General features: G+C 46.1%; 2 protein-coding genes and 1 long non-coding RNA gene across 3 annotated transcripts in view; all 3 read left to right on the top strand.

Moving 5' to 3' along the window:
• The first annotated feature begins 14,501 nt into the window (after positions 1-14,501).
• On the top strand, positions 14,502-20,471 carry LOC115317640. The gene is made up of 3 exons (XM_029977296.4): positions 14,502-14,799; positions 16,618-16,711; positions 17,179-20,471. Exons 1-3 carry the CDS (start codon positions 14,647-14,649, stop codon positions 20,358-20,360), a joined length of 3,429 nt encoding a protein of 1,142 aa, XP_029833156.3. The 5' UTR covers positions 14,502-14,646; the 3' UTR covers positions 20,361-20,471.
• A 24,500-nt stretch (positions 20,472-44,971) lies between these two features.
• Positions 44,972-68,403, top strand: LOC120837329. The gene is made up of 3 exons (XR_005714851.1): positions 44,972-45,121; positions 59,595-59,661; positions 68,345-68,403. It is a non-coding gene; the product is annotated as an uncharacterized LOC120837329 (long non-coding RNA).
• A 2,473-nt stretch (positions 68,404-70,876) lies between these two features.
• The window catches only part of LOC115322808, a 4,804-nt gene continuing 3,591 nt past the window's right edge, over positions 70,877-72,089 (top strand). The window contains exon 1 of the mRNA XM_040206579.1: positions 70,877-71,058. Within this exon, the coding sequence (XP_040062513.1) occupies positions 70,894-71,058 (165 nt within the window). The 5' untranslated portion in view covers positions 70,877-70,893. The remainder of the gene's footprint in view (positions 71,059-72,089) is intronic.

The following is a 72,089-nucleotide window of genomic DNA, read 5'->3' as shown; positions in this document are numbered from 1 at the left end:
GAACTTATATGGGTCTCTGAAGCCATAATCTTGTATCGTCGATCCATTCGCTGTCCGATTCCATTTAATAAATAAGAAAATACAAGAGCTATGTCAAAATATAGATATCAAATGATTAAATGAAAGCCCGAAATATCGAAAAGACCTAAAGAAAACACGATTTTAACACGGACCGTGAAAGAACGCGAAAATAAAGCTCCGGTAGCGGCCGGTGCAGCGCACAACGCGGATGAACGCCGAGAAACTGAAGGGCGGCTATGGCGGCAGGTTCACGTGACTTCAAGATGGCGGCGCCCATGAAATGTTGCCTGAAACGGTCTATAAATGTCTTTAAGAAAGCAGTGCTCTATTTTTTGGACCAAAAACAAAGAAATGAAAGCTATTTTGGTGAGTCCGTGCGCGACAGAATAAATGCAACTGGAATGGTTGTTTAATTTTATGTTCATTGTTTTACGGCACCGTACACTCAGCCGTGTCAATCTATAAATGTCAAAATATTTGACCACACAGGATATCCGTACTGCATGGATATTCCCCGCCCACAACATAAAATTCAATGAGTCTCATCACTCGAACAAAAAATATATTGTACGTACCCCACGGTGCCGCGTTATCCGAACAGGATTTGAGAAAGGTCTCAAACAACACAGCATATCCAATATACAGTGTCGACGATAGTCACTTCACGACGATCGGACGGAATCCGGCGTTTTTTGGGGAATATATAGAAGAGAGCTCCTTTTTTGCACAGCTCCATAGCAAATGAACGAACGTGCTTATTCCGTCGCCACACCCCGGACCCGACCCTATCAGCTGGTTTTTGCGAAGACCCGAAACAGAGCCTGGAAGGCTTTTTGGAGATTATCTCGACGGAAATAATCCTCCAAGCACGTCGAACTGCCTGCGTCGCGGGCTGCTTGACATTCGCTCTCTTCGTTCGTTTCCTGCGAAGGCCGAGCGGGCTACGAGCCCTGGTATTCCCTGGTTCTCACAGCGGAAGATAACATACAAAGGGTAAGCATCCTAAACAGGCGAATAAAATAAAAACTTCCAAGAAAAGCCGCCGAACTCCGAATGCGAAATGCAGGTGGGGAGTCACGCTGACCGGGTTTCCACAGCTCAGGCGGGTGCAAGAAATTTCTGGCTGATAGGGGTCGCTCGATTCGCAAAATGGCAGCGGCCAGAGCGCTCTTTCTGCAAAGGTCTATAGTCTGCGGGAGCAAACATGTGGTCAAAAATAAACGTTTTTGCGTGGGTAGTCCGCACTAGGTGCATATAGCCCGCGTGCCGCGCATAGTCCGTAAAGATCATCATACTTAGCACACCTTGACAAGCGCCCACTGTATTAGCTCGCAAAGAAGCTTGTACCAGGGTGATTCCACGTCAGTTCATACAATGATGGTCCGGGTCATAATTTTGATATTTTTCTTAAAAATATATATGAAAGCCATGTTCTTGGGAGGAACATACACCTATGTATGAACGCCGTAACAATTTTTGTTATTGCTGAGATATAAAACAGAGGAGGTCGAGGCGTGGAAATTCAGAACTTTTCACGATGCTAGTTTGCACAGTCGCCATTTTCCCATCGAAGCTTTCACGTCACCATAACTTTTTTAATACATATTAGAAAACGTTCGTGATACATCACGAGAAATTAAAAATATCAATAAAATATTTCCACACAAAAAAGAAATCGGTTTACAATGACACCATTGTTTGTGAAAATTGCTGACTGAGAAAAACCCCCTGTAATAGTGCGCGGAATGCAAAAAAAGAAACAATGTTGTCTCCATCAGTTTCTTTAAAGAAATTAATTACTCGAGAGATGTTTTGATGGTCCATCCTAGACCAAGTAGGAAATTTTTTCCACTTTTTTTTTAAATCTTAATATTAGGATACTATTTGTCATACGGGCATTTTCTTACAACGTACTAAGAATATGAGATACGGACAAACCCGCCAAATTAAGTCTGACGTCTAGCTGTCTTCCGTATAATTTTCAACAAAAAAATGGCGCAAGAGAGTTGACCTTTAGCAAGGTTGGCTCAATTCAAATACCAGGCACCACTTCGTTAATGTGGGGAGCCAGATATTTATTTGTTTGAGAAGGCACGCTTTTTACTTTCAGCGGCATCGACAACGCTGCACTCAATTGAATTTTATGCAAACGGCTTTTTTTCGGCCTCACATGTTGCATGCCTCAAATGCTTTTGTCAGGCACTCACAGTCTGTATTTGACACGTTTTTCACCCGTGGAACCTGACCCCTTGTGTCTAAATGAATTAACTAAATTGGATAACTTAAGAAAATTAAATGACTGCAGAAAGGAGAACAAACACAATGAATAGTTTCTTTAAATTCATAAATATACAGATAAAGCGAATGTTGTGTTTTGGATTTGTTTTGAAGGCAGTGCACGATGCTTTCAAGAAACACTCATAGTGACTCCATCCGTTGGCTATATTTACCTTCTTTAAGATCATAAATGCGTGATCATAAATATACCTTGCACTTCCTATTGTGCCACTATCACTTCAGCAAGTTTGCGCTTTCCTAAATAATTGGCCTCTCAACCCTCGCGTGTCTTAGAGTCACCTACATACTCAAACGGTGCCAGTGCTAACGCTGATTCCTTTCCTCACACGTACCCGGTACGCCGACATGCAAATAGTCAGAACGTGTTATAAAATCAAGTGCAGATGTTCTGTATATTATGATGGCATGCAGTTAGATAGTAAGTATCCGACGACACTTTGCAAAGCAAGACAAGAACTCGCGGTAAAACACGGCGGAAAACACGGATACAATGCCCTCGCCAAGGTGCGGAAGGGAGAGCGACCATTTGAAGCCACCTTGTAGCGGCCACGTCACGTGATTCCAAGATGGCCGCGCCCATACACGGATTGTGGGTAGGTCTCCGGTAGGGTTTATCGACAGGTGCTGACTATACAAGGACTTGTTTATTTCTAAATCTTCATGATAGGACGTGAAGTATTTTACGAACAACAGAGTATAATAATGTTGATATACGTATGGTATGCCTAGATGATAGATATTTACGTAAGCATCATTTATGTATGGCATACATAAATGATGCTCGTGGAAGTCGCACTTTTGAATTGTATAGCGATCGTCAATAGACCCTTCTAAGAAGTCAATCGAGCAACATTGGTGGTGGCCATTGCTTGGACACGTGTAGCGTGTGATTGGATCCGAGTCCCCGCCGAACGCTGACGTCACACTCGTGTCCAATACATGCTCGTGGTACGTGATGAGGCAATGGCGGACAGGTGATGTAGCGGAATTATGCAAAAAGGTCCATTGCGTCGGCTATGCACCACAATGCATCGGCGCCCATTGAAAAATCGAGAATTGGAGTGCGGTACGCTAAGCATGGCTCGTTTAATGAGTCAATGCTCGTTGTCATACCGAGAAAAATAAACAAGATTTGCGCATTACTCCCGCGTTGCGCAAAGTAGTTTCTGAAATATTTGATTACAAAAATGAAATAATTTTTTTTTTGTGCTTGAAACGTTTACGTCTTGATAACATAGCATAGAACTAATGTAAGGGGAAATTAGTCCGCGAGGAGCCGCTTTCTTTTTACTCTGGTTCGTCAGGTGAATATGGGTATTGATGTCACATCAGGGATCATTGTGGTGACTTTGCTGCTGCATCACTGCCTACTGCATCACATTTTGCAACACCAAAACTTTTTTTTTTCTCGCAAAGATATAGACAGCGAAATGACTACCAGCAGGATGCGATGACATCATGTGCTAGCCATGTTTGTGTCAACTTTTCTCTGGCTGGGCGTATTCCGGTGGTTGCTGTTCTTTAGTATAGGAGAATAACCTTGCCTGCCGGACTCTTGGATTGGAAGAATTAAATAGTGCGCTGAGCATCGTAACTCGTGATCTGAGTTTATAATGTTGTGAATGAAGAGAGTCCGCGCATCCAACAATAGTTTCTGGTACCGAGTATGTAAACCATTATTAGGTGAGGAGGCAGAATAGATAATCGGATTTGCTCGCTTGCGTGAAATCTTCCGGATTAAGTGCTGGGAGACCTACACGCGTTTTGTCATGGCAGGAAATTACTGCAGTTGGATAGGCCTATAGATGGGAAGTATTGGAAATATTTTTTTTTTACATCGCGTATAGCTGCGTCTAGTAGCTTAACAGACGCTACTTTTAACAGCCGTTGCACTAGTCTTTGTTACAGCTTAAGTCCAGATGCAGCCGACGCCAGGCAATGGGACCGATCGAGAAGCATCAAGGGCGCGAGTCACTAGGCCTTTTTGTTTATGATTGGTTGAGCAATGATAGAACACGTACGAAAACATGACGAACACCACGATGATGCGCTTCCAACTCTGTCTGATTGGTTCCATCATCTTCTAGCGTCGGCTGCGTCTGGACGTAAGCTGAAATGAAGTATAAAAGCGAGGTTCTTTACTTCCTGGCCAGGGTTGATAGAATTCTCCATGATTCCCTTGAACCCTGCCTGTACGAAAAGTGTTTCGATATGTGGATGATTTTTTGATTGTGTACGAAAAAGGGGTGGAAGGTCATGGTGTACATCAGGTAGTCGAAACCTTCGTCAAGTGCGGTTCGGGACTAAAGTTCACGTTTGAGGAACCCAAGGATGGGACCCTGCAATTTTTGGATCTATCCCTATCGGCCCAAGCCAACCACTAATGCTGGTCCTACTCTCCCAGTTCAAAAAAGCCATTCTGCCCTACACATCCTCCCACTCTAAGATTGTGAAAAGGGGCATAGCCATGTCCATTTTAGGCTCGGCCTTGGAAAAATCATGTTTTCATACCGTGAAGGACAGTTTTCACTCTCAACTTGAACTCCTTAAGGCGTCCGGTTACCCTCACGCAGTTTTAATAGAAGTTATGGGGTCTTTGTTGAAGAAGGTTAAAGGGGATAGTAGCAGCAGAAAAAATATACAAAGAAGCGCCCAGTCGTAGTACCGTACCTGCATAAATTGTCTCACAATTTAAAGCAGATCGCCAGCAGGTATGATGTCCCCGTGGTGTTTTCGGCCCCCCTAAGGTTATCCAAGATCTGCGTCAAAGTGGGGTCCGTCCTTGACAACCGTTTACGAGCCGTATGCCACAAGAGGCACAAGAACAAGTTCGTTACCTGCACGGACGGTGTGGTCTACAAGATCCCTCTGTGCTGTGGTAGATGCTATATAGGACAGACTGAGCGATGTGTCAACGACCGCCTTAGAGAACATTTTTATTCACTTCAAGCCACGGTAGGTGGACACTTGCCTACACACTGTCGCTCCTGCCAGTGCACACCGATTTTTGGTGAAACAACTGTCCTTGGGAGATTTCAAGACCGGACTACTCGAGAGATCTACGAGGCTTTTGAAATTCAAAAACTAGGATAGCAATGCGTCAGCCAACCTTCCCTGTCGCTGAGTGCTAAGGAGGTGTCTTTTTTGGCCAACGCCTAAGCGCAGTAACTCTGACCGGCCAAGGGTGAAAGTACCGTATTCTAATTTTCTAATTTCTTCCTTTTCTTCTTTGTTTTGTTTGTTTCTTTTATCTTGTCTTCACTTCACGTGGGGTTCAATTTTCGTGGCTTCTTTTTTCCTTCTTTTCACTTCTTTCTAAATAAATCAGTTGGGAGTCAGCGCTCTTTCGTTCAATTGTCCTTTTCTCTTCCGCCGACTTTTTGTGCGCTGTTTAAAATCAGAGGTTCTTTACGTTTTAGGGCTGGTGGTTGGGCACAGCGACGCCATTTTGCAAGATTAAATTTGTCGAGTATATGTTTTCATTTCGGGTCAATTATTCTTCAAACACTACCCCTGTTTGACGGTGTGAAATCACAGGTTAAGTCCCTGATTCGTGAGCTGTCCACGTCTAAAGGATGCAGCTGAAGACACGCCCCCCGTTCAGTTGGGAACCGCTGGTCTCTTGATGCCGCTAATCGCGGCAAGTCGCTAAAGACTTTAACAGGCTTGAATATATGAAGGCTGTCGTGCTGTAGTGACGCTTGTTCATTAGACCGACAACCACGATCGCGACATTCCCTCGGAGACTCGACTGACGCAGTCTAATGACTTTTTAACGCGAGAGTGTTAAGTAGCTGGTGTCACAGAAAAGCCGGCGTCGGGGGCGTGCGCCAAAATCCAGGACGTCACACCCACATGATCTTGCGCGGAAAATTCAAGCAACCTACAACGCTCACGTGAAACGTGACGTGGGATGCGAACTAAAGGTCGCCGCATGTCTCAAATGATTTCACTGTATGAAGTAATTCATCTGCCCAAAAGAAAAACTTTAAGAATTCTAGGTTGTATTCGAACCCACGATCTTTCGTTTGCGAGCCAGACACGCTACCGACTGTTTGCACGGCTTAGGGACGAGCGCAAGTGTATACAGCGTGGGCAAAATGGAATGAACCCACTTTAAACTGACTGCATAAACCGGTTTCTTAGCTTATCGCGCTGGGATTTACTACGAGTGTGCCTGAAGTAAGTGAAAGCTTTTGCCAAAATTGTGAAAAGATTGGCTCGCTTGAGTAAGTCAAGAAAAATGAAAAAGCTATGTTTTTTGTATACTTTTTAAGTTCACTGAAAGCATATTATGTGTTGCTAATGCGCTTACTTAGGGCCAGATGAAGTGAAGAATAGATAAGCCCATTTTATTTTATTTCTATTTCGCAACTATTTTAATTGTAGAAAACGCCAGAATAGCCCAAAACAATTTTTGGCTGGTTTTGAGATTAGGGATAAATTATCCATTGACAACACTAGGTTTTTGTTTCTTCTTTCTTTTGACTGCGGAGGATTTATGTATTCATGCTTTCAATTACTAAATGCACCTTCTTTGGACACCTATGTACTAAATCCCAGCCTGATAAGATCATAAACCGATTTATGGCGGTCAGTTTAAAGGGCGTTCAATCCATTTCACCCACGCTGTATGTTCATATGTTTCGCTATCACGTTCCACTCCTAAAGGCGAAGCTTAAGCGCCCTCCAAGCTTTTCGGGGCACATAAAATGCGTGAATGGTCTAAGCATTAAAAATTTCTCACACATGGGCGCTTGCTTACGATTTATTAAGTTACGTGAGAAGTCACCGGGGCACTCGTGTTTTGTGCGTCGTGTGAAAAGCTACTCCTTGAAGCGGCTGTCACGCTTCATACGAATCACGGATATCCCGGTAACTTACTACGTGAGCGGTCGTAAACGGTAGTAACCTAACCTAACGTAACATGACGTAGAAAAATGTCCCTGTGTTAACCGACATTAACGATGTTGGATAGGGAATCTAGTGTGTACAACTGACCTCGCAACGAAATGACAATGTCTTCTTTTATACGTTTTTTTCAGTTGTGCGATGCCCAGTTGGTAAACCAAACAGCTCCCAGGCTTCTAACAACGCACATGTTTAAGACGCTATTTAACTTCGCTTTCGATGACAGCGTGACCATTAACTGGAAGGTAAGGGTGGCAAACCATCCGGGCGTTTTGCCTTTTTTTTTTGTCGACGCTAAAGGCCGGTTTTCGCATACAATCCAGGGCCCTACTCTGGACGCTTGTCGGCGAGGAATCGGACCTCTGTGATTGGCCGGCGCCAAGGCAAAGCGCGCGGTCAGCCAATCACTCCTGTATGATTTCTCGCTGACTTTTCCGCCAAGTGTCCAGAAAGCCCCTGTGCTGGCATCGCGAAACTTCAGCGCGTCGTCAGCGCTAGTGTCGTTGCTGACTCAGCACTGGCTTACTGCTGCTTCGTGCGTGTGAATATGAAAAGGCCGGTGGGCACGTGTATCGGAGTGCTGAGAAAGCGCTGATACAACCCAATGCCACTGCTGCGTCTCTATACGATAAGGTAACGTTGTGCTGCATGTGTAAACAGACACTGCAAGTTCGCCCACTATCCTTCAATCAGAGCCAATCAGAGCTCGGCGTGTTTAGACGTCACCACAACCCCTGCAAAAGAAGCAGACGAACTTGCGCTCCGCATAGACCAACTCAAATCTCTGACGTCACGGGAGTGCGGTGGCGCTGCTGTCGGCAGTGCACATGCGCAGACGCATCGCTTCTCCCGAATTGGGTTTCTGCGGACGTTTGTCAACAGTCTGTTGGTGTATACTATCATCTGAAGCGCGTAGATGAGCTCAAAGTCATACAAATGAAACGATTGAGCTGACTAAAGATTTTAGAGTTAGAACGCAACTATACTATAATCGGTGACGGGTTAGGAATACAGCAGAGCTATAGGTTCCGCATTCTGCACGTGTTCGTTGCGTTCTATCGGACTTTGGTGGTGCATACCCCGAAGTGTAATGAAAGGCAGAAAGCTCGCACTGCGTGGAGGCGACGCAGGTACTGAATTCTTAACCTGTCACCGACTATATATGATTACATTATCTGCCTCATATTACGTCTCCTGTAATATCACCAACGGGGAATACCTCTATGTCTGTTTGAAAGCTTGGTCTCTTTTCTTCTCAATATGACATGTCCTTTTTAAACAGCGTTTATGTGTTTTACTTGTATCGTTTTGTCATATCATTTAGAATACTCTGATACTCTTCAGACAAGACGGCAAAACTACAGAATTAATGTCCCCCCCCCCCCCTTTTTTTTTTTCTTTGCCCCCTGGTAATAAATGTTTGTGAGGAAGAATTGCTTCTTACACTTGCATTGGTTTTCAAGAAGCAAATTTCTGCTTTATTAGTGGACAGAAAGTTTTTGCTTTGTCATGGTGCCGGTTTTCGGATTTTCGTTTGCGCGAAGCGAGTGACATATATTTCTTGTTTTCGCCTTCTCCCGAAAGGTTCGCAGCGGTTCGTTATTCCTGCCTCTTGATCTTAACTAAATGTTTAGGAAACGCACGCGTGTTGACCTGCATGAGCCATGGACATTATACTTCTGCGGGGGAAGTTGGTATTGTTTCGAACCGCATCATCTTCGGACGCCCGGTTTGGCAGCTATCGCCATCGCCATCGCGTGACGTCAGAGCGGCGACCCAACCGGATATGGGACTGATGATGATGACAGCTGGCCTGCTAAAATTAGTTTATTGAAATAACGCTCCTTTACCCGCTTTTCTTTACAGATCTGTAACAGCATGCGGCGATTTCCAAGCCTAAATTTCGGCGTCGCTTTGTATAACCTCGAAGATGACGACGCTTCGATGACTTCCTGCCTTAACGCGTCCACAGAAAGCCGTTTGCCGGCAGTGTCGAACTACTTTCGCAAATTCGCGAGCAAACCCGAGTTTGGCACGACGAAAAACGTTGACTGCGGCGACCTGCTCTCCAACGTCGGTACCGACGGATAAATTTGATTCGGGAGGCAAACCAGTACCGCGTTCGTTGATCGAGTTATAGCTTCGCGAACTACATTGTTGGACAGTTCACAGCATCCCAATTTCTGGGACTCTCCATGCGGTATAAAACTTATTTTATATAGACGCTTTACACACGCGCCAAATTACAGCCGCCATTGCTGACCTTCTCTTGTCTTACCGAGATGCAGAGCAACTGAAACGTTAGTTGACGATCCTCTACAAAGGCCGATGCTTTAGAAAAGGACACAGTTGAATCTAATATGTCAATAACCTGGCCTGCCATGGTAATGATGAAGTGAAATAAACGGAATAAGAGGAAACAAAAACTGAAGGTCAGTTATGGCGGCGTCCATGCACAGCTGCTGCAAAGCGTCTATAAATATCCAGTCGCATTAATAGATAAACACATAGATAGATAGGCGCATGGGCTGATTGGCTAACTTGATTGATTGATTAAGTGATTTGTTGATTGATCGAATAATAACCTCAATTTAGTTCACGGTAATGTGAAGCGAAACAATATTTTAATAGAATTGCTTGTGAAGGAAACCTACGAAAGTGAGCGCCCCGTTTTAAGCGGGCTCGTTCGCGAAGAGAAAGTGTGATTCAACATATCGTTTCTTGTGTATATGGACTGCACAAGCACGAACGCCCATGCAACGAATTTAACTTATTACTGATGTTTGGGCTAGAGCGAGTAAATAAGCTATATAATATTTACTTAATTTCTTAATTACCTCGCAGGAGCCGCCATCTCGCTCATTGGGGCAGATGAGGCGCAAGTGACGATCCACGATTAAAACAGGCGACTTTTTGAGCTTTAGGTAAAAATTTATTTTCGTGAAAACTGGATTTTTTTCACTCAATGGCATCTTCGATTCCGGGTTTTTTTCATACCGGTTAGGGAATTCTTGATGTTCATCGGTAACCGCCGAAAACACGGAACCCTACACATATAAATAACGAGCTGGCATACACTTCACTGCGATGTTAAACGTTTATTAGGGCGGCGCTGGTGTTGTTTCCAAACCGGATTTTCAAAATGGCGATCAGCGACAGGCTGGCGGACCATCCAGCGTTGCCGCGTTCTCCGACCGCCTCCTTCCGGGACGCCGAAGATTCCACCAGAGAGTCGTCCTTTGTCTCTTCACAGGTCTCGGAGCCGTTGCACTCGGAGACATCGACGACGCGATGCGAAGAGGTCGTTGTCGCGACGCATCGGCTGGGGTCGACGCAATCGCCCCCGATCCTGACTAGTCCCTTCTTGCAGACGCATCCCATGCCGCAGTTCCTGGGGCATATGGTAATCGCAGTGATGCGCCGGCCGCAGGTGTCCTCTTTGCAGCCGCTACTGAAGCACGTCTTGTAGACCTCCCCGGTGCCGCAGGTCAGGACATCTGTCGATGAGAGCAGATCATTGATACCCCAGAAAACCCCAAAGATTAGATACCCCAGTACTATGCTCAAATTGCCGCACCATGTACGCGCTCAGCTGCAAGGACACCAGAATGACACCTGATGCGATGTCAATGAAAGCCAGGTATACAGCCTCAAATGAATGGTGAAGTTGCGCTTAACGTTCAAGACGTAATGTGACAAACTCTGTTACGTTGACACACGAGTGGAAAATTCTTTATCTCAGATGGTGTCACGTCCCAAACACCAGAATAAGACAGAAAACATTCGCTTACCTGGCGTGCTCAAAGGATGCGCAAGCACCGGACACAGTACTGCCGCAGTCAGTAGAACTTGCAGGAAGGTTCGGACGTTGGAACGAAACCTCGCCATTTCTGCGAATGCTGTGGGCGATCCAATCTGCATCGTGACCTAAATTTTTAGTTTCTATAGTAGACATACGCTCGTTTATCGAGCACGGAGTTATGTTCTTCTCCTTTTGTGAGAACTATAGATGGGACCTTTTAAGCGCCTTTAAAGAGGAGTTTCTTTTTGTGAGCTGACTAAAGGAGGAATTAGAAAGTTGATGGCGCATCCGCTTCAGGAGAGGGGTTTAAATATGCCCCTTCGTTAAAACAGATTTCCGAGAAACGACGGGTTCGGGTAGACGCATCCACTTAAACTTTTCTTTTGAGCGCCGCCGTCCGATGCATGCGTACCTTGTCCCGAGGCGTGCGCAGTTGCACGCTTGCCAGAATGAGAGGATTGCGTGCGCTGCCTGCCACGAGCTCTTGAAGGCTGCGCTTGGTTTTTGTTTTGTTTCGTTAGAAGTGAGGCTCGAAGCGTCTAATACCGTGGTTATACCCAGTGTTTGCGATAACGCGTTACAAGTAACGGCGTTACCGGCAATGCGTCACTTTCGGTAACGTGGTAGGGTACTCCTTACTTTTCCCAAAGTAGTAAAGCGTAACGTACTTACGTTACTTATTTCAGTTAACTGGAAACATAGTTACGTTACTCGTTACATCATCTTCACAAAACATAAAAGTACACTACATGTGTTTTCCTGCTTCTATGCCTCGTTTTACCTGAAGTCCAGATGCAGCCGATGCTACGAACTGATGGGACCAATCAGACGGCGTCAAAAGGGCACCATCATGGTGTTCCTCATGTTTCTGTGCATACTACACTGGTTGTACCCTGGTTAAACGGTTACCCTTAAGTCAACGTTGCTAGAACCACTCAGTTGGGAAACTGCCATAGAGACTGCTCTGAAAATGTGGCCCCGATCTGTCCTCGGGAACCGAGCTAATGGCGAACACAACGCCGCCATTTCTCCCGCAGCGGCTACTCGAGGAACTGCACGTTACCTCTATTTTGGCTTTAATCGGCCATGTTGGCGCCGAAACCTACAGCGGAAGAGGTTACAGGGGTGCCACCCCCGTCTCCCCAGCGGACGAGCCGCGAGTTACCACCCCAAGTTAAAATGCACCTAGGTCGGGACGCGCTACCTTAAAGCACCGCTGAGGCATGGTTGTATAAAAACAATATTAATTGTGCCGCTAAACCTTGCAAACTAAAGATTTTAAAAACATCACGCGCCCATCATTTGGTACTAAACTCCAATAAATTTCATACAAAAAGAGTCTTTTCCGTTTTTTTTTTACGCAAAAACATGCTTTCTAAAAGCTCAAGGTGACCACAGTACAGACAAATGATAAAGAGTGGCGCTGTTGTCGTATTTAGCTTGGTCTCGGTGGACGCCAGCGGCCCAGGTTTCGACGGCGAGTTTCCCAACTGAGGGTTCTAGTAACGTTGCCTTATGTGCAGTCAAGGCTGAACCGCATATAAGCAATTTACTGAGCGACAAGACGAGTGACCGCGACAGCGACGGGAGTCAGCAACGAGCGACGGAGATGTCTCAGTGCCACTCGTCGCGTCTGTCTGTTTCTCGATTTGTAGAAAACATCGCTCATCGCCTTGGTCGCTCGCTCCCGCGTCGCTCGCTCCCGTCGCTTTCATACGGTTTGCCTCGTCGCTAGTCTCGTCGCTTGCAAAATCGCTTACATCCGGTTTATATTTTACACTTAACCATATCTTGATGGATTACCCGAGCCTGGGCGAGAAATTTAGAAACATCAACTGTGGAAGAGAAAGAAAAAGGTGACAGGAGGAGAAAGTTTCAACAAGAGCCACTAAATGAGCTACGTTTAAAGTATCGGCACTTCGTTCCCCGATCTGCTGATGGGCGCCGCATCTTAGTACTTAGTGCAGAGCAAACGCAAATGTCTTTCGCCACAATTAAAAAATGCGACTTCTTCAGTTTTAGATACGGTGTTCGGAAGCTCAGGTGGTATTGTTTTTCTCCGTTTGCGAACCGTTTTATCTAGAGCCGCAAAATGAACTACGCTTAGAGTATCGGCACCCCGTTCCCCGAAATTGTTGTGGGCGCCGCCATTTTGGTTCGTATGCTGAGCATACGCAACTGCCGATCGTCATGATTCAAAAGTGCGACTTCCTCAGCATTAGATTCGGTGTTAGAAAACTCATGTAACATTGCTTTGCTCTGTCGCGAACTGTTTAAACATTTGTGGAGGGCGGAAAAGCGTTTCATTTGATTTCAGATAAAGCTTCAGATAACTGGCAACCATGATTTGAAGCACCAAGATGGCTAAAGTGCCGTTACCCTGAAGCGTAGCTTATTTCGTGGCTCTAGTCTCAACGACGGTGGCTAGAAGGGGAGGTGTCAGCATCGGCGCGCCAGAAAAGGAGCAGCCGGACAGGATGAAGCGGTGCCGCTGCTGTGGACACTGAGATGCGGCGTCTCCTCGCGTCTGCTGTGATTCGGGTGCTTTCTTGCTCCGTGAGTAATGGTGAATTCCACTCGTAGATCTGGAGCGCTTTCAAAAATCCGCGAGGGAGGCAAAATTCCGCTCCGTGGGACCCGCTCCGAATCGACGAGGGGAAGATAAACTTGCATTTTTGGAGCGACCTCCCCCACACCCCTTCCCCCTCCGCCGTACAAAATGGCCGCTGCTCGAACTTGAATAGCCCACCAACGCCTCAGCCGGCTGATCTTTCCGACGACCAGTGACGACTGTCACTGCTTAGCTGGAGAAGTAACACGCGACACAGGCCGTGCGAAATTATACGTACCACGGCGCCCATGTCACAAATAACGAAGACGTCCGCGTTCGGCACCGTCACATACCTTTCGGCCGCCTCGAAGCGGCGGGGCACGGACAGCGATTGCCAGTGGTGGAGTTCAGATTTGTAGTACGACTTTAATAAACACAAAGGTAAGAAACCATCACTTGCGCGGTCGTTGCCTAACCACTTCTTGCTTTATTTCACGGGAAAACGCCGACGGAATGCAGTGTAAAAAGGTAAACAATCACTGGCTGCAGAATGAATAGGCCTAACCTTGCGTCTGCCTCCGGCTTTTCTGTCGTTCTTTTTCTCATTCTTCCTCTCACGATCACAGACGTCAGCGCTTACGATTTGCCACGCTCCACATTCCCGGCTTTTTATCCCTGATCTACGCGAGGTAGAAGCGTTCGAGCCGTCAGAATCCAGAGTAAACAACCGACGCACCCGAACAGATCTAGGGAGCCTACATACTCGCCGACTCCGTCTGTAGGGTGGTGTCATCCTTTGACACACCACTCGCCGCCGCCCGCCGCCCACCAGTGTTGCCAGCATCGGTTGCCATGGCCACCAGAAGGCGCCGCGCCATCTTGGTCCCCAGACCGCCCGCCCGCCCGCTGCCCGCTCGGCGCTCGTCCAGCCAGGCTGGCCAGGCCTAGCTTCGATACTCGCAACGGCGTCGCGCCGTGTTCATTCTCCGGCTGGTGCTGGTGTGTTTTGCGGAGTCGTTCGCAGCGAAGAAGTGTGGTAACAAGAGAGGCGTGAGAAGCAGAAATGCCTGGCTGTTCTGTTCCGCAGTGCACGAACCACTGCAGACGGGGCACACGTATGTTCCGCTTCCCGAGTAGTCCTACTCGAAAGAAACGTTGGCTCGCTCAAGTCAAACGAGACCGCTGGGAACCCACTGCAGCTGCTCGTGTTTGCGCCGTGAGTATAAGTTTTGTTGCACCTTGATCGCAAGTGTAAGTGGGATGTTTAGCGTCACTCTGCAAAAAGCGAGCGTCTCCGGTTGCGCGTCGGGAGCACATAAACAACGTCGCGAGTTCCGAATTCGAGCCTTAGCGGCATTGCAATATCACAGGTTGAGACGGAGCCTGCGTTCTCCGTATCAGGGTTTGCTCGCCGCACGTCGATCTCAGGACGCGCGCGTTGCACACGCGTTTTGAATGCACCGATGAGGGTACCGGGACATTTCATCGAACGCCGATTCATCGCACGCCGTTTCATCCAATCACTTGACGCTGTTTCATCGAATTTCCCTTTACTGAATTTTGGAGTAATACAATACTTTTTACGTAATCTACTCTCGTCTCTGAAATAGTTTTGGCGCCGGTCAAAATTCACCGGGAATAGAATTACTACCCGGTCAATTTTTTGTCCACCTAAACGTTGACTACTGAATCATAGAAGGTAGCTATCATATCAGAACTTGAGTGGATACGCGACTTATGCTTTTCTGGCGAGGTAGGCGGAGTTTCTCGGCCACACACTTTTTCCCACTTCATCTGTCTATTTATTGCCTTTCACCGCAGTGAAAGTGCCTTTCACTGCGTGAAACGCACTTTCTTAAGAGGGAAACAGCTGTTCTCTGCAGCACCTTTTTTATTTTGTATTTGTCGATTTACCTGTGTTTTCATTTTATCCTAGGAGAATTGCTTTCTTTTTAAGAACATATATGTTCTTAAAAACGACGAGTCTCCCCTTTTCGTTAATTTATTGTAACCGACAGAATTGCGGACTTGTCCGATCTTTGACACATCTTTATTTCCCCCGTATCATGGGACACGGAGACAAGCTGCTTCAAGGACGGCTTCGTCTTGAAGCAGAATCTATCACTGCACCTGATGATCACAGCTTTAAAAATGTTCGTTAGTGCTCCCGTTTCTTATTGGCCTCATTAACGGAGGTCATCATTTATTAAAAAAAATAGAAGGTGACCAAAAAGATTTCTTCTTTTTATATATGTATAAGTTTATAAATTATAATAAATATTAAAACACTGCTATCCTCCCGGCGCTAAAAGAAAGAAAAATATTTCCTAGATGTAGAATTCCTACTGCTCAAGCAGGTGGCGTTCGATGAAACGGCGTTCTCTGAAACGGCGTTCGAGAAAACTGCGCTTGATAAAACTGCTTCGATAAAACGGTGTTTTATGAAATGGCGTTCAAAGAAATATCCGGACCCACACCGATGAGTACTATCAAGTTTGTTCGGGAAACAAAAATACAAGCTTCGTTTACCAAGCTGCTGCAAACAACGGTTTGGCTCAGGATTTATATTAAAAAACAAGGGTTTTGAAAACATTTTGATAAGGACCTAGTTTTTGCTTACTCGATTTTTCTCGACTTGTTCAGCTTCCAAAAATATTTCTTGAACACATTTTTCGCAAGCCTCTTCACCACATAGTGGTTCGTTCACAGGATTAAATTTTTGGGATTGATTTCAAATCGAGAAATTAAAACATTGCTAAAATTAGGTAGTTTTCAGTAACTTGATTAAGTCCCGTATGCAGGTGTGTATTGGATACATTGATCCAGTAATGCCTCTTCTGTTTTTTCGTTTGGCTAACGCTTGACTAGCGAAGCAACAGCAGACCTCACATAACAACTGGGAGTGTGTTAAAAAAATTTAGTTGGTGATGGAGTTCACTCCTAATTCTGTTTATAGTGTTAGTCAACTAAACAAGCAGGCACAGTGCTGTCTTTGGAGTATTTGCTAACTAATTTAAAATTCACTTTTTTTTAGGCTCATTTTGAGGACAGCAGTTTCGAACAAAACCGGCAGGACGGGTTGAAAAAACTGAGGCCAGATGCTGTTCCAACACTTTTTCCTTATCGTGGTAAGTTTTAATATTGTGTAAGCATGTTCATAGGTCTATTTGAGTGGACTTCTGAACTTCCAAGGGTTTATTTTTGTGTAATATTTTAAAACTGTTCTTTCCCAGCATTTTCTTGTTACACAATGCATGCTTAATGTAACATTCTCTCTGAACTACAGTCTTATATTCTCGTCTTTTGTAGACTTCGTAAAAAGAAATATGGACAGACTAGTTCTCACAGTACCAAGATCGTTAATTGTTAAACAGTTTGAACAACTAGACGTGATGCGCAAACAGTTTGGGTCCGCAACCTCTAAAGCGTTTGAATGCCGCCTGGCAACACTCTATTATTTATTTCATAGCATTCTATCTAGTACCTAAGGACTGATAAAGAAAACCTGTATATTTTTAATATTGTGTTTTTTTCAGTCTCTTAAAAATGCATATGCATTAATACTAATGTAAATATGTTTATTGACTTTTTACAGCCATCCCAAAACACAGAAAGGCCCCCAAAAAGCGTGCTCAGGGATCAACAGCCATTCCATCACCACCAACTCTACATGGCAGCACAAGCGACGCGAACCGTGCTGCTTCACCTATGCATGCTTGTACAGTGATGGCTACCCCACTGCCAGAAGCTCTCGACGTCACTGCCACAGACACTGCTCAGTCCAAGCGTGCGTGTGCAGCAACAGCCGTTCCATTGCCGTTAACCTTTGACGACAGTGTAACCACCAAGGACAACGCTCCTCGATCAAAGCGTATTTGTGCAGCGGCAGACATTCCACTGCAACTTGCTCTCGCCGACATTACAAGCAACATAAACAACGCTGCTCAGTTCAGGTATGCTTGTGCAGCAACAGCCATTTCTATGCCACTAGCTCTCGACATTTCTGCAAGCAGCACAGACAACGCCCCAGCCAAGCGTGCCTGTGCAGTGACGATTGTTTCAATGCCGTCAGCCCCCGACGAGAGCGCAACCACTACGAACAGTGGGTCCGATACTTGCTGCTCATCGGCAGCCTTTTTACGGCAACCAGTTCTCGACAACAGTGCAAGCGACATGGACAATGCTGCTCAGTCCGAGTATGCTTCTGCAGTGACAGCCGTCCGTCAGCCACTAGCTTTTGATATCTCTGCAAGCAACACAGAAAATGCTTTATTCATGCAGGATTGTACAGCGACAGCCGTTTCACTGCCCTTAGCCCCAAACGACAGTGCAAGTACCACAGACAATGCTCCTCGGTCAAAGCATACTTGCACAGTGACAACCGTCCCACGGCAACAACCACCTCTCGACAATGGAGAATGTGACCCGGACCACCATGCTCGATCTCCCCTTTTCATTACCCCAGAGCCCAGGTCTGAGCTTGTTTGTTCTACTGCATTGGAACAACCCGGTGGTTTTCCAGTTCCAATTGTTCAGGAGCTGAAGGAAAAATTGCAGCCTGAAGTCGGGTCTTCAGAAGGACTAACAAGCTCGTCCGCTGTTTTCACGTTTGGAAGTAGTACCACCCAAAGTATGTTACTGATGCATCGCCAAAACTCCGAGCTTCGAAAGAAAAACTCCGATCTAGCCCGGAAGTACCGAACCTTGCAAAGGCTCCATGATGAAGCCAAATCAAGACTGCGAAGTCTCACAAAAAAACTGACATCAGCTCAGAAAGAAATAAGTGCTTTGAAAAGTTCAAGATTTCTGAACACAGACCAAACAAAGGCTTTGACTGTGAAATCAATGAAGGGACATAAGTGGTCAGAGAAGACTATTCGAGTTGCCCTTCAAATCAAGCACGCATGCGGTACATCAGGGTATGAACTGCTGAGGTCCCTGTCATATCCGCTACCCTCGAACAGAACGTTGATTCGGAGACTCCAACACATTAAGTTTCTGCCTGGGGCTCTTGACGAAGTTTTTGAAGTGCTAAAGCGGAAAGTGCAGACTATGGAAGACATAGAGAAAGACTGTGTTCTCTTTATGGATGAGATGGAGATTAGTCAGGGATTTGACCACGACAGTTCGCTGGATCGTATTTTTGGAAGCACCACACTCCCAGAATCCCGTGTGAATGTTGCGAACCATGCCCTTGTGTTTATGGTTGGGGGATTAAACACGCGGTGGAAGCAAGTGATTGCATACCACTTCACTGGACGATCAACTGACGAAAGTGCTTTGAAGGAGCTTGTCTTTCATCTCATTGAACTATGTTTCAACATCTCTCTCAAGGTGCTCATAGTTACAAGCGACATGGGATCAGCAAACCGTGCTGTGTGGCGTCTGCTCAACTTTTCAAATCACAGGCACTCTGAGACCGTGTGTTCTGTCCCACACCCACACCTCGACGGGAGACAGCTCTATTTCATGGCTGATCCAGCGCATGTTTTAAAAAATATTCGTGCCCAACTGCTTCGTTCAGAGACCTTTACTTTAGGAGAAGAGACTCTGAGAGAGCACAACCTCCCAGGAGGGACCGTGGACATCCACCATGTTGAAGCTGTTCTTGCATACGATGCAAACAATGAACTCAAAATCGCCAACAGGCTTTCTGGCATTCACGTCAGCAATGGACATTTCACAAAAATGAAAGTGAGCATTGCTGTGCAATTGTTCCGTGAGGCTCCTCCCGCAATCCGCTACCTAATTCAGCAAAAAGTCTTGCCGCCTGAAGCTGAGGCAACAGCCTGGTTCTTTGATTTAGTGACTAGGTGGTACACCTTGATGTCGTCACGTCACCCAATGGTCGCTCTGAGTCATTTTGATGCTGCAAAGCACACGGAAGCACTCGGGACTTTGGACCTGGCAATCACCACCTTCTGTCGGATGGACATGGGAGCAACAGCTCATTGGAAACCGTCGCAGGCCGGGCTTCTTGTTTCTACCACTGTCGTTCTGCGCCTGTCTGACGAACTTCTGAACAGGCACAACTATAAGTACCTTCTCACGGGCAGGTTGAGCCAGGACTGCCTTGAGAATATTTTCTCTGTGCTGCGACTCAGAAAACCCGTGCCAAGTGCATATGACATTAAGTGTGCTTTAAAGTTGATCTGTGTCAGTCAGTTTCTCTTCACCCCGACATCTTCCAGCTACAATGTTGATGACAGCATGCACCTGGCTGACCTCCTTGATCCAGCCCTCAAGAAGCAGGTGCAAGATGTCAACCAAGAGTCTGAAGAGCTGGAGAACCTGTTCGTGTGTGAACTAACTGCAGTCGAGTGCGACATTCTGGCCTACCTGGGAGGTTTTATTCTTAGGTTTGTCAAGAAGTCTATTGGCAACTGTGAGGACTGCGAAGGTGTCCTAGTGTCGGATGGTAATGATACGCACAGCAGTTTGATTCATTTGAAAGAGTATGTCAAGGGTGCTGGGAACCTTGTCTACCCCAGCCAAGCTGTGATGAGTGTCTTGATAGAGTGCGAAGAGAACATCAAGGCTTTTACCCAACTAGACGCCATCTTGACGCTCAAGGCTCCATTTGCCACTATTCTGGAGTTCCTGCGGAAATCTGTAACATTGGAGTTAGGGTGCTGTGACATACACAAAGCTTGTGTGGAGAAGATTCTTCTTGAAAAGTATGTCAGAACAAGAATCAGGATTCACCTGCGACAGCAGTACGCACAGGAAGTAAACGGAGCGTCGAGCAAGACATGTGCTCCGGCAAACTTGAATTAACCGCTGAATGGTGTGTTTTATCACGAAGAGTACTTCTCAATTCAGTGATATTGTGATTTATTGGTACATGTTGTCACCAGTGAGTGATGAATTTGCTTTCTTGTAAATATTATTTGGTCTTCTGCCTATACTCTTATTTTATGCTCTTATTATTGTCTGCTGTCCTGCTTCAGAACATGTGTGTCACGTGATTTGTGCCCTGCACGTCTTTCTAAGTATTAAATGTTCAGTAAGTTTCATCAATGTAGCAGGCTGCATTCATTTACACTGCACTACACTTTTAGCACGAACACGCCACCAGCGCTTTTTCTCATTTTGCTCGAATAGTGGATTAAGAGATGCAAATTTTTGTCGCATAAGTTGATGCCCGAATGAGCCCTTTCCACTAAATAAGTAGCTTTGGTGATATCATTTTTTTGTAAAAGTTGAACAGTGAAAACCGGGTATTGCTTCTTTACGCTAACAATGTCATGCTGTGGACATTGTCTTTTTTAACGTGACACATTCTTTGGCTAGTTCTAGATTTCATGAAGCCAGATTTGCGAATGTTTATCAGCTTTTCTAGCTATCTTAGTTCCCTCTCATACTGACTCGTTCACCGGCACAAAGGGAATCTTTTTCCTACTGCTGAGCAAAATGATAATGGCAAGGTCAATGACAGGACAAGAACCGGCCCCTAGTCATCTTTTCTGATGACCAGCATCCAGCACGTGCTCATTGCCTTCTGTCCTGTTCTGGCTGCACGTGTTCACGCTCAAACTTCACGAGATGCGAAGAGTTATCGAAGGTCGGGAATCTCATGCTAGAGGAATGATCAGTGGTGTAGCTACGCCATCCGGCGCCCGGGGCCCTTATGTCTTTTGTCCTTGAATTGAATTGAATTGAATTGAAGTTTATTTGACATATGAAATGCCGGGGAGGGAGGAGCAAAAGGTTGCCGAAGCTACCTGACGAGGCTCCATTCCCCTTTTCGGTGCTACAGCAGTCGCAGCAGCAGTGTGGAAGTCGTAATAAAATTCAAGGTGAAAATATTTTCACAGAAACGGTTTTGACATAAATTAAACACAAACAAAACACAAATTAAACACAAACTAAACACAAACCAGACACAAACTGGGATGATTTGCCTTAAATCGATTCAGGAGCTGGTCAAATCCTACAAACAATATAAATATATATATATATATATAACGAAATAAAATTGGGGGGGGGGGGGGGGTTCTGGCACCTGAACACCCCCCTTGGCTACGCGCTTGCAGAGGTGGCACCCCCCCTCCCTCAATAACCGTCCCCCTTGACCCCCCCACCTTTGCTACAACACTGGGAATGATCGTGACTGAAAAGCCCTTTTAACGTTTTTGTCCTAGTCAATTAGCTCTTCACCAGAACAGGTCGCAAAATTCAGGGACTTGAAGAATTCATTGGCAACTTTCCTCCAAATATGTCATATTAGTCAAATCTTTTTATTAAAATTTCAAGTCTAATAAAAAAAAACTAAGAAAAATGCGTTTTCATTTTTTACTCCAATTTGCAACTGTAAACCGTAATGGGAAAATGTGGACATAAAAGTTATTTTAGGAGAGTTGCTGCCTTTTTTATGAGCAATTTTAGTTGCATACGACATTTTTGGGTGAAAACATTAATTTATTCATCGTATGAATAAGCCCAAAAAACTCGCCTTTTAAGCTAAGTACCACCATCCATCACCACAAAACAGTTTTTCTGCTGCTAAATGACGTAAAAAGTCACTGTACCAACGAAATCTGTGCAAATTGCTACCCCTGCACCGTTTTCCGCGCAAAAGCTGGGGACCAAGATGGCGGCTCGTCAGGTTTGGCGGCCGTCTGAGCGGGCGCTTGGCAACAATGGTTGGAGTTGTCACCACCCTAAAAGACGGAGTCGGCGAGTATGTAGGCTCCCTAAACAGATCCAACTCCACGACCCAACCGGCCCGGCCGCCGATTTCTCCAACCTCGCCGGGCATGCGCACCGCCGATTTAGACGGAAATCACGTGGGCCGCTCTGTCAACTTCCGGAGAGATCTGTGAAATCCCGCAGAGCAAGTTCGGCGGAGTTTGGGGCGCTCCGTGGAGCGTGCGCTGCCAGAGATCTACGAGCGGAAGATGACCAACTTGAGCCAGATCTGCGAGCGGAATATGCGCGCTCCAAATGGAGCGCTTTTGGAGCGCTCGAGATCTGCGAGCGGAATTCACCATAAGTATCGCGTGCGTTATGCGCTCCTTAATACGCGGGCGGATCCAAATGGAGGGGGGGGGGGGGGGGGGCGGGGAGACCGACGGGGACGTCCCCCCAAACAAAGTTGACACCCCCCCCCCCCTCCCTTCTTCTCAGGTTAATTTGACATGAGTGGACCCCCCGGTGCACAACAAAGAATGGGAGAACAGTATATACTTACAAATTGTGTCGGCGATGCGTTGCCGGCAGTACCGGAGAGCGTGGCCGGGCGTGTTGCAATAGAAACATACAGGTCGGTTGTCGTCAGTTCTCCAGATGTCCGATCGGTGACGTGTTTCACGAGGTAGCCAGGATTGTGGGGCGGGTGGAGGTAGACATTGCAGGTGCGCACAGCGGTGTAGCCGGGGGGAGGGAGGGGGGGGGGGGGTGGGGGTGCGGCTGATGTGTAGACGGAAGGAGCATTCGCCAGGGGCTCTAGAACAGCACGAAGCTCGCCACGAATCGTCGACTGGATGTCAAGGCCATCACCGGAGGGTTGTGAAGGGGGCGATGGTCCACGCTGTTGTCCCAGGAAAAATCGCAGCTTTTCTCGGATAATGGTGCGTATTATCATGGCTGAAAGGGTGGTGTCGGAGAATGGCCCATTAGAAACTTCAGGTACACGTTCTAAGGACCTCTTAAAGATTCGCGCGTTGTCCAGTTCTTATTTCCGACATTCTGAGCCGGGATGAGCCACGGTTGGCGAAGATTTCGGAGCAACGATGGAAAATAATACTTGTGAGAGTTGTTTGAAGCGATGACGGATCTTATCATCTTCACTCATGTGAGGGTCGACTCGGCGGCAGAGTTGGAGAACATCTACAATATAAGCTGTTCATGTCTCGGCGGTCGATTGGTATGGGCGGAGCTGTTCATCTTTTGCTTTTGATTTATGATGTTCTGGTTGACCTAAAGCCTCCTCAAAAGCTGCGTGGAAGCCGCCAAATAAAGTATGGCTTCTTCAAGGTTGTCGAACCACCGAAGGGAAGTATACTTGAGGGCAAAGATGACATTGCCGAGCTTGATTGAGTCATCCCACCCATCGTGCTGGCTTACCTGTTCATAATTATTCAGACACTCCTCCACGCCTGAGTCAGGACATCCCGTGAATATTGGAAGGTTCTACTGGCGGTGTTTGATGGTAACAGTGAGAGCTAAAACCCGGATCGCATTACCTTCTTCATCGGGCATGGTGAATGGACGGTCCGTGCACCCATATGGAGCTCCAGGTCTTGACGACGAATGCGAGAAATAAGGAGCCACGAACTTTCCCCAACCTGTCAGGCTCTTGGTGAAGAAATAGGTTGAATACAATAAAGAGAGATTGACTATGGTAGTGTCGCCAGTACGATAGTTGGAGCAACCGTCCGAGCACACCTCAAGCGCGCCCGCCGCCGCACGAGATGCGCGGGCCTTTTTGGCTGAGCCTCACTTCGTTCCTCCTAAGACGCGGGTCGGTCTGCGTGCGCGCACACGCACACAGGCAGAAGAGGGAGTCATTGAGAAAGACAAGCCCAGACAAACAGATCTTGCTGTAGATGTAAGGTTGATCTTTTGCCGGGCAGCAGATACGTTTTGTCATACACGAGCCGGCGATTGTTTTTAGAGAAATATACTTCCGCCTTGGGGAGCAAAGGTAAAATCAAAGAAAAGGTCATCTCCCTTTAAACAACTCGCAAACTGTGCTCCAGTTGAAAAGCCATAATTCTACGTCATATATATATATATATATATATATATATATATATATATATATAGAGAGAGAGAGAGAGAGAGAGAAAGAGAAAGAGAGAGATAGATAGATAGATTGAATGTTTCTGAGGACGCTACAGCTTTGCCATTGAAACTTTTGCTCTAGATTGAATATTTCAAAAGTTAATTAATTAATAGTAGTTAATTAGTTGATTGGGCAATACACAAAAATAACCTACCTTGCTCCAAGGAATGAAAAGCTTATTCCTTTGGTGTCGTCTTTTTAAATTGCACCGAAATATATTTAAATGTGGGCTAAAGTCATATGGAAAGCCGTGTAGGGGTAGATACATTTTAAATTAACTTGCCGTTATTTTATCAACACGTACACTCTTAAAACGCCATGAGCATAGTTCCTTCCTCCGTAACAACGAAATCCTGTACGAACTATTCCGTGTATCGATTGAATGATGCGCAAAGCTTTATACTGTAAAGTACTTTATTTTTGCGGGCTCAGTATTACGCGAATTGGGCGAAGTGTGGATTTCAGGAATGTTTCGCGGGCACGAAACTTTGCGATGAGGGGGATATGCTATGCATTTGTTGCCACAGGAAAAACATATTCAGGGTTTCTATTTTATCTATATCACTCAAGTCGCAATATTCGAGAAAATTAGATCATCTCGAAAATAAGGTCGTTTACAGTGTTTTCTTGACGTGGCAACGAGTATAATCAAATTGCTTGAGAGAAACTTCAAGGTGCTTGTCTGACGAATAGGGGGACGCACAGTAAAAAAACACAGTGAGCAACAGTTTCTTTTTACATCGGAATTCGCTCTGGCCATTAACTGATACAAGAGAAATAGAAATATTAAAAAGAAAAATTATATTTTCAGTCCTTCACTGAAAAAATAATTTTTTTTTTACGATGTACGTCGTGCTTTTACTTGTCCTTAGTATTTTATTTTGGGTGCTTTTATTATCTGCACTTTTTGTATCGCTTTTTGCATATACGTCTATCTGGTCACCTCTGGTATACAGCCAGGCAAGTAGAAACTGAATGAAATGAGGAGACGATCGAGCGTAGGGATGTCAAAACGCCGAGCTCTGATTGGATGAATTAGGGGGTAGACGTAAAGCTAGAGCTGCCTTTGTCTCCACGGCACTCGTCGAACGCGTTCGAATGTGAAAGCCAACGCCGGTCGCCTGCAATCCCCGTTCATTTCAGTCCAGTTTTATTACCTCTAAGGTGCTCAAGAAAGAACTTTACATGGGGGGGGGGGGAGTATCTACAATAAAGCACACAACCATAAAAACAAAATCAAAACTCGTAAAATTACACTGTAACACTTCACATATAAATTACACGTTTCACGGAATTTTTTTTTTCTTTTTCAGTTTTGTGGGCAATGAGCTCCAGTCGGCAATGATAAGAGAGAGAGAGTGGAAAGTTTTGAAATTTGTTAGTTCTAGAGAAACGAGGCCAAACTTTAAGGGGATGATCAAGGCGCTTAAAAATGTAAAATGGGTTCTGGATATGTAGGCCGCGAAACTGGGATGGTGAATAATCGATGCCATAAAAGAAAACAAGTCGGGCTATTGTGGGTTTTATCGGTTAGTAGTCTCAAAAGTGATGCGACGTGATGCTGCATTTTGTACCGATTCGAGCTTGTTGATAAGACATGCTTGATGAGGACACCAGATGATGATAGTGTATTTTAATTTTGACCTGACAAATGTTTTATATGCGTCAGTGTTATAGTCGTTGATGAGCAAACAAGCTTGCGTTTAATGTTTCCTAGTGCTTTACTTGCACTGGACACGATGGTATTGCCGTGATCATTCCAAGTAATGTGCTCTGCAAATTTGACCCCTAGCGACTTGTAAGTTCTAACTTTCTCTATGTCTGAGTGGTTGGGTCTATATTTCCTTAGTGATGGAGAGGGTCGGCTGGAGAATGATTCATACTTACCTTCATTTGTGTTTATGTTTAGTTGCCATGTGTTGCACCAAAGTGAAATTTTGTTCAGATCCTATGGTAAGAGTGCTTGATCATCCGGGGGAGTGACGTGACAATAGACCGCACAGTCATCCACGAAGAGTCTTATGTGAGATGATAAGTTAAGTGGGAAGCTGCAATATATATTAGAAATAAAATTGGTCCCAGCACGCTACCAAGTGGAACCCGGGATCTCACAAGTAATTTGGGAGATTTTCTCTCCCCAACGTACATAGCTTGCTTACGGTTAATGATAAAGTTAGGAATCCACTGTATGACAACGGGATGAACGTTGAGTTGAGTTAGCTTATCAAGCAAACGTTGGTCGGGTACAATATCGAAGGATTAAAAAAAATCAATGAAAATGCAATGAGTAGTTTCAGGAGCATTAATATTGTGCAAATTAGGAACACATTAAAAAGCTGGGTTTCGCATAAAAAACCTTTCCTAAAATAATATTGGTTAGTAGAGAGGAGGTGATGATCACATAAATAGATAATAACGTCGGAATATATAATATGCTCCATAATTTTACATGGTGCGCTTGTTAAGAATATTGGTTTATAATTAGACATTATTTTTATCTCCAGATTAAAAAGAAACGAGCAACACCTTCTCAAACCTCTAGGTTGCCTGAAGGTACTTACTTAAAGTTTTACTAACTACTTAAAAAAAAGCAAGTGAGATGATATTGTTTGGGTTATTTAAAAAAAAAAAAAAATTGGACATAATTCGTCATCTTCGGGTGCAGAGCTTGGGGAAAGTCGGTCAATGCTGACCAAAATTCCTTCTTGTGTAGATGTGACAGGCTCACATAATACAGTAGGTGAAACACATATTGAATCACATGCTAAGGGAAACAGTTCCTCGGTAAGTACAGATACAAAATACTCATTAAAAACGGATTCTGATTCATGGTGGGGGAGCTCCTGCTATGATCAATATAGATACCGGGAAACGTTGGCTCTTGCTTAGGACCAATGGTCTTCAAATTTTTTTTTAGGATTAGTTTTTAATAAATTTAGAAGATCACCTATGTATTACTTTTTTAATTCTTAATTTCTAATTTGTATTCCGTGTAGCACTGGTTATATTTAGATCAATCTGAAGAAAAGTCACTTTACTTCGCTTTCGAAAGCAGACATTTCTTTTCGTTGGACAATTTCCTTAGTCTGTTAGTAAACCATGGCCGTTCAGCATTCGTTTTAATACAATTTGTGGGATGAAAGTAAATTGACGTGTTTTAAACTGTGTGTGTGGCATATTCCAGTTCGCTTCAACAGAGCTTTTATCCCAATCACATAGGTATGAAGACACGAAATTTGAAAATAAGTAACAAGGGCGTTTTCGTCGATCTTACTGTAGTCATAAATTACTTTGGGGGATGTAACCCTATATTCAAATGGAAGTCGCGTATCAACAAAACCAAATGATTTTATCGAGAACATGAACTGTCTTCATATCACAAGAGGAAGATACAAAAACGAAGTGAAGAGTAGCATTGTTTCTGGTTTGCTGAGTCACGACTTGAAAAATAGTTAAAACGCTTACTATATCAAGAAAATTTGAGGCTTCGGCTCGTTTTTAACATAATGTTTCAACTTTGTCTTCTTTGCGGATAACACCAGAGTAGTAAAAGTCCACGCCTAACATTTTACAAGAATAAGGGTAGCGATGTATGACACTTTCAAGGCAGTCAAACAATATTTCTGAAAAACTGCTGTCCCTTCTCAGTGGGAGGTAACAAACGACAAGAATAAGTCGCGAACAAGCGAATTCTAATTGGATCCAAACTATTTCTAGGTCGCTATCTACAGAGATCACTATCGCAGTAATTTATTTGCTTACTGCAATGAAGACCCTTCCCCCAGTGACAATGTACGATCTTTACGAAACGGATAAAACGTTCTGACGCGTTCGACGAGCGCAGGAGAGACAAAAGCAGCTAGCTTTGCGTATAAACACTATCCATTCCATTCTAACGTCTCCAAACGCTCTCGTCGCCTCCCCTCCCTTAGGTTCTGCCCGCACACGCACCAGGAGCAAGATGGCCGTGTCTAGGGGCCACACTAACAAACGTTTGCCAGCATCCACGCTTCAACAGCTGGCCATGGTGACCGTTGGTGAAACACGCTTTGTTAAGGCACCGGTCTGGCCACCGTGGGCCTGCCTTAGCAAGAAGAGCTGGCGGAAGCTACCGCCCGTTATAAAGTTTACAGCCATTAGCATTCATCCGTCCATCCATCTATCCATCCAGACTTGCCTCTCAGACGATCTACAGCTACAGCCAGGAGCAAGATGGCGGCACCCAAGCGCCGTACCTAAAAGGAAGGCCCGTTAAAATATCATCGCTGATCTGTATTTTTTATTGAGCCGTTAATGTTGCTCGCACTCAGTAAAAAAAGAAAACAAACGAACTGGTAGGTTCGTCACGTGTCACAGTTATCGGCGCTTACGCATTTACCATCGATCCGCACGAACCCAAACTTGCAGACGCAGCCGGATAAACATTCCAAGAGGCAGTCTTTTTGTTGGGTGACTGAGAAAGTGCAATTGTCCTCCTTGCAATTCGGGCTGTAGCAGACGTCCATCTCTTCGTTTTGCCCGCCGCAGTCGTCTGAGAGAAAGAGACAGGAGAGCACGTTAGGAAAAAGGTGAGAGAGGAAATTATAGATTGAAAAGGCGAAGTAGTCATTTAACATGCTTGCATGGATATCCCTTCGCCAAACAGGCCAAAAGACGCAGTCTGAGTTGTGACATTAAGCAATGCAAAGCGTCACGCTTGCATTGCTTAATGTCACAGCTCAGTCTGCGTTTTTTGATCTAAACATATGTTTCGGCATCGTCATTCGCTGAGCTGCCGCCGTAAGTTGCGCTGATTGGCTCTCCGAGTGTTGTGCATGAAAGTAGACGCACATACTTTTTTTAGAGTGTGCTTATGACGTTACTGAAGGACATTGACCCTACTGCTGCGGTCCGGAGCGCATGCAGAAATCCTTGGGCAATTAGAAACACTAGTGTGTTTTGTGTTCGTCTCCTTCTGTGTTCCTAGGTCTCGGGTTTTATTACCATGAATCATCACCAGCTCGCTTGTTCTTTAAGTATTATTACTAGTTCGTGCCCACTGCATTCACAAGAAGTGCGCCAAACGAATTTCGTTATAATCAATCCGTCGGTATAAAGCTTGTATTGCAGATAACCAGTCATTTATACCTCCATTATCACCCCCTAACACACACCCGGACTAAGTTCATCCCCCCCTTATTGACAATCCTGGATAAACTTATTGCTAACACCTACGAAACTGAATGTAAAAGAACAAAACAAAAAACGACGACATACCCAATCCTTTCTTGGTCGTTGTGACTAAAACTTCGTCGTCAGCCGCCATCGATGTTCGAAAGAAGGCCATCGCAAATAGCGCAAGAAGAGGCGCCCACTTCATCAAGTCGGCCGGAGTGGAGCGGCTTGAATAAAGTGCGCATTCAGCGTGCCAATAAACACTTAAATGCCCCCTGGAAAGGAAAAATCACTTTACCCGGATAATGGTTCTCAATTTCATAATAAGGACGACTAAAATATTTTTTCCATACGATCCGTTTCGCCTTGCGATGAATGGATCGCGGGAAAGGTCTGAGTTTTCAAAGAAATGCATTTATACAATTATAATGAACAAAAAAAGGGACTCGATCACGTAGGTATTTACTGACCGCGGTGAATGCCAAGAGCCAGTATCAAGCGCTCCAAAACGTACAACGCGGACGTGGTACTGACGGGTACGCCTGAAAGCGATGAACGAGCCCCACGTGACGTCTTTTTCGGCGTTTCGTTGGCTGAGATGGCCCCTGAAGCTCTCGCAACGGTCCACCCCAAGATGCGAACGGCATTGAGTTGACTGGAGTAGTTATTAGATCTCCTCTTGATGGTCGTTATGTTTTATACTATCGGCAGCATAGAAACGCTTCGGCAATAAACCCAGCTTTCAGTGTGTCTCTGTTCGCTTCACGTTACATTTATATTTTACGACGGGCTTCTTTTTTCGTCGGAAGTAAAGGGCGAAACATGTGTTGCCAGGGTGTTGAAATGATTCCCAGAAACTCATACGCTTACCGATTTACTCGCGCGTGGCTGTGTTCGTATGTGACGCGGTATATTTGAAGAAGTTTTTGGGTCTTTTTCTTCATCATTACACACCATTCTAACGATCACCTTTTGTCAATGCCACCCCAACAAAATGCCGTGGTGCTTAATTTTTTACGTCGCCTGACAACAAGCGCGGAGTACGCCGTTCTCGAGGAAAGAGAACCGCGTTTATCGCCTCGCGTCAATACGCTATGCATCGCAGAAAACGCAAACTATGTGAGAATGCGACCCTTGAAGACGTAACAAGTTTCTATTCCAGTTCCACCGATCCGGGATGCAAGGTGGGGGGGGGGGGGGGGGGGGGGGGGGTTAGGAGGCCGGGCGGGCTTTACACACACGCCAGACTACAACCGCCATTGCAGACCTTCTCTTTTTTTACCGCGATACCGAGCCACTGAAACCGTGAAACGGGTGTTGACGAGCCCCTACAAAGGCCAGTGCTGAGGAGAGAGACACGATGGAATCTAAGCCGACAATAACATGGCCTGCTAAGGAAATGATGACGTGAAGTAAACGGAATAAGAGGAAACAAAAAAAAAAACAAGACCAGCGAAGCACTACTAGGGTGAGAACGAAGTAATGGACGGCCGCAAGTCGCCAAGCCAGACTGGAAAAACTCGAAAGGTTGTCACCATCGCTCATAGATGGCGGTAGCTGTCAGGAGTGTTGTGTCTACATTTCTTTGCTTGCGGACACGATCCTGGGGAAACTGGCCCTTAACAGCTCCGCTGTAAAAATTGAAGGTCAGTTATGGCGGCGCCCGTGCACAGCAGCTGTGAAGCGGCTCTACACTGGCCTCGCAGAACTCGCGGGTTCGAGCTGCCAGTCGGTGGTCACGTGAGAGATTCGTCACTAGAGGCGCCGGCTGCCAGCACAGTGGCTATTTAAGGTCTGTTCACACGATGCATCTTTTAGGCGCGCAACAGTTTCGCGACACTCAAGTTTCGCGAAATGTGCTCGTTCACACGTACCGCTTCACGTGCAACAAAGATGACGCTTAGATTCGCATAAATAGTTTGGGTGTTGACCATAAAGTGGCGCTTCAGTTGAAAGCCAACATCATCATCATCACCATTAGCCATTCAGCGTCGTGTTCTCCATCTCCTGCCACATTCCAAGAGTCAAAACGCAGGCGAGCTGGTGAACAATCATAATTAAGAAATAAAACCTTAAGAACAAGGAAACAAAAAGGGACATACACACCACCGTCTTAAAACCACCAGCACAGCATAGAGCTCTCATTTACTTCCATTTACTTAATTTACTCTTAAATTTTCATTTACTAGCTGTTGAATTGTCATTTACTGCCATTTACTTCATTTACTGTTGAATATGTATAATTTGGATGGAGGTTGACAAAGAAGAAGACTGTTGTGGAAGTAAATGAGAGCTGTACGCTGGGCTGGTTTTGAGACGGTACTGTGTACGTCCCTTTTTGTTTCCTTGTCTCAAGGTTTTATTTCTTAATTATGACTAAAAATAGACGCGAAATATCATCATCACCAATTACGTCTTCGTCCATCGCTGGATTTTTTTCCGATATGCTACTCACTTTTCCTTCAGTAGTGCTTGACGTGCTTGCGGAAGCGCCGGCAGTATCCATCATTCGTGGTTTCGGTTTTTTTCGGATTTAGCTCGGCTACAACACCGGCAGTGAAGTGGTCTTCTCAAACAAGCTCGCTTCCCCCTCAAAGGCCAGTGAGAGGGTTTCTGAGCGGCCATTGGCGGCGCCCTCAGAGTGAGTGACTCGGCAAAGTTTCAGCAAAAGCTCGCTCCAGAAGCGAGGTGTGCGCGCAAGTTTTTTTAGATGCGCGCGTCCTTTTTGGACTCGTTCAGACGGCGCAACCATTTCGCGAAACTACGTTTCGCGACACTAGATGCGCGAGAAAAATGCATCGTGTGAACGGGCCTTTAATTATTTCGAGGATGGCGCAAGAGCAGGCGGGGCTGAGAAAATGCCCTTGCGCTTCCGTGCCTGAAAAACGTGTTCTTTTTCGATCCAAGCAAACATGAGAGCGATGCACCGTGCTGCGTGCTACTGCTACTTAAAGTCACTGGATCCAGGATCCAGTGACTTTACTGCTACTGAGCAGCCTGCTGTCGTCACGCTACGGTAGGTGTTCCCGAGAAATAGATATCCCCAGCCGCGCGCCGTGCTGATTGGCCGCTAAAAAAAAATGGGTTGTGTGTGTGTTGTTATACAGCCTAGAACTTGGTCTGCCTCAACGGGCGACGAGTCTCCCAGCTGTAGATGGGCAATTTAACCAGTGCGGTGGAACCGCCAGCCTGGGGGCTTTAGGGTACACCACACAGTAGTGATACACGACCGCACGCCGGTACGATGCCCGTCCAGATCGAAACGGGCAGGGGTGGGGATTGAACCAACGTTACTGGAGCAAGCTCAGTTTGAACAGCTCCTCCTGCGACGTGGGCTCAGTGGCGGCCACGAGAACTAGCAGCGCTGCAGTCGAGCCTTGCTTGTGTAGTGTGCCATCAGTAAGATAGATGGCGCCAAAAGTTTTAAGTGTTGTTACAATGAGATGTCGCCACGTGCTTGACAGCGGCACGCATGTCTCTGGATTGATGTACGTATTGTAAAGAGAACCAGTCTTCACGAAAACTCCGAGCTGCTGTGACGTCTCTTTCTTTCATCGGGGTTCCCGCCTTGGGCCCCACACCTCGGCACCCCGCGGCACACGCGCCGGCAATGTAAGCCTTTTCAGCATCTTTACAGGACTTTTGGGGCGCTGTCTTTATCGCAGCTTGTCCTGTCTCTCACCCCCCCCCCCCCCCCCCCCCCCCCCTTTTTATAATGGCCCCCCGCGACCATTACAGCTTCCGGATTGTCTAGCCCGCCAAGTTTGAATAGCAATACTTGAGCTTGGGTGAGTTGTTGATTGATACTAACACTTCACAGCGTAAGGAAACAGACGCACACAAAAATAAATTTTAAACACCCAAAGAAAGAGCACTCACAATGCGCTGACTCTGATCTCTGTTCAGTTCAGTTCAGAAAGTGTTTATTGGCATTTTGGGGAGGGAGAGGGGCTGAGATCGGTGGCTTACAAGCCTGGATCTATGGCCAAGGGAAGGGGTTGAGGGAGGTTATAGATAGGCGGTCAGCCACGCATCGTGGATGTAATTCACGAGCGTGGTCATAACCGCCCGACGTTTGTCGGGAAGGCCCTGAGGATGGACCCATTCCTCCATGCTGGACACGTCTGGTGGTATGTATTTTCGACGAATCTCTTCCAGCTCCGGGCAGTCCCAGAGTAAGTGGCTTTGGTCGGCAAGAAGGCTGGGGTCTTGACAGAAGCTGCAATGGGGTGATGTGAGTGGCGTGGTCCAATGCGTCCTGTGTGCTGGTGTACATGTGGTGTTTGTGATTATCCTCCGGAGCAACACCGTTGATGCCCTGCCCATTCTGCTCGGGAGCGGATTTACGCAGGGGGTCAGGGCTGCCCTCAGGGTCTGTCTTGAGGTTTCTTTAACGAGTTGTTTTGCCTCCTCAGGGTCGTAGTCGGGGCCTCTGCCATCGTCGCCAAGCTCAGGCGGGAGCGCGTACCCGTGTTCTTGTAGGAGACTTGGCACATTCCTCGGCTCGCGAGGGGAATCCAGAAGCGCGCGGGCCATGCAGTGAGCTTGTACGTTGCCCTGAATGTCTGCGTGGGCAGGTATCCAGGACACTTTGATGGCTTTACTGGCTGCAAGAAGGTCGGAGGCCATCCGTCGGATTGCCTTAACTCGCTTGTTCGTGGAGTGGCGAGAGCGACATTCTATTAACGCAGCCGTAGAGTCAGTGAAAATGTGTAGGTGTGTCGGTCGGACTTTCTTCTCGATGATGGTGCGCAGTGCCAGTTGGATAGCTCCAAGCTCTCTGCCATTGACCGATCTGCCGCCGGGCAATGTTTTGGCCATGGTGATTCCTAGGCGAGGAATCACAACCGCAGTGGATCAAATCGGTTTACGGAAGGAGACGAAAGCCGCATCAATGTATACTGCGAGCTTCTCATTGGTGTCCATCCGCTCTTGGACGAGTTTGGAGTGCGGTCGCACTTGGGAGGCTTGCTTGTCAGGGCGACTGGGCCCGGCTCCCCCTGGTACGGGTCGGTCGTCCATGATGTACACGTCGTCGCTCTATGGGGGGTTAACCTCCGGGAGAGGGGGAAGGGCTGTGATATCCGAGCCGATCATCTCTAGGATTTGTCGTGCAGAGGCTGAGTGTTGAAGCAGTTGAAGTCGTTCTAGATGAGCTCGTGCTCTCTCCTGTACGGTTTCTCGAGCCGTGTTGAACTTCGCGTGTGCCTTGAGCTTGTGGTTAATTACACTTCATCTTTATCATCTTGTTTTTGCTATTATACACATTGTGGACGCTATAGGGGGCGCCACTGTGTAGAAAGCGCGGGAGGGCGTTACCCCCCCCCCCCCCCCCCCCCCCCCCCCGTGAAAGAACGCATAAGAGCAGCAGCGGGGACGCCGACCAAGGGGACAGAAGCGGGGCCTGGAGCAAAAGGTACACGCTGTGGCGGTGTCGACCAACGACCTTGTTAATACTAACTTCATGTTTACAAATTACTAATAAATGTAGTTTAGTTTCACGTTTTCCGAAATCCTGGCTCCGTGTTGTTGCGCCTAGAGCCACTCGATATGGCAGCGTAGCTGCCAGAGTAGCGCCACGCTTTTCCCTGTGCCGCCTCTCACCGCGATTGGTCACACGCGGTACCATAGCAACGAGCTGAGCTGGCTCGGTTTCCGTAGCAACCGAGTGAGGGCTCGTCACGTGACCCCTCAAGAGCCGTGATGTCATCGGTAAAATGGCAGCGCCCAGAGCTGGTGGATGCGAGTTTGTTCGGTGCGCGGAGTCGTGATGTGCCGCAGCTTGCCGACGATTTAGGGCTTCTTCGTGCTTTCTGACGTAGGTATAACGTGAAGATCTGAAATAATGATACTTTATATACATAATTAAACAGCGCACAAGGAGAGGGACAAAAAAGGAAGACAGAACAGCGCTTGCCTGTTCTGTCTTCTTTTTCTGTCCCTCTCCTTGTGCGCTGTTTAATTATGTATAGCAACCACCAACTAGCCCAAGTATCCACCATTTTGATACTTTATACCCTCTCTGTGCAAGATCGCTCTGGATATTAGCACCTATGCGACAGCATCATTAATATTGCCTTAGCGGTGCTCGGGTTTCCGGATGTGTTTGAGGATCGATAAGACATTTAGCATGGCATTTTCGCATTCTCTTAGCTTTATTTGAACTTTAAGTGTCTGAGAATCGATGCAAAATCTATGCGTCGTATGTTGGGCCTTGGGGAATTTGTTGCAGCCCTAGGTAACCGCAAAATCACAAACTTTTAGTGAGGAAGCTCCTGCAATGTTTACATTTTGTACTAATCAACCAGGGAACCTGGGTTCAATCCCCATTCCTGCCCGTTTTAATCTGGATGAGCATCGTACCGGCCTGCGGTTATGTATCACTACTGCGTGGCACACGTTAAAGACCTATAGAGCTAGCGGTTATACTGCATTGGCTAAATTGCTCATCTACATTGAGTGACTCGTCGCAACTTTGAAATGGCTGACCAAGTATACGCTGTATAATATTCACACAGCTCCCAAGCATACTAATCAACGATTTTACGATATGCGCAGCGCAAGTCCGTCTGCTTCTTTTAGTAGGGTTTGTGGTGACGTCAGAATGCCGAGCTCTGATTGATTCTGCAAAAAAAGAATAGTGGGTAGACCTCAAGGCAGCTTGGTTTTAGGTCTACCCACGCTCCTTCGATCGAAGCCACTCAGATCTCGGCGTTCTGACGTCACCATAACCCCTGCAAAAAGAAACAGATGAACTTGTGCTCACATGGCTTTTAGGATAAAATTTTCGCATATTTCTAGCTTCCTTTGTAAGTCTGAATTTCTGAGAATCATAACGAAAGGTATACGGCGCGTGTAGGGCCTAGGGGAAATTGTTTCAGCCCTGGGTCACCGAATAATCACAGCATTTTTTAACGAGGAAGCTCCTGCGATCTCTAACCTTTTTTACTAATCGCCAATTTTACGAATTGGCAGTTCTGAATATTTCGATATAACTTGCTTTCGTTGCAATAGCTTGCATTTGATCGCAGTGATTTTTTGTTTGTATTTCAAGTGAAAAGCTGGAGTTTGCTCAAGTGACGTATACGAAATGTCCTGCTATATGACAATGCATCAACACATACTATTAAACTTAGATGCTCAGAGGTGTGTCCGTCTTTTTAATTAACTAGTTACAGACGTATTTATTCCTTACGAGTGTAATATTTATTTTCTGTAGCTGGGCCCGTTTTGTGCTCCTTAATGTCAGTGTGCTATGACGTTATCGTCATGTGTGTAGGCCGAAATGACGTCAGCCGACCCCAACTCACGCATTCGACACGAAAACTGCGTGGCTCGAATGTATGCGCTCGTCAGCAATCAACTCGTCCATGGATATTCGAATTCGCGCTTCTGGCGAATGAGTGAGTGAGACAACGTATTTATTAAAGGAATGGGATACATCACGATTTCTTGATAAAGTCATCCAATCGTGACGGGGGAAGGGGATTATGGGAAGGGTAGGGGGAAGAGGCTAAATGTAACAGGCGATCCCCGATGAGCGGACGAAACTAATCAGGGAATCGAGAATGTGTTTGCGGTGCGGGTGCTCGAGCCTGGGTCGGGACCAGTCCTCGTACGTAGCTGGTCTTGCCTCTTCAGGGAGTGAGTTAATGGCGTCGTTCCGATGCTCTGCGACCCCCTCGCACGTCCAGACGAGATGGGTGCACGTGGCTGGAATCCCGCAGTGCATGCAGAGCGGATCGGGGCCGACGTCTTCGGGTGTGGACGGGCGGTGAAACCTCGCCAGCCAGATGGGGGTAATTGCCGTCTTCGTTTGAAGCCTGCGTATGCAGACCCGTTCCCACCTGCTGTAACCAGGAGGGACAGGGTCTTCATCGGGTGGGAGAAGGGCGCCGAGTCTGAGCTTCCTGGCAGCCCTCTCCTCTTTTTTGATCTCTTCAGTGTCGGGTGGGAAGCCCGGGTCTTCTTCCACGAGGGGGGGGGGGGGGGGGGGGGGGGGGACCGTGGCCAGGTGAAGGCATAAAACCTGCATGTAGCTGCGCCCTCGCGGCCTCGTTCGCCCTCTCGTTCCCCGGGACTTCTGGCGAATGAGTGCCCTGACGGAACGTATCATTACTTCCGAATGCCAAGTTCTACGGTGTGCTTAAAAAGCACAGTGAAAGCTTGGGGTCATCGCACCGGTGCCCCAGCATGTCACGACTGCGTGATTTCACAGTTCTCTTCTGAGTAGAGTATTACAGGTAAGGAAGAAGAAGTTTAAAAATAATTTCGTGGCCCCTTTAACACGGATATGTGTGCTACACCAGATAAAAATATTGACTTTTTGAATGCCGGTAAACTTCCGAACGACCATTTGGCCTGTCGGCAAGAACACCTCATATCCGGCGTCCGTCTCTTTTGATGGCGTCAACAATTCCTTAGAGACCACCATTCGGTCCTCTTGGTTGAACCCCGTCGGCGTCGCTCCTCCCCAGTCTGTAAGACAATCTCATCTTGAAGGGATGATCGGGTCTTGAAGAAGTATGATGCTAAACATATTCTCGCTCACTGTGGGGCAGTCGAGCAGCAGTCATGTCCCGAGCCAATCGGCCTGTCGTGGCCGGCGCAATCGGATTTTGTTCCATCGGAGCGAAGTCCGAAAGTACTAGGACGGTACGTTCGTCCCACAAAGCGGCCGCCATCCCGGCGGTGCCGGAAACCACTCGACTTGTCCGTGCACGTACGATACCACAGCAGCTCTCGTCGCCCGACAGTTCCTGGGCTGCAAATCGTCTCACTTTTCAGAAAAAACAGGCACCGTTCCTCCAGAGGTTCTTGCCGTACCGCGATGCCAAGCGTCTTATACCACTTTTCAATGAACGAATGGAGATATCAACTAGACTACAAAGGTTGCCGCCCGGCAACCTTTGTTTTTAAACATTAAAAAAAAAAAAGAAAACCGGAAGCGCATAGGTGTTCACCGATAGCCGGGCGGCAGGGAGCTTGTTTGCAAACAAACATGGGTGGATAAATATCCACATAACTCCAATTATTATCACGGCAGTTCAACATGCCCGGAGCCTGGATAAGGGTAATGCAAGGGTTGCATGACGGCAATCGAGTGACTGCATCCTTCAAGGAATTGAACTCAAGCCAGATTACAGTTAAAAAGAGATTACGACAGGGTTGTCCGTCGCTGAAAAGTGCACACAAAAATAAAGAAATATCTATATACTTTTTTTTCCCGTGTTATAGTAGCTAATCACAATTCTCGTGCTCGCACGCAGCAAGATATTGTCTAACACCGCGAGCTTGATGCACGCGTAGCCTTTGACTACGTGTTCTATTGTGCAGGTGTTCGGGCATCAGATGCCCCCACAGATTCTTCGCGAAACGCCATCGGGTGATAGCATCAAGACCGCTTGGTAAAGGCGAAGTCTCCGGCAACGTATAGGTAGGCGTAGCAACTTTGTTCGATTGGAAACGTGGTTGGTAAGCGCCTATTGCGCCCTCCCGCTTGATCGGCTAGAAGAGGCAACTTAAAGAAAGCATAAATATCTGTGGCCCCCGCGCCGCTTCTAAGGAAACGAATGTGGCCGGAATTTTGGAGGAAGTCTTGCCGTCCCCTTGATGTGACAGTCACTCTCTAGGCTGCATGACGTCACTGTTGAGACTCATGACCGCTTATGACAAACCGCAGAATGAATGTTATTACCGAGACACCCTATTCGAGGTGGTTTTACACCCAGAACGAGCTCGCACTTTTCGTTTACCAAGAATAGCAGACTTGGCGGCGTGGAATGCATTTCTTCAATGAACCGAATCTAGCGAACTAGCATTGATCCATCTGATTTTTCAGTAACGTGCATATTATGTTTCCTTGCTAATAAAACGAATCGAACTAATTTAATTGAGTCCACCTTTTCCAAATATGTGCTGCCACCTATCGGGGCATGTGGGTTCGAGATTGAGTGGCTTCAAAACAACGCGTTTGCAAGGCTTTTCTGACCCATTTGTCCATGGCATTTGTGTACATTCGTAACATTTCAAGAATTTCTAGTCAAATATTCGGGATGAGCAAATTTGGTTCGCGCTTGAGGCGGGCCTCTAAGTCGTCGTTCCCCAAGCCGTACGAACCCTTCTTAGGACCGCAGTAACCTTGGTTGCTGCAGCACGAGTTCATCCCGCTCTCCTCACAAGGGAAATACTGTTACAATAGAAGATGATGGAGGACACCGTACAAACGAAACTTATATATTGACATAAAATAAATAGCACAGCATTCACTTGGAACAGATAGGCTCACGATGTGACGACGCCATGATTGTAGTTGTTTATTTTCTTCCATGTTATCAGGCTTTCTCCTCTTTTTTTGTTCAATATTTTCGCGTGTGTCACCTGGTGTGAACATTTGACGAGACTGAAGTGCTTGATTTAGAAGAAATTAGCCCACGCAAAACGTAAGAAGCTCTTCCCCGCTGAAAAGGCTATTGTAAAAACGAGGCTTTTGCACAACATATAAAGATGGCGGATTTGTTTTCGTAGCCCGCAATTTCGAACTCAGCAGCGTCGAAAATGGCGTTTAGGCGCCATTCTTGACGCCTTTGTATTTCGTAAGAAGGTGAATTGTACTCATCTTCTGCAAGCGTGGTGGCAACTTGCCATCGTCGTTTCCCAGCAGCCGGTGGACTCAGCTCTGGCCGAGGTGAATTGAAGCAATTTGTTTTGTGTGTGTTCTGATGGCTCGAATGATTTAATGGTTGAAGCGCTTATTCTGGAAAAGCCTGGGGTATCTAACGATGCTGCCAATCATTCGCGAGAGATGGCGGCCTCCAAGAACATCAGGTCCAGCTAGGTCCAGATTGAAAAACGCAGGACTATACCATGTTTCTATTGCAGCATTCGGTCACGGTATTCCTTGATAGCGGAAGATAAATTATGTAATATCTCCGTCATAGGAGTTACTTATAGTGCTTAGCACCCGCCTCGATATTTGACTTCAGCGTTGCAGGATTGTGATGTGCAATCTCGCCATGAATTCTGCAAGATTACGCGCTGAATCACGTTTTAATAGTCCTGCCAAAAGTTATTGGAAACTTTTCGGAGAAATTCGGCTAAGTTCATTGAAGATCGCAAGTTTTGTTTTTTTCTTAATGTCAAATTTTGAGCAGCCATGGTTCGGATAGGATGCCTGCGAACCTTGCACATCAAATGGGCACCCACATACTATAGTATGTAAGTGTTAAGTATTTTATTCCTGTTGGAGCGTTTCTGCGGCGGGTGCCAACGCATGCTAACGTGGGCTATATACGTTGAAAATCTTGTAGACATTGCTGGAGGAATATAACGTTCACTAGAATCAGGTATAGATTATTAAAGAGATATTTCGCTCATCGAAAGAGAAAGAGAGAGGGAAAGAGAGAGAGAGGAAACTTTATTCAAACCACATATATGTCCGGCCAGTGGAATCTAGAGCGCGGGATCCTTCGAGAGGACCCCGGTGGGCTATTGCTGGAGCCTGGGGATACGTTGCGGTGGGTGTCCCTCACGTGGGATATGCGCAAGGCGAGGCGAGTCCAGCAGACAACCTGACGTAGTTGAATTTTACGCCTGCCCGTTCGTGTATAGTCGGTTGCAAGCTAAGAAAAAAACGGAAATGCCTCTGAGAGGAAAATGTAATCCTACGCCGAGAAACGCCAGCCAATTGTTTTCATGACGTCACGATTCTGTGGACCAATCGCGATCCTTTTGAAAAAAGAAAAGCTCAACATGGCTGCTGGCCTTAGCAACGCGATGCTATAGTTTCTCGTGACAATTATTCTGCTTTTTTGCACCGTGTTTTACGTGCCCGAGGTTACGCCACGAAATCTTGAGGGTATCGGCTTGCGTTTGCAGCAGTTTTTGCGCGACAACGTGAGAATCCAGCGACGCTATCGCCAACGAAAATTTCGAAGCGGGCGCGAGGCTTAACACCGCTGAGAGGTATGTTAGACGGTATGTTAGACTAGTATCTTGGACAGGAAATGAATTGTGAAGACGGTACATTGGACATGACTTTCTTTCTTTACTAAACAGCTATTTTGTTGACAAAAACGTATTCTAACTTATTTAAATGTCCTGAATGAATTAAATAAATATTGTAGTAGTTTAAGACAGGTTTCCTGGAGGAAGAAAAAGCAACGTTGCTAGCGAACTACTTTCTCGACGGCGGAGGCACTTCAGATGGGCGCAATGCGCTTGTGGGTGGAGCTAAAAGATTGTTCTTAAGTTGCATCCGACTATAGTGGCCTCGATAAAGACACCAGTGAAGATATGGAGCCAGTACTGCGCTGTGGCTCACAGCAGATCAACTTTGAAATTCGATTTGTGCTCGTGTTAAAACGAAGATATTAGGAAAACTATACAACTGGGCAAAGACGAGAATCATCGAAACTCCTCGGTTTTTTCTTTCTTCTGATAGGCTAGGCAAGCAAGGAAATCCTGAAGCCGGACACTCCAGTTAAGACCTGGGACACAACTTCACTTCCCATCACCAAATTGTATATAAACCATCTATCGAAATGCTGGCGTTACCTGGCCGATCTGACATCGCCTCGTCCCGGACAACGTTGACGTCAACATCCATCCTCCTCTTGCTTCTCCCGTCCGTCTTAGCTCAAGGAAGGCAACCAGGTCGTACGTACGCGCCGATCGAACTCTCTGACGTCACGCCACCAGGGCGGCGCCGCTGTCGGCACTGCGCATGCGCAGAAACTTCATCTCACGCGAATCTGGTTTCTGCGCACGTTCAACGCCCACATTGGGTGCTATTCTAAAACGTGGGCTTGTTTGTAAACAGCGTGTAGGATGTATACGCTTTCTCGTTGGAAAATGGTGACCCTTTTTTTTTTCCCCACAACACAGAGAGCGTAGACTTAATAGATTCGGTTCAACTTAATCCTAACTCAATCAACAGAGGGCGCAGATTGGTTTCTCGAACGCGCGCGTGTTCTTCGCCCGCCTGGCGATGAGGATATTTGGGGCAGAGATGTTGGGGCCGAGTTTGGAGACGCGAGCAGTCAATCGGCACTTTCGCTTCCTTATCGCAGCTTGTACTGCAAACGCGGCCCGTAAACTACGTGACCGCCGTCGACCAAATTGCAAACACTCTCACGTTCTACATGGTATACTGCTGGCGGTAACGCGTTGCAAGTGACGCCGTACTTTTGTCGGTGATGTTGTAACCTAATCGTTATATTTTCAAAACGGTAACGGGTCATGTACTCATTATGAGCAAGCTTTAACGTAGTTTCGTTACTCGTTACAAATTAATGCGAAAACATTAACTGTCCCACGGAGCGAACCGGCGTTATCAGCTTTTGAAGCCGCGCGAAACGACACCTAAATTTCCCTGTCCCACTGAGCGAAGCCTGTAGCAGCGAATTGAGGAATGAATTCCCGTTGGCTCCGACGCGTCATAGCTCCGAAGAGGGTCCATATCAAAAGAGCGAATGACATTTTAGCGAACGGCGACATTTGAGCGAATGGTCGTTTTAGCGAATAACGGGGGCGCGCGTTAACCCAACTGTCGCGCTGCGCTTTACGCCGCTTCGCGGCGACAGTCTACGGCAACTCATTACAAAAATATGAACTCACTTGGCCCACCCGAAAACGCCGCTTCGCGGCGTCCGACTATTCGCTAAACTGTCGTTCGATGAAACGGGCGTTCGCTAAAACGTCATTCGATCAAGTGAGTGCCTCCCCGCGTGCGCTCGGCCGCCCCCCTCTCCTCCCCCTCGTGGGTCACGTGTCAAACGTGCTACGGAGGAGCGGGCCACGCTGCCCGCTGTCCTGCGCACCGCGGACAGCGGGGCGCGCTCTTGTAGGAATACGCTCAATGTAGGAATGCTTTCGCATTCCTACACGTAAGCAGTCTTAAGTTTACTCCTGCAGATTTTCTATCCAAAAGCTAAAAAAAAAAGAAAAAATACGCTTAATTTTTTTTTCTGTTTCTAGGATCCGAGGCATATAAATTTTACTTTTTTTTTACCTTTCCGGTTTTGTCGTGTGTGCTTCTCTTGATATATGGCGCTTATGCACACCGGTAGCTTCAAAGGGGTTAAACGTGTTAATTACTAAATTTAGAAAAGTAACAGAAAAGTAACGTGTGTTCCTTTATAACGATACGGTAATACGTTTCTTTCATTTTGGTGCAATGTAAGTCGGTGACGCGTTTATATGCAACTAACGAGCAGCGTATCTGGTTACTTTTTTTCGGTAACGCCTACAACACTGCTACAGGGCTTCCCCCCAAAGTATTTACGGGGCTTTTGGTTACCGCATAAATAAAATACGCATCACCGAACTTTTATTCTCCGCCCAAATGTAGTCCTATCTGTCTGAACCAAATGCCAATGTTACAGAACTCACCGTTATCTTGTTCAAAAGTTATAACCGATTTTTTGAAATTTTTTATGGAGTAATGGCGGCCGATGGACCTCTTTAATTACATGCAGCTGAATGGCGCAAGTAACTGAAAACGAGCGAAAAGGCGCCTGATTTTCACATTGAAAATTTCAGAAACTTACATAACTTTCCGCTGGGATAACGGCTTGCTTTGAAACTGCTTCCAAGGATCGCTCGAGTACTTTAAACTGCGTCAACCACTCCCTGAATTGCACACCTTCATTTTAATTTCTCTTCCCAAACATAAATGCATTGCACTTCGAGGTTTGTAGCTGGCATCGTGTCGGTCGCAAACTTCTCTTTCACGAGTTTCATCTTCTCTCTGTCACGTATCGTTTTCGAACCGGAAAGTGCTATAAATTCGCCTACTTTCTTCTCCTATATGTAGACAAGAAGTGTCTCTGACTGCACGTCGCGAGGCTGATCCTCCAGCTACGTCGTCACTGCAAAACGATCGAATTCCATCATCCACTTTTGCCATGCCGTCCGAGGCTCACTTGTAGTGTCTAGCGGTTTATGCGGCTAGCTAAAGCAGGCTGGCCACGAGAGTTGCTCTTCGCATTTTTTGGCGTTCTTCGCGGTCTTCTACCGCATCACCACCATCCCCATATCTCTTCTCCGGCGCTTCCTTGCTTCATGCCCTCCACCGCTCCGAAAATCTTCAGTTAAATACGATGCCTCAATTTAAGAAGACACTCAGCCAGCATTGCGATATGAAATTAATTATTTTATTCCCGTGTGCCTCCCGTATACTCGCCGTATTCCTCCAGTAATAGCCATATGTCGCTGCCTATAACAGTTTGTTAAAAGTTTTAAGGTGGGTAACAATGTCACCATACCCTGGCAGATTTAACTCCAGCTGTTGAAAGAACTAACAACCAATTCGTTTGAATATTTTTACGCCCGAATATAGCTCGGAAGCATCATGTAGGTGATGGAGTTAGAGTGCTCCAATTGCGAAACGTTGACTACATATCTGCCGCTGTATCAAGCGCGATGTTTCCAACTGCAGAGTGCACGGCCAACGCGACCACCGAATTCGACCCGCCTCCTAACGTGACGTTCGTGACAAAACACCGCGAACCCAATCCGGGCATTCTCCAAGCTTTGTTCACTGTTACGAGGTTTGTGGGAAGATTCCTCATTCCTGTCCCCGGCATCTCAGAAGGTAAGGGCTCCTGTTTTTCAGCTCACTCTTAGCTACCAATATATGCAGAGAGCAAGTTTGTTTCTTTTGCAAAAGTTTTGGTGACGTCACTACGCCGATGTGTGAATGGCTCAGATAGAAGGATAGTGGGTACACCTCACAACAAGCTGCATTGAGGTCTACCGCGTTAGATCACAACTTACAATACTGAAAGTAAACGTGGCATTTGTGTAGTGATGATGATGATGATGATGTCGGCAGCCTATACGGAAACTCAACTGTCCGACGTCACGAAGCTGCGGTGGTGCTGCTGTCGGCACTGCGCATGCGCAGAAGCTTCATCTCACTCGAATCGGCTTTCTGCGCGCGCGCAGTGCCTTCCCCTGATGTGGGCAAACGATTGCTTGTCTGGCATGTCGTTTTACAGTGGCGGACAACTTAAGAAAGGCAGGCCGTTGCGAATTCCAGGCATTTGATATTATCGCTTGGCAGACAATGGAATTTTGGCATTAGCAGATAAGAGCGCCAGAGAAGGAATCAAGAAGCAAGAATTCGAACGTATTTCGATGGCGCTTTCAGGTTTTTTTGGGCCGTCGGTGACCATATAGAGCTGGAAGTAATTATACTCATTTTCACCTCAAGAGAAAAAGGTTAGTTTTGTGGATTGTTCATACGCCGCTCGAAGGTGTTCTTACAATATTTGGTTGTCGGGAGCAGAAGCGATGCTTTTGACGTTTGAAGCGTGTACTTGATAAAATAACATATATCTAACCTAAAATGCGCCTACATATATCTTAATTTTCTACATAAAGGAGGAAATTAGTAGTGGTTCGCAAGGAGCAGAACTTTTTTTACTGCGGCTCTTGAGATGAAAACGAGTGGAGATCTTGGAAGGAAGCTTCCTGGCGGTTTCAAGTCCCAGGAGGAAACAAATCGGTGCAAAATGAACGGAAAAGTGTTGTGAATCTTCCCTTCCAGTCACGAGGATTCTATTTCTCCTCTGCGTTTATTAGGGGGACACTTAAAAGAAAAAAAAAAAACTAAAAGAAAAAAACTAAAAAGATTATCGAAAAAAAAGAAAAAGAAAACGGTTTTGAGGTGAGTTACAGAGTATTTTTATCCTTTGAATTTGAATATCACGCTCGTTTTCCCCGAAGATGTAGCTAAACGCGAGAAAACACGAAAAACCTCCCGACCAGTCGTTACGTTATACTATACTCCGTTTCACCTTAAGTTGTACCGCAGAGAAGGCTAGAAGCGCGAGCTCATAGCGTTGGGAGCTGCTCCTACGCACGAGAGCTTGTGCCGCCGAGATGTGCCCTAGAGCAAGGAGCTCGCGCTTGTAGCCTTTCCTGCGGTACATCATAAGGTGGAATAGAGTCTAGGATATCTCGGCCGCCAAGCGCGTGTCACTCGTGTTGGCAGCTCGTGCAATTGCGAGCTTGCCAGGTATAAAGTCATTGGATCCTGGGAAAGTAGCGCCATTGCCTTCCCTACCTGCTAGCCGGACACAAACGGATACTAACATAGAGACGACCCAAACCTTGGAAGGCGATTGGCTAATCGGCCTACGTTGCCATGGAAATCGCCATCTTGGTCCATTTAAATCTTCGAAGCTTCCAGGAGGTCGTTCTAAACCAGTCGCGCCAAGATCACCATGGAGCATCATCGTACTGGAAGCGTTCCTCTTCAATATAAGAGTCTTTGGTACTTCGTATGCAATCAACTTATTAATCAGGCCCATCTCCATGGATCTCTTACAATTATATTGTTCTTCTTGCGCATTTCAAGACAGTAAACTTATTTTTCAGTGCCTCCAAGCACCGACACAGTGTCTGGTGGTGGTACGAAAGTGTACGCCTGTTTCGCCGGTGTGTGGTTTCAAAATCTTGGTATACAAAAAACGACTCAATAGAGCTACCCGTCACCAGCGAATCTAGGTAGGCTCACCAAGAACAGAGGGTCAAGGAGAAATTGCTCATTTCATGGAGCAAGATGGCGACCGCACGCGGAGCTTGGCGTTACTTTCCCCGGATCCAGTGACTTTAGCCAAGTATATTCCCCCGCTTGCACTGACACAAGCCGCGCCGTCTTTTTCGGACCTATCTTCAAAATGGCGACAAGAGTGCGCGTGCATAGCTGCGATAGGCGCATGAACATGCGCGAGAGCGGAGATTCCGAAAACTCTGGATATTACGACACGCTCTGGGAAGAAGAGGCTTCGGCGGTAAAAGAAGATGATTTTCTCCAGCCTCCGTGCACCAAATTTAATAAAAAATAATTTCGATATTCATGATTCTGGAGCCCAAATGAAGACGATTTAAGTGTTTTTTTCTCAAACTCCATTCCACTTCTCTTTTCCTTTAAAGAAGCCACGCAATGATATTCGCTTGGAATATTGTTCACTTTACACAAGCTTTTTGAAACTAGTGGGACCGACGTATACTGGCCTGCAATGCCACTTGCCAAAGAACTCCTTTGTTGCGGTGTAATTTCAAGGACAAAAGCCAGCGTTTTCATTCAATCTTTCCTTCGCAAAACTTGACGATGTAGGTAGGGGGTCGAAGTACCCCGAGGTGACGATACTCAAATGCGGCTCATAGATTGGGCCCTAGCATTGCGTGAGCACTCGATTTCGGCTCGTGATAATCGATAGCTCAAGAAGTGTTCGGGTAGTGGCCCGTGCCCAAACGCTGCAATGACGACAATAGCCGAACCATAACAATGTCTGGGACTCAGCGTGTGTCCTGTGGTTTGCCAACCCCAGCGCGTGGCTATGATCAACGTTGGCGCATATAATTGGTTCTAGATCACGTGGCCGCTTGTTCTGGCTCTGAGTTGAGGGGGTGAACGCTGCTCGTTTTTCTTTAATTTTTTCTGCGACTTCTTTTGCATATGGTGAAAAACGAACGCGTGTTTCATAGGCCATGAACGTCAAAGATTCGTTCTACACTCTCCAAAAAAGGGTGTCAAAAGGTGTATCACTACACCCTTTGTCCCATATAATACACCCCGAAATTTCAATTCGACGTACAGCGCCCTACAGTCGACCAGACGGCCCAAAATTTTACGAGGGGTTTGATAGCCCTGTGGTACAACATCTTAAATAGCTAAAGTACGTATCAAAAACTACATAAAGAAGACACCGAGTTTTTACAGAAGGGCCAAGAAAACCCCAATTATTTTTCTTGTTGCCAGTAAAACGTGCATTAGCTATTTTAATAAGTTGTACCACACGGCTATCAAGCTCCTCGTAAAATTTCGGGCCGTCTGTTTGACTGTAGGGCGCTGTACGTCGAATTGAAGTTTCAGGGTGTATTATATGGGACAAAGGGTGTAAGAATACACCTTTTGACACCCTTTTTTCTGGAGAGTGTAAGGGGTATTTTTGCGCAAAGTACATAAATTTGTACGGCAAACTTCTAGGCAATTTTGTTGGATGCGTGGAACGTTCTTGCATAACCAGAGTTTACCCTACTGAAAAAAACCATTTGGCGCCTATATGAAAACAAACGGGTCCATACCGGTAACAGTTTAACCATACCGGTCACCAGTTTGTCAAAGGGGTCGCCCGTATGGCTCAAAGGGGTCCCCCGTATGAGCCATAACGGTCACCTATTTGGACAAACGGGTCACTCCTTTGGCAAACGGGTCGCCCGTCTGGGCAAATGGGTCGCCCGTCTGGGCAAATGGGCGACTCGTTTGGGCAAAGTTGTCGCACGTTTCCTCAAACCGGTGACCATGTAGCAAACTGCACCGGTTTAATCAAACGGCTCTCCGGGGCCCGTTTGATACTGAACGTACAGATCGGCGGCGTAGGCACGCCTAGCGTTTCAGCCGTGGCAGCCAATGTTTCCGGAAGGCTGGGAGCGCCGGCTTATCAATTTCAGATCGTCCGCGTAATGCAAGTAATTATATTTATATTTCAATTGCGCTGATGTTAGCTTATACTGCAACTAAAACTAACACTTTTTTTTTTTTTACGTGGACGCGCGACGTTGGTGAGCCGATATTTTTGACAGAACTTTAAAGCTTTGTAAAACTTTGTTGCCTCAATTTACTTATTCAGCTCGAATCTGTCTCGCAGAAGACGCGACCGCGTGAAAGAATGTACGTCTAGACTCCGTTTCACTTTAATTCGAGACGCAGCGAAGGTAGAACGCATACTGTAAAACCCTTTATTTTCGCGGCCCCTATTTTTCGCGAATCGGTCACAGATAATATAATCGCGACCACTAAATTTCGCGAATTTCAGACGCCTGCGTTGAAAATCTTAAGGACCGAAATTTTCGCGCGCCCTTGAATTTCGCGAATTCTTCAATTCGTGAAATTCGCGAAAATTGAGGGCTCGCGAACATTAAGGGTTTTACAGTACACGCGGCTGCAAGAACATCGAGCATTGCGAGAGCACGCCCGCCGTTGCAGCAGTAAAACTACGAGCTCGCGCTGAGTATTTTCTTCGCTCGGGCGCAAGCCGAACTTCTGGCCGCCCCGCCGCCATTTCCGAAATTCAAAAGCGCTAAAATGCGCGCGCGCGCGCGCGAGTGTTTCTTTTTTTTTTCGAGGCAACAAAAACGCATTTCTCTGGAATGCCTGGGGAGAGGGAGAGGGGCTGTCCTTGTGGTCCTCGCCCCCTCCCTTCTTTCTTGTCACCCGAAAAGCCGCGCGCGAGCTACACGCTGATAAGCATCGAGATCCGGTAGGGTGCGCCTAGCAGCCACTTTTTTCTTTTTCTGCTTGTTGTCAGTTCCAGCTTGAACTTCGCGCGTCCACCTGCTTGGATTTGTCGCCTAACCCTGCGGTCTTATTAGGATGTCTCTCGACAACGTATTGGATGTGCACCAAAGCTACCAGTGTTCGAAAAGTCCTACGTCTATATCGGCAACAAGCGATTCTTCAAAGAAGTCAGGAATTCTTGCGGTTTGGTTGGGTTCGGCAACTGACAGCTTGTGCGCCACATCGTGTTGAAACTTCCAAGAAGCCGTTCCCTCTCATTTGTGTTTGTGTGGTTGTCCTGCTTCGACCGTGTCGGCGACTATCACGGATTACATCTTTCAAGTCCGCTATTTTTATGGTAAGTGCACTGCAACCTACTTCTTGGCAACGATGAACCGTTCTTCTACTCGTACTCTTCCAGATTATCTATATAATTATGCAGCCACTATTCTCGCGGCAGCCGGGCGAATAATTTCCCGAAAGTCTACCTTCATAATCTAGAATTACCTCGGTTCTTGTTTGGTTTGCTATCTTCTCAGTTGTATAAAAGCTTAGAGTGCCTCTCACATTTCACAGATCGCTTGCACGTTTGTACTTGTCTACAGAAGGCGTAATAAACTTTGAGGAGAATTGAAAACAATCTTTTGTGTCTGTTTTCCTGTCCATTTGCAAGCACCTACGTGAGTACATTTGTTCTACGTGTTTCCTCCATGTTATAAATAGTTTTATGTGTTTCGGAACATCTTAAATAAGTTTAAGATAACCAACCTACCAGACGAACCGCGTTTAGGGCTAGCGCATAATTTCCCGATTCGAATGGCACGTTCAAACGTGTGGTCACGTGCAAGGTCGAACGGGCACCCGTATCAAACGGATCAAACGGGCACCTGTATCAAATGGGTACCGTTTCGAGCGGGTACCGTTTCAAACGGCTACCCGTATCCCATAATCACGTTTGATCCAAACGGGTCGACAAGTTTGCACCCGTTTGATTTACCAGTTTGCCACCCGTTTGAATTTCAAATGGTTTTTTTCAGTAGGGTAACGATAGCTGCATCTCTTGGTTGCACCGTTATGGAATCTTTGTCACGTAATAGGGTGTTTTCGTAGACTGTTTTCGCACCCCCTTAACGCTCTCCGGAACGAACACGCCACTATTGCGCATGCGCGACGCTAGCTTTGCCTGCAGAGTCCCGGGTCTCGTAGTCGGTTGCGGACAACGTTGCGGGAAAGTGAGAACGGTCGACGAAAACTCCCTCATGTGTATTTCCCGCTAAACTTGGCGGGGAAGCTGAATTGCTGTAGTCACGTGACATCAATTTTCCCGCTAAATTTATGTGTAGTTAAAGTGACGTCATTTTCTCGCAAAATCTAGCGGGGAAACTGAATTGGTGTTGAGGTCCCCTGACGTTAATTTTACCGCTAAACTTAGCGGGGAAATTTGATCCGGCTTCACCTAACCCGGCTTCACGAAATTTGGAGCAACTAGCCACTTGACACTGAGTCATGTGACATCATTTTCCCCGCTAAGTTTAGCGAGAACATCGAATTGGCGCTGAGGTCACGTGACGTCAAGTTTCCCGCTAAATCTAGCGAGGAAACTGAATTTATGTATAGGTCACGTGACATCATGTCACGTGGCATCAATTTTTCCTCCGATTTTTGGGGAGGAGGAGCGACCGTGACGCCCCAAGCGGTTATCTGGAGAACTACACGGATGGGGACAACAAATACCATGACTCAGCGCTCGGCCCAATTAACCGAACGCGGCGTCAGCGCTCGGCTAGAGTTCGGGTTGTCCGGTGAGGGGGAGGAGGACTCTTTTGTTACCACTCCGGCCGGCATGAACAATGCAGCACACAGGATGTCCAGCTAAGCACAAAAGCCGAAGTGGGTCAAGCTTGCATTCTCTGAGGATAGACCCGGCACTTAGCGTCGCTTCGTCGATTGTTAGTATTTTTTAAATTAAACTGGTGCCCCGTGCTCTATTGTAGAAGATGACATGAACATGCCCATAAGGCCTGTGGGCATGTGCACAGGCTTTCTGTTGAGTAAACACCGAGGTGTGGGGAAACAAACGGGTCAGAGCGCCCCCTATATTTGGATCTCCTGCCCAATAGCGGGGAAACTGAATTGTCTGTTTAACTCGCGTGAGATGACTTCATGTGACATCATTTCGTAACACTGCGCGCGTTGCATTATGGGACATCACAGACGTATACATCAATTAAACTTCCCCGATAAAGTTAGCGGAGAAACTGAACTGTTGTGTAGGTCTGTGACGTCCCATAATGTAACACTGCGCGCGTTGCTGTATGAGGAATTGGTCTTAAGGTCACGTGACTTCAATTTTCCCCACTAAATCTAGTAGGCAAACTTAATCCGGCTTCACGAATTCTGGAACAACTAGCCAAAGAACGCTTTACGTTAAAATCGGTGCCCCTTTGATTTGAATCGTATCTTTGGTTTCTTCTCAGATACCATATTGGACATAAAAAGTGCAACACAAGGCAAATCGAATGCATTCCAAGTAGCGAAAAGGGTGAGCCTGCTTCATTGTTTCCAGCATTGGATAAATCAATGATTTTGTTTTGTGGTTTTTACCAGGAGAATTTGTTTTTGTTATATCGCCCGCTTCAGTTTTCTTAGGGTGAACCCTACGTTACAGATTCTCTTCCGCCGCCACCGGCTGTTCGCTTTCTTTGTACTTTGCTTGAGCCTGGCGGTTGTGCTGCCCGTTGTGGGCATCGGCTGGATTTGCCGTAGGACCTGCTGTAAACGTTGCCTCCGTGGGGAAAAACACGGCAGTCGTCGCAGTTGCAAACAAAGTTGCTGCAGCGCGACACTGATCGCCGCCGCCTCCATCATGACGTAAGCCTTCACCCGGTACCTCTCCAAAAACCGGAGTCCAAAACTTTGGTTCCCTCTCTCTTTAACGGACGGGTTCTTAGAGCGAGAGTCTTGGGTTCTACACTATAAGAAACCCGGTGCGTCTGCTTTCCCGCAACGCAGTTGGATGAGCCAATCAGTGGAACCTATACACTCCGTGCGGGAACTATAGAGGGCGCTTTGAAAAACGCGCGTAGCGCCGCTAGCGGAGTAGCTGGCGTTCGGCAGCGAGGCGCGCTCAGCAGCCTGCGGCGCCTTTTCGCGTGCGAAGCTGTGGCGGCGGAAGCGCGCACGGACGAAACTTTTGCTTTTTGAGCTGATACGTTGAGGGTGACTTGGCATGAGTGCTGGGGCAGAAGGGCCTTTAGCTGTTCTCCACTTCTTATATATTCAGTTCTGAGTCGTTATTAGGGGTAATTTATTTAGTTGCGGTCTAAAAAGGGGTTTGAGCAATTTTCCGAAAAGCAAGACGGCCGCCACCATAATTGCTCTCAGTGGGAAATTTGTTTCGCTCGTCGCTGTAACCGTAGGACTGCTGGGACGATGATATTTGGAGGTGAGTGAGATGTTCACTAAGTGTGTGCACTAAATGGGCCAAGTTTTATTAAGACAGAAGGTGTGTAAGTTATGGTTCGAACGAATAAAGGAATAAAGCTGTCAGGAATATCCAATATTGGACCCAAAATGTTATGTTATAACCGGGCTGTGCGAAGTGCAGATTTGGACACACAGGCTCTTGGACATGACCGTAACTTGACACAACAGTTATAATACCAAAAATATTTGGCATAGGAAAACCAGGTACAAATTTGGTTTGGGCGGCGTAACTGAGTGGGAAACGTTTTGACCATGAAAGGGCTGTCAAGAGAATACCACTCGTTGTGGGAGATGGAGACTTTACAGGCAGGAAGGGACTGGTGCACTGTACTTTCAATTGAAACAACTTTACGAAAGGTGGCTTCAAAGCCGAGAAAACCAAGTTGCCGGCCAACACACGGTTTGGCCGTCAAAGGCTTTTGCGGTCAGCTGTTGTGTAATATGGTTGTGCGAGGTATTGATCTTCGGCACACAGGTGCTTGGACAGCCGTAACTTGACAAAACACTTATTATACGATACCTAAAAGAGGTGGCATAGCTTAACCAGGTGGAAATATTTTTGGGCGGCGTAACTAAATGGGAACCGGTTTTGACCACCAAAGGCTGTCAAAAGAATACCACTCATCATGGCCGGGAGGTGCAAACTTTGCAGGTAGGAAGGGACCAGTGGACGGTACTTCCAGTTTGAACAAGTTTGCGATAGGTGGCTCTAAACCCGAGAAAAGAAATTGTTGTCTACAAGACTGAGGGTGTCAGCATTTTCACATCCAAAAGGATGCTGATCAAAAAAGAAAGCAAACCACATAAACTTCCATACTCAAACATCGATTGTCCAGTGATTCCAAGTTTCATTGTAGTTTTCCTTAGATTCATATTTGTCACTTTTTGTACCGTCCGAATCTTTCTTCAAGAAGTGCAGACTGCGTGCCATACTGGTCCGGAAATATCATCGACACGTAGAATGGGGACGAAACTTATTTGGAGGGCTTTCCTTAAACGAAATTTGCACTGCATACCCGCGAGTGTGGGATGGCATTTCGGTTCGAGCTGAGATACGTAGGCGTTACTGGTACGAAAACAAACGCAGAGCGCAAAGCGGCAGTGTAGAATATGCCAGCCGTGCCGACACAGTGGCAGACATGATCGGGAGGCCAAATTTCTCGCGTCGTACGGCACGGGTTCATCGTTGTCGCTGTCCCACAAAACATCGGCGAGGTGAAAAACTGTGAAACTTCGTCCCCACGAGATACGAGGCATAACTATTGGAGCACTTAACGACGCAGCAGTTCATGCTGTCAACCCAGCGCAACCGCACCACTCCGACTTCAATGCGTACCAATGTACGCGGCGTGGTTTCGTTTCGCTGGGGCTCTCACTGCCTACCTTCGGTAACGGCCGCGCGGCGGCGCGCCGGTCGCGTCGCACGGAGTGTATAGACCATTCCATTTGGCGCCCTCAGGGTGGCGCCATTTTGTTAGACCGCAGTGGCCTCTCCACACATCTGGGAAGTTCAGCAGGTTCGGAGGGGTAAAACGAGAGAGGGCACGCGCCCGACTCTGCTAGCAGACGAAAAACCGGGAGGTTGCCGTTCTCCATCTTTGGGCTGTACCGGCGGGCTCCACCGAACATGGAACTCTCGCTCGTGGCTGCCGTTATGCAATGGTCCGCATTGTTAGAATATTTATGGCTACTCCAAACTGGACTTTTAGCGCTCTGTTGCAGTAAATGATCAACCAGCGTATCTTTGTTCCGCTACTTCCATAGCGGTGGAGTCAGCTGACGCCTCAACCGCTGCGTCTATTGCGCTAGAAGAGCACATTTTCATTTATTACTCCAGACTTCCACTCATTATCGCTAAATGCCTACACGAGTACGAACTTCGTATAGCAAAATAACTACAGAAACCGCCTTTACTTTTCGCCGGTGCGACCAACCACCGTGACAGAGTTTTTCCATTTTTTTATTTGCACGCAGGTAACATTGCAATTACACTCGGTTAGTCGTTTTATCGAGCATAGCATTAAACGATAACTTGCCCATAAATTTGCGCATCTGCGCCTCAAATTTTTAAATTGACGTGATTTTAAACCGAGCATGAACGCCAGCCGGATGTTTGATACAGTCCACTCGGCGGAGCAGACGACGCAAGGGGTGAGAGAGGGAAGACATTTTTTCTCTCTCCGCTCATCGTAGTGGAATGATCTGTAAGAGGGAGGTCGGCGACTGACAAAGCTGATATGTTTAGACACATTAGAGATAGTTTTAGGGAACCGTATTTGGATATCCGATACGGTACGCCGTACCCTTCGGTATGAACAGCTCATATAGTCTTCTACAATAACAAATGCGCAGGTAGTACCGCAGGACCCATATCGTATACCGTATCGGATTTGCGGAAACGGTTCCCGAAAACTTTCTAATAGTAGACAGGCTGCACTGTGGCATGGAGCACAGTGAAATGCCGTGTTCAGTGCCACACCGCGGACCGTTCTTTAGGTCTAAACAGGAGGTTCGCCTTTACTCCCTGATGCGACTGTTTAAATGTCCTACTTATATTTAAGCGCTCTCTCCCTAAACGCCGGATTTCAAGCGTCATAGGTAGGATTCCGTGCTTTCAGGGCTCATGTCAAGTGAAATTCCAATGGCGTTCTTCGAAGTTTTTTTTTTTTGCTGAAAATTCGGTGTTTATGGGAGTTTATTTTTGTTAGATTTACAATTCCCTGGAGTCCAAATTTTATTGTACTGTTTTTCAAATTTTTGAGAATAATTAGAAATCAAAATGAAGTTTGGGCACCATGACCCGTTGTCCCGAAGACACCGTGCTCAAAGGCAAACCCCTTTCGTCCTAACTGCGATATCTCCAAGGAATCAGAAGTTACATCTCCTCAGGGCCACTGACCTTATACTCTTATGAATGTCAGTTGCACAACACATTCTTTTCGGTTTTGTATTTTCTTGTTGTGACCTCCGAATTCCGAGTCTTTCGGATAAATCCCAATTGAGAATAAATTTACCGGCGAGCTCGGATTTTTTTTTCCGGACTTATCCCAAAACACGAAACCCCTAATGATAGGACATTGGAGGTTAAGGTCGCTGTCAATTTTTTTTGTTTTGTTTTTAGAGTGTCATCTTTTGTGGTTAAATTTTAATTTTGCCAGACTGTCAAACCTGACGGCTCTCTATTCCGTACTTCCGCAGAGTACCCCTCCTCTTTGCGTTCATCAGCTACAGTCGCCTTCCGGAGAACATCGATAACATTGCCCAGGTCATAAAGGAAGCACTCAGTGATGTTTACAACCTCTACAAGAAAACCAAGAGTGTGAGAAACGTTGCGCTACACAGTATGATGATTATAATCACTGACGGCTTAAAAAACACAGGGCGTGCTGAGTCCCGTGAATCTCATTAACACTCTGCAGCCAATCATATTGCGGCATTAGCCGACGAGGTCACCGAAGGACCGATCACAAAGCATGAACATGTGCTAAGCCACGCCCTGCCTTTCTTAAGCTCGAAATGACTATAGTTGAGTGGTGAAAGATAATTATAATATACAGGTGCCGCTTCAGTCGGCCTATATACCAACTGTGCCTTGAAAACAAAGAGTGCTTAATATTTGTTTTTTGGTGCCGTCAAAATAAATTTTGCATCACTGGACACTTATTGAGAAGTTTTCGTAGATCGTTTTCGTCGTCCCACAACACTCTGAGCAGCCCGCTACGATACCAGGAACTCAACAGTCAAAGCCATGGGCGTGCAGGCACAATAGCGGCTTCTTCGATGCGGAGGGCTTAGCGGAGGGGGAAACGCAGTCTACGAAAACTCCCTACTGTCTCTACCCAAAATGTCGTGCTCGCGCTCCGGACCAAATGCCAAAGTTTTTATAGCTTGCCGTTGTCCGACTCGGAAGTTTCAAACGACTTTCGAGCAAGAAAATGGCGGCAGACAATGCCCTCGAGTGCACAGAAATGAATGACGATGGCTTACCCGGTTTACGGGCCCGGTTTTCTCACTCATAAGCGCGACGTGCGGACAACGCGTGCTCTGTCAAAGTCGCCGGTTTGTTTCCGGCTCTGTCCGATTCACACAACTTTCCACCGCTATACGATCGAGTAAGCGGTCGTAAGCGGTCATTCGCTAAGCCAATCACCTGCCATCAGCCGCCAAACCAATCACCCACAGCAAAAAAAAAAAAAAAAACAAAAAAAAAACGCAGGATTAGGACGTATGTAGCGTGTGATAGTGCTGGCGATAGCAAACACTCGACAACGACGGGAGTCGTGACGTCACACTTTTGGCCTTGCTGATTGGCTCAATCGGATTGAAGCGTTTGCAGCGGTCGGATTTATGGGGAGCGCAAGTTCGTCTGCGTCTTGCGCAGGGGTTGTACTGGCGTCACAACGCCGAGCTTTGATTGGCTCCGATGAAGGAATAGTGGGTTGACCTGAGTTCTAGCTGCCTCGATGTCTACCCACTATCCTTCCTATCGGAGCCAATCAGAGCTCTGCGTTCTGACGTCACCACAACCCGTGCTCATGAAGCAGACGAACTCGCGCTCCGCACTGCGAAACGGAGTAGCTCAGCTAGGAAGGGTCAACGACATCTAGGATAATGAAGGCCTTCGAACTTCGCCTCTCTCTTCCTCCAGGGAACGTCATGCCGAGCATCGTTCGACACGTTCATTGGACACGAGGCGCAGCCGAGCACTGACGCAGCACTCGTATCCAATCGGTGTCTTCGCTCGATCTCACTGTGATGATCGACGTCAAAATTATAGTGCTCGGGCTTTGAATATTCTATCGGGTGTTGGAAGGATATACATACGCCTTCGAGATAGTCAGTGACTGCGCTCATTTTCATCGGAATAAAGCTGAGCTGGCGCGTCGTCGGTTATTTCTAAAATGGAGCAGGCTGTTTGACCTCCTTTGAATTTCTCTTCGACCGTCGTATTCATTGGAATCCGTAACTTAAAATAGCTCGAAACAGCAAAGGACACGAGGGAGGACTGTGCCCTTTCCCGGAAGGCACGGGAGATTAAAGTCCCGCCGCTGGTAAATGAATTCCTCTGCTTTCCTGCACTATCATTCCATGAAAGCGGACCAAGCAGCGCCAGAAGTGGATCGTCACGCGTTTTCCTTCTAGGCACATATACGGTATAACCGGCGGAGCCAATCCCGCGCATGATAGAAGCGCATGATCGGGGCGCATTCACTGTGCGTGATTGGGCTAGTACAGGGGCGGCCAAGCCGCATGCGGCTCTTTGCGTGTTAAAGTGCGGCTCGCGGCTCCATCCCCTCCCTTGCCCCCTCTCCCGCTTCCCTCCCGGTCACACGAGCACTTCCCCAAAATAGACATGGAACATGTTTTAAATCGGAAGACAGGTTGCGGTTCGTAGTCTTTTGCTACTGCTACGTTACGTACAGTTGGACTGCTTTTGACTCGGATAGATTGAAAATAGTTCCGAGTTTCGTTTATTGCTCCAGACAAAAGTTTGCACCCCCCCCCCCCTCCACCCCCCCCCCCCCCCCCCCTCCTTCCGATCGGCTCTTGGAAGTTTTGTGGTTTCGTTTGCGGCTCTTAGGCCGGGTCAGCCTGGCCACCGCTGGTCTTGTAGGTGACATTAAATGCACAAAGCTGATGAGCGCCGTGACGGTGCGCTTCCGGTGCTGCTCGGTTGGTTCCCTCAAATCGTCGGCTGCGATTTGAGTAAAGGCTGATTAACACAGAAGCGTTTGCTTGCGTTTTCTTGCGTTACATGTAAGTCACCACCGGAACATGAGTGCCACAAATGTCGTGTGCAAGCTCCGCTTCTCGATTTGGTTGCCACGCTTCGTGCGTTACACAGATGTCTCGCGGTGACTCTCGATGACGTAAGCCGATGTAAGCTTTCGATAAGACGACGCGACGTCAGGAAAACGGTACTACGCGTACCGGCCCTTAAAGGCTGAACGGCGTGTAAGCGATTTAGTCAACGACGAGATGAGCAATGACGACGAGAGTCAACGACGAACGACGCAAATTTCTCGCTGTCGCTCGTAGGGCGCTCGGCCCTTTTTTTTTTTTTTTTACAAAACGTCGTTCAATTGCCTTGGTCGCTCGCCGCCGTGTCGCTTTCATACGGTTTGTTTGACTCGTCACGCGACCGACCAAGCGACAGCGAAGTGGGGTCGCCGTCGCTCGTCTCGTCACTCGCCAAATCGCTTACCTGCGGTTTATATACTTTAAAGTGAGACAGTGTATTGGAGCGACTTACCACGATGCGAGCTGTTTTCGTCTCTTGTTTTCGTTTCAGGAGATAGAAACGCTGACGGTCACCAATTACGCCAACTTTTCTGACAGCCTGATGAATAAACTACTAGGTGAGTTTCCATACTTTCACCGATTAGCCGCTCTCTGGATTAGAAGTTACAAAGTCCGCAGCAAACAAGCGTTGACACTAACAGCTTGTCTATATTTTGAAGTAACTATCAGCGTAATAAACGAATGGCGTGTACCGAGCATCTTTTGACAGCTCTGCAGCCATTGAGGTACAGACAAATTACAGGACGCTTAAGCTTAGCATTTAGGAGTAGAACTTTATAGCTAAACATATAAATTTCCGCTCGTTTCCAGGCTAGACACGGTAGCGCGTCTGGCTCGCAGCCGAAGTGTCGTAAGTTCAGTCCCGCTCCGCCTAAGGCAATCGAATGTTTTTCTTTGAGGCAAATGAATTACTTTATAATGTGAGTCATTTGAAACGGGCGGCGGAGAAAAGCTCACCGGAGAAAAGCTCACCGGAGATAAGCTCACCGGAGATAAGCTCACCGGAGAAAAGCTCACCGCAAAACTGGCAGATGCGGAGAAAAGCTCACCGATATTTTTTTTTTTAAGCTTAGCTTGATTCTGCGTAAAACGTGGCAATTTAACACAATTTGCATTCGTCACTTCATTAAAAATATGTCCCCGTTTTTGTAATATTCTTGAGGTTCATTGGGCATATTTACTAATTCCTCAGAAATTAGTAATCACCCATTCTGTAAATTAATGAAGCCGCAAGTATAAAATCAGAACATCGTACACCGGTAAAAAAGGCAACAATTTATTGACAGCTGAGGGTGCGCCGTCGGTAGCTCTGTCAGATATAGAGGTTTGTTTTTTGCGAGCTAATATGAATAGCGGTGTGTGAATCACTTGAGGTCCATATAAAATGTACTGCCTGATAGATAAGTAGATGTTTGTTAATGTAATCAGTGTAGGTTACGCTGTTTTCTTTCTGTTAATTTTACTAACAAAACTTTAGTTGCGAGAACAGCTTCGTCGTGTCGTGTCTGTTGTCTTCACTCCGTCATCGTCGTTTGAGCGGTTTTCATCATGTATAACGTTTACCAACTCGCCCAATTCGCTACCTACCTCACAAATGACTAGTTCTTATATAGCTCACGAATAACAACGGAGACAGTGTGCACCTCTGAAGGTCATGGGTGGCGCACCGTAGAAGGACACTATCACACAAAGGGAACGCGTGGAAACACCAGCGCGAACAGTTAGAAAGCGTGCATGTCCGTGGAAGAAAGAAGCCTCAATATCCTCTTGACTGTTTTATCTTGTTTTCAAAGGTTAACAAAAGTTTCAAAGAGAATTTCAGGCACCGCGGTGTTGCGCGCACACTTTTGAATTTTTGGCATTTACACCTTTGATTTTTAGGTTTTAGGCAGTCATCATTACCTTTTTTTTAACTTTTTCCTGTTCTTCAAGTTAATAAAGATTTTAGTTAGGTTTTCGTTGCCTAGAGAGTAAGCCACAAAAAACACTGGCCCGCAATTATTAATTAAGCAATATACCCATTAAGCTTAACAAATATTACAAAAGAGGACATTTTATTTTTTACAAGGCTGACGAATTTTAATGATAATAAATTGATATCTGTTACGCACGATCCAACAGCCTCCATATAAAAAGAAGAAAAAATATCGGTGAGCTTTTCTCCGCATCCGCCGGTTTTGCGGTGAGCTTTTCTCCGGTGAGCTTATCTCCGGTGAGCTTTTCTCTGGTGAGCTTTTCTCCGGTGAGCTTTTCTCCGGGATTCATTTGAGACATGGGGCAACGTTTAGTTCGCACGACACCGTAATGTTTTTTAGTCACTTTCATTCCACACGTAATGTCAAGTGACCGTTGTTGGTTGTTTGAAATTCCCGCGCGAAGTCTTGTGGTGGTGACGTCATGACCCTATCGATGGATTAGAATTTTCGCGTCACTGCACCGACGTCGGCCTTTATGCGGCACGAGCTTCTTAACGCTATCGTGTGAAAACGAGGTGCGCCGATATAATAAACGCTGGGTGGCGGGAGCAGCCAAAATTTTTTGGGAAACAAGACAAGCTCAGGCTTTAAGTTCGCACTGGGAATGATGCCTTTTAGGCTTAAGATGCCGGCTCAATTGGTCATTGAACATTATCCCCTAATGCGGCGTCCTCAATGGTCAAGAAATGATGTGTCGCTATGAAGCGAGGCCCAATCATTGGCTCCCGACAGTAGCGAGAAGAGTGACTCACGGTGGCCTGGGATCTTCGGAGGTTCGTGATGTCCCGATTTCGAAACGGACGTCACTATGATTCTTCTGAAAACCAAAATGAGAGAGGTGCCCATCCTCAGTTGTCATTTAGCGGTGGTGTGTGTGAGACGCCGGAGGCTGTGTCATGAGGTACGCCCAACTCCCACTAGAGGGACAAACGGAAACGACCGACGCCAACCGACCTCGAGCAGGCATACCTTTGGCAAACTGGAGTTTATCAGTGCTCGAGAAGTAAGCAGGAATGATTGCAAGCCAGCCAAAGACACCGTCGCGTGCATGCTGGACGTGTTTGACATTTGTCGGTGTCGGTTGATCATGATTTAGAAAACACGAGACTGTGGTAAAAGCAGGGAAACTTGGTCGAAGAAAGACAGGGGAAAAGAACGTCTCAAACTCAGCTACTCCCTTTATTTCCTTAATGTCTTATATATCCACAGCCTAACCACCGACCACCGACGTCACAAGGTCCACCTTTGTTATCTATACATCATACCCACACTGGTCTTCGCCTCAACCGTAAACGGTGACCTCAATCCCAAACTAAAAGCTTAGGACCTTAAACAAAACAAACACACGGACCTACTTCCCTTCCAGCCGGAATCTAGAAAAGCTGTGCTTCATCTAAACAACAACTGATATGACTTCCAACTGAACCCCTGCCCGCAATATGACTCATTGCACGTTCACTTACAGGTATTAAAAAAACAACAACAACAACAACAAAACTTTACATTATAAGAAACTTTTTGGAACTACTTCCGAGTTGCATCGAAGCATGGCTAATACAATTACCGACGGATTTGATACAAACTGTCTCTTTTATGAGCCTCTTAATAGAGCCTCTTAAAAACTGACATTGCGCTCTTTGTGCACAATGTCAGTTTGGGACCAATGTGCCGTAGAAGTGTTGCACTCACTAATGTGGTTAGCAAGCTCTGAATTGGGTGCGGTTATTTTTACATTTCTTTTGTGCTCTACCAACCTATCATTTACACACCTTGCCGTTTGTTCCACATACGTGAAACCGCATTCCAGTGGTATTTCATAGACCACCCCTTCCTTGCAATCCACCGACTTATCACGGTGCGCTTTCTGGCACACCTTCTGACTCGTCTGAAACGGTGTCAAACGGTTCAGCTTAAAGTCGGACTTAAACGCTACATCTATCCCAAATTTTTTTCCGCATGCTTTAAGGTTATGAGAAATTGCGTGCAAATAGGGAATAACCGCATAATGCCTTTTCGCTTTCTTTTCTGGTCGTTGCTTAGCCTTTTGCTGCAATTCCAATTGTCTTTTTATGAACACACTGTCATAGCCTGCATCCTCTAACCTTGACCACTGTCTTTCTACCGCACAACTTATAAAAGAGGCACACGATTTCTCCAGTGCGTGGGTGATTAGAGACCTGACTACACGTGCTTTTCCAGAAATTGTAAAATAAGTCCAGAAATTGTAATATACCATTGTCCGCCTTTCCTAAGGTGAACTTAAGTTCCGGCGCCGCTCCCCTCACTGTCCGATCCAACTCGAGTATATCCTCTTCGCGGAATGAGCAGATCAGTATGTCATCGACATATCTCCTTACAAAGCCCGTAGTCAATGAATTACAATTCAATTTATCCGTTACGGCAGCATCCATGTTGTTAAGATATATTTCTGCTAGCATTGTAGCAACCGATGAAGATAATCAAGGTCTACAGAGAAAGAACAAGCACAAGAATAGAAGAGCTCCGCAAGGCCTGTGATCGCATCTGGAGACTCCAAGGATTACAGGCACCAACAGGAATATCTTCGCTGGAACTCGGGAAAAAAGGAACTCTTCGAGCGGCTGTGGTATGTGAAGCGACGAATTGTGTTAGACAGATTTAAGGGTACGAAGACCAGGAAAAGGAAGAGTGAAAATACAATGAGTTCGGGGCACGTGACGGACGGATCTAAATGTAGCATTGTTAATCCTTGCAATGTGGGCATCTCAGGCAAAGCAAAGCAGATGTTAAGCAAAGGCCCAACTTTTTACTAAATGTTAAACCTTCGAGGTTGGATGTTTTTTTCTTGATTCAGGAGATTTCGAAGAATGCCGGAGAAAAGCTCACCGGAGAAAAGCTCACCGGAGATAAGCTCACCGGAGAAAAGCTCACCGAAAAACCGGCGGATGCGGAGAAAAGCTCACCGGCCATTGAACGTATGCGAAGAAAAGCTCACCGATTTTTTTTCTTTTTATATGGAGGCTATTGGTCATGCGTAGCATATATCAATTTATTATCATTAAAATTTGTCAGCTTTGTAAAAAAGAAAATGTCCTTTTTTGTAATATTTGTTAAGCTTATTGGGTATATTGCTCCCAAATTAATAATTGCGGGCCAGTGTTTTCTGTTGCTTACTCTGTAGGCAACGAAAGCCCAACTCAAATTTGTATGAACTGGAACAGAAAAAAGTTCGAAAACTTAATCTCTGCCTAAAACCTAAAAATCTAAACTGTAAATGCCGAAGATCCAAAAGTGCATGTGCGCAACAACGCGGTGTTTGAAATTCTCTTTGAAGCTTTGTTAATTTTTGAAAATAGGACAAATCAGTCAGCAGGATATCAAAACTTTTTTCTTTCACGGAGAAGCACGTTTTCTAGCCGTTGGTGCTGGTGTTTCTACACGTTGCCTTTGTGTGATAGTGCCTTTCTACGGCGAGGCACCCATGACCTTCAGAGCTGCACACTGGCACCGTTGTTACTCGTGACCTATATAAGAAGTAGTCTTCTGTAAGGTGGCGAATAGGGCGAGTTTGTAAACGTTATACATGATAAAAACCGCTCAAACGACGACCACGGAGTGAAGACAGCAAACACGACAGGACGAATCTGTTCTCGCAACTAAAGTTTTGTTAGTGAATTTAACAGAAAAAAAAGCGTAGCCGACACTGATTACATCAACAAACACCTACTTATCTATTAGGCACTACACAATATTTGAAACTGAAACGGTTCACACACCGCTATTCATATTAGCTCGCGAAGAACAAACATCTTTATTTGACAGAGCTACCGATGGCACCTTGCCAGTTGTCAATTAATTGTTGTCTTTTTTACCGGGGTACGATGTTCTGATTTTGTACCCTTGCGGCTTCATTAATATACAGAATGGGTGATTACTAATTTCTGATGAATTAGTAAATATGCCCAGTGAACTTCAAGAATACTGCAAAAAAAAGTAGACATATTTTTAATGAAGTGACGAATGCGAACAATGTTAAATTACAACGTTTAATGCAGAATCCGCTAAGTTAAAAAAAAAATGGTGAGCTTTTTTTCGCATCCGCTCAACAGCAGCGGTGAGCTTTTCTCCGCATCTGCCGGTTTTGCGGTGAGCTTTTCTCCGGTGAGCTTATCTCCGGTGAGCTTCTCTCCGGTGAGCTTTTCTCCGGTGAGCTTTTCTCCGCCGCCCGATTTCGAAGATGATCAATTTTGACGAGAGAATAGCGTTTGTAGATCACGCAGTTGATAGAATGGAATGTCTTCTAGATGAGTCTTATCCAGCAGAACGAAGGAATTTCCGAGGCGCGGTTTCAGTTAAGAGTGAATTGGAAAGAGGTTCACTTAAATTGCTGCAGACAGATAAATCCGGCAAGTTCGCTAGACTTCCGTCGATGATGTTTGAAAGGAAATTGTTTGACGCTTTCAGTTTTTTTTTGTTGAATGAAGGGAAATATTACCAAATTGAAAAAAAGCGTTGTAACGGTTTTAAAGGAAGATGGGTTAGACGCACTGGCAAAAAAAGTTACGAGCCAAGCAGGAATGACGTTAAGTGCAACGTTTTTTATGAAAGACCACAAAGTAGACATGCCCTTTCGTGCAGTGGTGAACGAGAACGAAACGTGGCAGCACACCTTCTCGCGATTTCTTCAACAAGGGTTGATTCTTGTGCAACTTGAAAAAATTCTGGCCCTTAAGAATTCGAATGAATTGATCAGTATCCTGGAGGGAATTCATGAAAAGAGATGTTCGATATTCTCCATGGACATAATGGACCTTTATTATTCGCGAGATAAGGCACGTCTAATGCAGATGGTTCGTGAGGCTTTGGAATTGAATTTGGTTCAATTTCAATCCAACTTAGGAATAACGGTGGATAGTTTTTTGTCAATTCTAGATCTATATCTCCAGACAACGGTAGTCGAGTACAAGGAACGCAAATTCGTACAGAGATGGCGTATGTATAGGTTCATCGGTTGCTGCAATGCTAGCGTGCTGCCGTAACGGATAAATTGAATTGTAATTCATCGAGTACGGGCTTTGTAAGGAGATATGTCGATGTCATATTGATCTGCTCATTTCGTGAAGAGGATATACTCGAGTTGGAACGCACAGTGAGGGGAGCGGCGCCAGAACTTAAGTTCACCTTAGAAAAAGCGGACAATGGTATTTTACAATTTCTGGACTTATTTTACAATTTCTGGAAAAGCAGGTGTAGTCAGGTCTATAATCAGCCACGCACTAGAAAAATCGTGTGTCCATTTTATGGGTTGTGCGGCAGAAAGGCAGTGGTAGAGGTTAGAAGATGCAGGCTATGACAGTGTGTTCATAAAAATACATTTGGAATTGCAGCAAAAGGCTAAGCAACGACCAGATAAGGAAGCGAAAAGGCATTATGCGGTTATTCCCTATTTGCACGCAATTTCTCATAACCTTAAAGCATGCGGAAAAACATTTGGGATAGATGTAGCGTTTAAGTCCGACTTTAAGCTGAACCGTTTGACACCGTTCCAGACGAGTCAAAAAGTGTGTCAGAAAGCGCAGCGTGATAAGTCGGTTGATTGCAAGGAATGGGTGATCTATGAAATACCACTGGAATGCGGTTTCAAGTATGTGGGACAAACGGCAAGGTGTGTAAATGATAGGTTGGTAGCGCACAAAAGAAATGTAAAAATAACCGCACGCAATTCAAAGATTGCTAAACGCATTAGTGAGTGGAACGATTGTACGGCACATTGGTCGCAAACTGGCATTGTGCACAAAGAGCGCAACAACAACGCAACAACTCATAAAAGAGACAGTTCTTATAAAATCCATCGGTAATTGCATTAGCCATGCTTCGATACAACTCGGAAGTAGTTCCAAGAAGTTTCCTAAAATCTAGTGTTTTTTTTTTATTAATAGTGTAAGTGAACGTGCAATGAGTCAATATGCGGGCAGAGGTTCAGTTAGAATTCATATCAGTTCTCGTTTAGATGAAGCACACACAGCCTTTCTAGATTTCGGCTGGAAGGGAAGTGGGTCAGTGTGTTTGTTTTGTTTAAGGTCCTAAGCTTTAAGTTTGGGATTGAGTTCACCGTTTACTGTTGAGGTGAAGACCAGTGTGGGTAGGATTGTATAGATAACAAAGGTTGACCCTGTGACGTCGGTGGTTAGGTTGTGGATATATAAGACATTAAGGAAATAAACGGAGTAGCTGAGTTTGAGACGTTCTTTTCTCCTGTCTTCCTTCTTCGCCCAAGTTTCCCTGCTTTCACCACAGTATCGGGCTTTCTACGTCATGATCAACATCCACCAGCTTGCCTGCGCACTCACTGTTTTTTCACTGTTTTTTTTCGTTGTCGGTTGTTTCTCTTGGCCGCTCTAGTGCGACTAGGGCATTAAAGGGGCCACGAAACGATTTTTCAACTTCTTCCTCTTTAGCTTTATTTCTCAACTCAAAAGCAAATCGAGAAATCATGTGATCGTGACGTGCTTGGGCATCGACGCGAGGACTCCAAGCTTCCACCGTCCTTTCTAAGCGCACCATAGAACTTGTCCTTCAAAAGCGATGATAAGTTCCGTCACTGTACTCATTGGCCACGATCGCGAATCCAAACATTCGTCGATGGACTGATGGTTGACGAGCGCATACGTCCGAGTGACGCAGTGCTCATGTTTCATACGTGAGCTGGGGTCGGCTGACGTGTTTTGGGTGCCGCGGATGTATCACAGTGAAAAGGCGGAAATGCTTTCGAAGGAAAGCAGGTGGAAAAGAGTCCGCTATGTTTTCGAATTTTCGTACCAAAAAGCAGGCTTTTGACTTTCTACCCTCTTTCTTTTTGGCCCACTAAACGATAGGCGATTAGGAAGATTCCAATCTTAAATTATTAATTCCATCCTAAAATTCATTTCATGACCCCTTTAAGACTACGATATGTTTTCATATTTAAAATTTAAGATTATATAAAAAAAAAATTGATATAAAAAGTTCGCAAACCCTGGTTAGGTGGCGCAAGCAACCACTCGAATAAAATATTTCTCATTTGTCTAGATAGTCGTACATCCACGTGCAGATCAGCCTCCGGCGCCCAACACACCGCGAAAAGAAAATTTTTAAGTCTTCTAGCTTTTGACTCACAATTCTAGTTCTTTCTCGGCTCCAAGGCAGGATGAACAACTTGGACCTTTAGCTTCACTTTTTAACATGTTCGGCATGTCATTTTGTCTCAATCCGTTAACTGTTTTTTTTCTCGTTTTTGTTTACTGAGATTGCAAGACCGACTTACCAGGGTTCATTCTCAGTGCCTTGGAGGATACCCCCGGTCTGAATGGCCTACCGAAGCTTACCGCAAGTGAGTCATATTTTGAGGGGTTGTTTTAAGCTGCTTGACACATGGGCGTATGACTGTTAGTGACTACGTCGAAACCACTTGAGAAGAGAGAAGACACTAACGCCATCCATCGGGTAACTCAGAAACACTTTCCATCTGCGTAAACTTAGCAGACGCGCAAACAAGACGATCGCCGTGACGAAGCACATTTTGGCGCTGCTCGATTGGCTGCATCAAATCGTAGGGATGGCTGCAGTCGAACTTTAAATGGGTAACGGAGTGCAATCTTCCCGCAATTTCGTCTTCTACGCGCCGCCATCTTTGTCTCCTGGGCTGTGGAAGACGTTCTGCGCAAGCGCACTAGCTCTGTTCTGCGGAACATTAGTCGCCGCGCAACGCTGCCCCGCGATTCGGTTTTCTTAGACGCACATATTACATGTTGCTCCCCCTTCAAACCAAAACTGATCGCATACAGAACGTTTATCCTCTCCAAATAACGTTACGGAAGCACAATTTGGAAAACCCAATAAAATTACTTAAAGAGGCGATGCAACGATCTTTTGTATTTTGCGCAAATAGCGCTTAGAACGGATCCCTGACATTAATGACCTGTGAAATACCCGTTCGTTTTTCACCACACGCAATCGAAGTCGCAAAAAAAAAATAGAGAAAAATGAGAGAGTTAACCCCCTCAACTCGCAGCCAGAACAAGCGGCCACGTGACCTGGAACCGATTATATGCCGCCAATGTTGATCATAGCCATGCGCTGGGGTTGGCAAGGCACAGGACACGTGCTGTGTTCCAGACATTGTTATGGTTCGGCTGTTGTCGTCATTGCAGCGATTGGACACAGGACACTACCCGAATGCTTCTCGAGCTATAGATTATCACGAGCCCAAATCGAGTGCCCACGCAATGCTCGGGTCCAATCTATGAGCCGCATACAAATATCGTCACTGGGCGGTACTGCTACCGCCCAGCTACGTCATCAGGTTTTGCGAAGGAGTGATTGAATGAAAACGCTCGGTTTTGTCCTCGAAATTACAGCTGAACAATGGAGTTTCTTGGTCAGCGGCGTTGCGTGCGAGTATGCTTGAGTCCTACTAGTGCCAGTAAGCTCGTGTAAAGTGAAAAACATTCCAATTGAATATCGTTGCACCGCCCCTTTAATCTCGAGATTAGAATCCGTCCAGAACAAAGCAGCTCGCTTCATATGCAACAGCCACTCATCCGAAGCTAGTGTCCGAATGTTAAAGGAAGTCAAATCAACTTCCAACTTTTAAAAGTAAGGAAAAAAAAAAAAAGAAGAAGAAGAGATTGTGTTTTTTACGCCAATTTTCAATTTAAGTCTATAGCTACCCGGCCAATTTCACATGACTCAGGTTAGATCACTCGTGCAAAATAGAACCATTTCAATGCCGCACCAACTCTTTTCTTTTTTTCCCTTTAACACTTTGCATCGATGACTGGAACAATTTACTTGACCGAACCGTAACAAATCACAATGCCATTTCATTTAGAGACCAACGTAAACAATTGTATAGCTAATGAGCCTGCCTTATATTTCACTGTATCATTGTTGCTCGAGATAGTGAAAGTCCCATTTTTGCTCGATGTCTTCAGTCATCACCATTGTCGGTTTTGTTATTTTCACTCCATGTCTTACTCGACTGCAATCCAGCTTCACTTTTTTGTGTTTGTTCTGTTCCCTTTTTTGTCGAATAAGATATGTATTACCTGTTTCTTTTTTGTTAATCACTCCTCCTGTAATGCATCCATTGTTTGCCCTTGAGGTAAACAAAATGAAATGAAATGAACTGGACAATTTGGACTAGGTGACAAGCGCTGGAAGAGCGTGCGGGTGATGATGGCAGGACACTGCAGGGAACTGAAGATACTTCTTGTTCCTTTCCCGCTCGCAGATATATTTGTTAATCACTCCTCCTGTAATCCATCCATTGTTTGCCCTTGAGGTAAACAAAATAAAATGAAATGAACTGAAAAATTTGGACTAGGTCATAAGCGCTGGAAGAGCGTGCGGGTGATGATGGCAGGACACTGCAGGGAACTGAAGATACTTCTTGTTCCTTTCCCGCTCGCAGATATATTTGTTAATCACTCCTCCTGTAATCCATCCATTGTTTGCCCTTGAGGTAAACAAAATGAAATGAAATGAACTGGAAAGTTTGGACTAGGTGATAAGCGCTGGAAGAGCGTGCGGGTGATGATGGCAGGACACTGCAGGGAACTGAAGATACTTCTTGTTCCTTTCCCGCTCGCAGATATATTTGTTAATCACTCCTCCTGTAATCCATCCATTGTTTGCCCTTGAGGTAAACAAAATGAAATGAAATGAACTGGAAAATTTGGACTAGGTGATAAGCGCTGGAAGAGCGTGCGGGTGATGATGGCAGGACACTGCAGGGAACTGAAGATACTTCGTGTTTCTTTCCCGCTCGCAGATATGCGGCTTATAGCAAAGGAGATGGAGGCGATCAAGGCGCAAGTCACGTCCGTGAACAACCTTCTCCGGGACATCAGACGGCGGACGCGTGACTCTGCTGACGGACTCCAAACGGCTTGCCCGATTCCAATGTGCCCTGTTGTTGTCCCAGTTGTCGCAGGACTGCGTGTTGCGACCGAACAAGAGGTGAGGTTCAGTTAACGTTGTAAGAAGACTCGCAGTCTTGTACAACTTACTCTATACAATTACTATTATTTTTATTTCCCGTTTTGCTGGCGAAGCGAGGGAAATGAAGTTTATTATTATCACTTGAGAGGAAGAGTAACCAAACGTTACTTGAAAAAGTAACCATTACTTTTCAGATTACTTCAGATATTCAAGACGACAGACTCTTGTGGCTGTTTGAAAAAGGACTGGTTGTGCTATACGATTTCGGATTAGAATCATCGGATTACAGACTATTCATCTTTTGAATCAGCCACTTTTGGCAGACCGCGTCGACCTGTCGGAGAGTGAGAAATATTTTTTGGGATGGGTGTGAAAGCAAAGGGCACCATTAGAAAAGGGAGGTAAAATTAGTAATGGTTACAAGTAAGTTTAATTTTTTCAAAAGAAATCAGATGATTTTGTGATCATTCCCTAATAAAGGTAATCAAATAAGTACAAAATTACAAAAATTATTGATTACTAGTAATTTGATTACTTGTAACGAGTACAGTACCATTATAAGATAGCTCTAGGTGTCTGAACAAGGCCGGAAAGGGGGCTGAAATTTAACCTAGGCTCCACGTATTTCCCGGCAGAGGCGCTCTCGGTTTAGGGCTCCCGCGCAGGTGCAGTCGCACGCCGCGCTGCCTTGAAATTGTGTGCGGGAAGGAGAATAGTTTTTCAGCTCCAGTCATGCTGCGCCATCTCACGTCGTTTGCCAGAAATTCGTGCGAATCTTAGACACACTTGTTCCATGGCAAGGCGGTGCCGTTCAGATCACACTATCTCTCTTCTGCCAGCTTGGCACCGACCCCCGTTTCCTATATTTGTTGGTTAGAAAATGGTTGGGTAGTTGTATGGTTGGATGCTTAAACCACAGCCTTGTGACTCAGTATTTTTTGCCTGGGTGATGGTCGATGGAAAGGTGTATAGCAGAACGTCGGCAAAATGTTGGCCAGTATCGATGAAATATCACTGAAACCAGTAGAGGGAGGAAGAATCTGTCTGCC

Source organism: Ixodes scapularis, unplaced genomic scaffold (assembly GCF_016920785.2).
Source record: "Ixodes scapularis isolate PalLabHiFi unplaced genomic scaffold, ASM1692078v2 PGA_scaffold6__148_contigs__length_123643588, whole genome shotgun sequence".
NCBI classification, from domain to species: Eukaryota; Metazoa; Arthropoda; class Arachnida; order Ixodida; family Ixodidae; genus Ixodes; species Ixodes scapularis.
This window is presented reverse-complemented; position numbering and strand designations above follow the sequence as displayed.

Bases quoted from the DNA above. Each gene is read 5' to 3' on its own strand.
- LOC115317640 (XM_029977296.4), top strand. From the start codon at position 14,647: ATGCCTGGCTGTTCTGTTCCGCAGTGCACGAACCACTGCAGACGGGGC. The intron at 14,800-16,617 runs GTGAGTATAAGT...ACTTTTTTTTAG, and splicing joins CAGCTGCTCGTGTTTGCGCC to GCTCATTTTGAGGACAGCAG. The intron at 16,712-17,178 runs GTAAGTTTTAAT...GACTTTTTACAG, and splicing joins AACACTTTTTCCTTATCGTG to CCATCCCAAAACACAGAAAG.